Raw genomic sequence first — 66,836 nt, 5'->3', positions numbered from 1 at the left:
ACACATCAAGATTTGCATTTAGCTGTGAAACTTTCCCATGTTTAAAGATACATGGAAATCCCTGGGAAAGTAGGAAGTGTTTGGGGCCAATCGAAGTGAATTAAGTATCACTGATCAAACATTATCTGTGCTCAATGCCAATAGACTCATTTCAAAGTATGTACTGTGTGTTGCTATTGCTGACAAATTTGAAGTCTATTGGGCAGCAGCTTTCAGTGAACCTTCAGCAATGTCCTGATGTGACTCCAATCCCCTGACAAAAATGAGTCCCGACTAGTTTACCTGACCATTGATAGTGTGAAGGAATTTTTTAATGAACATTGCCCTCCTGTTTCCTCCAGTAATAGGATGTGTGTGTCATCTACCACACCTTTAAATGGAATCTCAAGGATTCCTTCTGTATAATAATTATTCATAATTGCTTGAATGATCAGATTCCATTTAAAGGTGTAGTACCAGACACACATCCGATCACTGGAGCCTCATGGGAAACATGTGGATGACTTCATAGAAAGTGTGTCGAGTCAATCAGTGTTCAACTAAGAGTCGGGACTCATTTTAGATTAATAATGACAAAGTTCAGATGATGACCAAAAAAAATTAACTGGCTGACAAAATGAAATATAACATTTTACCACCAAACTAAATGCAACGATTTCATTTATTTTGATTTGATAAATTTTCCATAATTTGTTAGTGGGGTTGATAAGTTGTTACACTGCAAAACAGACACATACACTGGCAAACATTCAAAACAAAGAAGAAGAAGAAGAAGAAGAAGAAGAAGAAGAAGAAGAAGAAGAAGGATGAAATAAATTAAATTAGATGTGATGTGAGATGAGATGAGGAACTTTTTTGAAAAGTGAGGACATGATGCACGGCCCTCACTACTTCAAAGGTGAATACTTGGCATTAAGGTTCAGGTGAGAATTAGGTTTAGATTGGGATTGGGTGAGACGACATTTAGTTGTGATGGTTACGGTTCAGGTAAGTAGCTTAGAAAATGCAATGTCAAGGAGGGTCCTCACAAAGATAGAAGTATAAGGATGTGTGTGTCTAGCTGTGTGTGTAAGACAATATGTGAGAGTTTGGTTGTATCTTATTGTGGCATGACTGGTAGGTGAGACTGTGTTACATAAAAACAAGTTATTTCAGAGGGTATGCCGGTCTTATAACAAAGGATGTATTACTGCACATCATATCAATTATCAAGTCCTTTCCCAGACGTCTGATTTTAAGAAAGAAATAAGTTTACGTCCACACCACTGGCTGTACCTTTCCAGTGAACTATTCTTTGCCATTGTAAATGGTTTGTGTTACAGTGGCCTAGATCCTTCAGCAGACAGATGTCCCAATTATGACTCAAACCTGACTGATCACCATTAGCTTTACAGACAATGACCTGCCCTGAAAACTGTTAGGCTATTTCTGATGGCATCAAGTGCATACAACAAAGATACTCATAAGTAGTGTAAGCAAACTATCAATTTGAATACATTTGGTTCATATTAAGGTCAAACTACCTGGTTGTCTTTGAGATATCGAGATAATTAACTTGTGGTTTCAAGATAACAGCATTTCAAATGAAAATGAATAGGAAACCAGATTTTGTCATGTTAAGAAAACCAAAAAGAAATGTTGGTTTTCTCATGATATAACATAGGTTATCAAAAGAACTGATGATAGCATGATGATAGCCTACAATATGCGTCAAGTGATAACACGTAGAACATTATGATGCACGACCAAACAGCTTTAGAGGATGAATGATCCGTGGAGACGTTTCAACCTGCTGACGAAACTAAAAGGCGTGACGCAGTCGGAACCATGGACGAATGGGAAACAGAAGCGCACGCGGCAGCCGGTCCACAGGCTTTATAAACGCCGCGCGCGCAGGGAGCAGTAGTAAACTGTCTGCCAGAGCAGCTGCTGCGTGTTATCACTCCTTCTCTCATCACTAGAGTCATAAAGCGCTACCGACATGAACGGCCACTGCAACGGAAATGTCAACGACACGGCGGAGGAGTTCCTCAACAAGGGCTTCAGCGACCTCATCATAGACGCCAAGAAGTCCGCCGCGCACGCGCACCGCAAGCACGAGACGTCCCGCAAAGAGGCTGAGGACCAGTCCCGCTTACCCGCCCTGGAGGCCGCCTACACCAGCATCCTGCGGGAGCTCGGGGAAGACACGGACCGACAGGGGCTGCTGCGCACGCCGCACCGCGCAGCCACGGCCATGCAGTTCCTCACCAAGGGCTACCACGAGACCATCGATGGTGAGTCAACAGGTTCCTGAAGATGCTCTGATTTCATTATGTGACGTGGTCATGGTCCCCCTGGCTGTCTCTCAGCTTATTGTCGATTTAATGAGGAAAAATTAAGAGGGTTGAGAGGACTTGATTCCAGTTGTGGTGGTGAAATTGGCATTGGATTTATATAGGCTAGCCAATGTTTCTTTCATATATTGTTGAACCTAATATAAAAGGTTATTATGAACTAATTGATATGATTTACATTTTTTTTCAACAACAATGCCAGGCCAGCTTCACAGATGCAACAATGTTGTAGTTTCCTATGATTGTACTGTATAATAGAGGTTGGCATTTGAATAGGCCTATGTCTTCCAATTTTAAGTAGTATGCGTTTGTTCCCCCAGATATCTTAAATGATGCCATATTTGATGAAGACCACGATGAGATGGTGATTGTGAAGGATATAGACATGTTTTCACTGTGTGAACATCACCTGGTGCCATTTTTTGGAAAGGTAGGTTCTGTTATTTTCCTATGTGTGTGTGTGTGTGTGTGTGTGTGTGTGTGTGTGTGTGTGTGTGTGTGTGTGTGTGTGTGTGTGTGTGTGTGTGTTTCCAAGCATTGTAAGAAAATAGTAGTATTAATTTGCTAATATTTACCATCCTTTGCTCTTATTGTGTGACCTCTGCTCTAACCAGCTTGTCATCTCTCTCTAGGTTCACATCGGGTATATTCCTAACAAAAAAGTGGTCGGACTGAGCAAGCTTGCAAGGTAACATACCACACCACACACACATTATTGTACCCTTGATGTGGAGAATGAGTTTCATTTTCTGTTTTATTGCCCTCTGTACCATGGGTTGCGTCAGAGATTGTTCGATCAGTGTGGTGATGTTGATTTCATGTGGATGAATGATGCAGACAGGCTGAAGTGGCTCTTTGACTTTAAGGTATTTGCCCTTGCTGGCTATCTGGAGAAGGCCTGGGCCAAGAGAACAAAACATACTTATCAATGAGATCTTTATGTTTGCTTTTCTTTTCTTTTGTTTCCGTCTGTTTCCTTGTTGTCCTACTGTGAAATGTGATCTCCATTTATTTACAGGAAGTGAATGTTATCATGTGAATTTGATACAGTTGTTGGTGTCTTATAATCCCGAAGGGGATGGGTCCTTGTTTGGACATGACACAAAAATAAAAATTCATTCATTCATTCATTCATTCATTCATTCATTCATTCATTCATTCATTCATTCATTCATTCATTCATTCACACACACACCACATTAGAGCCAGGGTGACTGCGTTCTTCTGTTATTTCAGCGCATTGACCTGGAGGCTTAAGCCTAAGCCCAGCGGCCATCATCCAGTCCCCTTTATGAAGCACACTCACAGACACAAATCTAAACTCTATCCGCTGCTCTCGCGCCATGAGAAAATCCCTTCGGAAGTGTGGGAATCAGCACTTATTATCACAGCCTCTCTGCCTTTCCTAAAATATCACGTCCATCTCTGAACATACAATCCCAAAAACAACAGAAACCGGTGGAGTCACTGGGTTTATTACTCAAACCGGTCGTTGTTGAATCTTCCGCGACAGATCAAGAGAATTCTGTATGCTGAATCATTCACAGATCAAGGGTCTGTAGGCCGGGGGACTGATGCCTGTTTCTCAAAAGACAAATCATTTCTATGTCTGATCTGTAATCAGTTCTCTCTGCTCTGTGCTCTGGTTTCTGCAGGATTGTGGAGATCTTCAGTCGGAGGCTTCAAGGTGATCATCAGAAATGATGCAAAATGATTCAGCTTTGCGTTTAGTCACACAGCACTTTTCATCTAGAATGTAAATGTAATGTAATCATTTCACATACTGTAGTCAAATAATGTTTTTGTTTATTTCAGTTCAAGAGCGTCTGACCAAGCAGATCGCTACGGGAATATCAGAGGCTCTTCAGCCCAAAGGTGTAGCTGTGATTATTGAAGCGTCGTAAGTACACACACACACACACACACACACACACACACACACACACACACACACACACAATCATCATTATGATGGAAAGCTGCCCTATTACCTCAAAGACAAAATGTTATTCACCTAATTGATCACCCTGTTGCCTGACTTATCTTTGTGATAATAATGTAATAAATGTTAGCAAACCATATTGTAAATGATTCTCTTCAAACATTGACATTTCTGATCCTTCCTTGACTTTATCACTCTCTTCTCCACTTTTGCTATGTTGTAATCTTTACCATGAGCCTGTATTTCCCACCTGTAGCCAAAGTCGCTGCTCAACTAAATATACGTAACAAGAGTACCGCACATATTTATCATTGGTGGACTGTTTAACAAAAAAAGTATATGGTCTTTTTAATTCCACGCATTGTTCTTCATCGTCCGAACCTGTCGAGTAAATTCCCCACGATGCAACTTGCCTGCTGACAGTTTGGTAATTGATTTTGGGTGGGCTATGCAACTGTAGTAGTGCCTAATATACAGTATAGCCTCAAGCAGAGATGAGGAGCGGGCTGCAGAGGTCTAGTAAGAGGCCATGTGTTTCCAGCTCCCCATGTCAAATCTGATCCGTGTGTGTATGTGTGTGTGTGTGTGTGTGTGTGTGTGTGTGTGTGTGTGTGTGTGTGTGTGTGTGTGTGTGTGTTTGCAGGCACATGTGTATGGTCATGCGTGGTGTCCAGAAGATGAACAGCCGCACTGTGACGAGCGCCATGTTGGGAGTTTTCCAGGAAGATCCCAAAACGCGAGAGGAATTCCTGATTCTCTCAAAGCACTCCTCCTAACAAAAGGTTACAAAGGGCACACCTCAACCCACTGAACGCCTGATAGATTGAAGTGCTGCTGGAGAAATTCCACCATTTGAAATCACTGTGAACATCATAGGGAAATATGAGACTCGCATTCCCGGTGCCTTTAGTAGATATTTTACAGTCTTTACATGGCAATATTGTTGATTTTAAAGTATGAAACCTGAGTGCAATGTTGTAACGTTTGATGAGAAATTCATTGTTTTTTTCCAAAGTGTACTACTTATTTGTCTACAGTATTTACACCTTTCCTTGCTTTATTTTTTAGTGTTTAAAAGTCAATCGTTTTAATATCTGGAACTATGTCATTTATATATGCATTAATAAAGTCTTTGTAATATATTAAATTTTTAAGATACAAGTCAAATGATTCTATCTGTAGTCTAAAGAGTAGAACAAATTAAGTCTTGAAAAGATATGTTTGTTTTATAAAAGAGCACTGTTAGCGTGTACTTTGAAGATTATTGGCTTGAATAAAATGATGAAAACATGAAATTTGTCAAGCTTCATTTGTGTATGTGTAGGCAAATGATTGGACGGATAAATAAATAAAAAATTACATTATTTGATGATAGAGCCAGGATATATCATGTGGTGTCTGTATAAATGTCCCTTAAAACTGTACAAATTGCAGAAATAGTATGCTTAGCGATAATTTTCCTATGCTATTTTCTGTGGGCATGTGAGAGCTGATATTGTAAACGACACATAATGATATAAAAAATGTAAAGAAACTCATGCAATAACTGGTCGATGATGCAACAAAAAGATGAGTGCTTTAAGTTAAAACTTTGCGCATAATATGACAACTTATTGTATTTTGCATCAGTTATTACATTCTACTTTCTCTTTACTCGGCATGATGTAGTCCAGCTTAACATTGGTCGTCTGATTTGAAGCACAAATCGTTTATGTATGAACAATTTGAGCCTTGAATTACAGTCAAAATTACTGAGTGCTTTTATTGCATTCTAAACTGTAATTTGACGCAATTACCCCTTTAATCCATAAATGATTGACTCACTCTGTATGTAAAAAAAATACCATGAGAAAAATATTTTGCAAGTAAGTTATTACATTATGCTCTCAGCATTTTGTTACATTATCGACCAGTTATAACCTTATGAGTTTTATTACATTTTATTGTTACATTATCAGCTGCTCCTACATGGCAATTACGCTTTTATAGAGAGAGAGAGAGAGAGAGAGAGAGAGAGAGAGAGAGAGAGAGAGAGAGACACTGGCTGGAATCGAACAGGCAATCCCACTAACCACTAGCCTACCAATGAGCTCCATATTCATTATGATTGGTACAATATGTTTTCATCATGTTAAGTGTGGACTTGGGAGAAACAGCTATTGAGTTGATCGTCAACATTATTTGTGCGTCAGCTTCGGTCAGCCACATGACGTTAGCATTGATGGCTCTCGGGCTGGCCGTGTAACAGGTTTAACTGGGATTTTATACTGAGTGTCCCTGAACGCACCACTACAGGAGTAAAAGGGCTGTGATCTTACAAACAAACTAGAGGAACCCCATAATTATATATAACCAGTTTTATACAGTCACTTAAAACCAAAGTATACACAAACCATCTGACTCATTTTCTACAATCTGAGTGTACAACCTCCTCTTTATGAACTGTATTAGCTGGAGACTGTTTTTTTGCGCTGTGGTACAACGGCATAAATCAATAATGAGAAGTGAGTGCACATTTGGTTGAAGGCCTGAGGGAGAGCAAGGCCTTTAAATATCAAAGGGAGGAGCCCGTTTGGCAGAAACCTGTGAACTATAACCTCCATCTCCGACAGCAAGGACCACGCAGTGCGCAGTTTCCAGATACGATTACATCAGAGTAAACCAATTACAACGGACATACGGGACACATATGGGCATTTTGTGCGTAAGAGGCCTCTAATTGTCCCTTTCCTGGCTTCAGGCAAAGATACAAAATAATCGTGCAAAATATCATCGTATCGAATGCTTTAATTTACTCAAAAAAGCAACACTTGATATATTACATACAGAAATTAAAATGTAAAAAAGCAAAAAAAATCCAAGACTAAAGTATTGAATTTAAAATATACAGAAAAATGAGATGCCTGGACTTGAGGGACAGGTGATTACTGGTGGTGTATTAGGAGAAAGCAGTGCTTCCCTGTGTAGGGCCACTTTAAAAGTCGCAGCGGCATAGTATGATATTTATAATACGAGGGCAAAGCCACCTCCATACCTCTCTCTTTCATGTAGGTGGGAACAACACTAAAGAGTCATATCTGTGGATAGTAGGACATGGTGGAAATATAATGAAAATGTCACAAGACGACAACAGTCTTATCCTCACATCTCATCTATTTCACTGGCAAAAGAACTGTTTCCTGATAATTGGCTGTCACACGGACGTCTGTTTGTAGTTCTTGGTGTCCATAACTTTCCTTCCACACATTGCACAGATTCCTGGAGAGATAAAAAGAAAAGAACAATGAAAAACATATCAGTAGAAAGAGAGAGGAGCCAGTGCTGCATGTCTTGTATTAAACAACAATACCAGTGAATCTTACTGTACATCTAAGCACAATACAGAAAGACCAAGAGAAACCAGAAAGTGGAATAAAACTATTCACGATTTTGGCTCAGTATGGAGTCCAGTGTGAGTGGCCTTTTTACCTTTCTTGTATGCGCAGCCCTGACAGTAGTGTGATCCAGACTGGTGCACTGAGCTCTTGCAGATCCTGCAAGTAGCAAAGCCTGTCTTGCTGTAAGGGTCAAACCTGAAAAGGGTGATAAGATCATGAGAGATCATTAACTAGTGATGCACTAATGTGTTTTTATGTAATGAGTTGCATCAAATGACAAACTTTAAAGTCTTGAGCTTTCTGCGAACTACTCACCTGGCTTTCTTTGAAGTAAGAATCTTGTTTTCATTTAGCTTGCGCCCACCACCCTCTGAGTGAGGAAGAAGCAGAGACAACTGCATTAAAAACCATCACACAAGTAGTACAACATCTCGTATAGGTGTGTCATGATTACTACAAAAGAAAGCCACACATAGTCTGAAAGATGTATGATTAAAAAAGTTTGGGAGAAGAAAATAAAAGTTTCTATCAGAATCAACCAAGCAGTATATTTGAAGAATTACTTTTTACTGATTGAACCTAGATACATGATCACATTGCAAGGCAAATTAAAAGAGGATTTCTCTATTGTCTGTGTTATATTATGAAGAGATTTGAATGTATAAAAATAAAAAACATTTAACATGACACATCATCTGTTTACCTGTCGTATTCCGCGCTCCGTCCTTCCATGTGTCAGGTGTGATGACTTTGCCGAGCTTCTTCTCGCCTGAAATATTAAGCAACAGAGGAAATAATCATGTTATTAAATCAATCAATCATTGAGACGACGAAGGGCAGAAATGAAAACAGTTAGCAGCCACACAACGTTAGCTTTCAAATACTCTCAAATTATTCGCCAACAACATAAACACAGGTGATATTTAAAGATAAGAAACATCGGAACAGTGTGACACGTACACTTATCACAAACCATAATTCTTCTGAATGTTAAATACGTCAAAATATAATACAGAATGTGAAGCTAATTCTTTAGCTGGCTCGGCTAATGTTTGTAAACCTTTGGCAATTTCTTCCGCTTTCCTGTATTTGCAACAGATTGATTGGTCAAAGCTGTGACAAATCTCAAATATAATTGGTTAAAACCACTGTCCATCACCAAAGGTCTCTGTTAAGTTCTCATGCCCTTCTACGATTGGTTAAAGGATTGGTGTGACGTGTGTAAAGATATCTACAAAGCTACTTCCTGTTTGTGGTAGACACATTATATTTCTTCAAAATAAAAGGCCGCCGAAGGCGACAATTACTACTGCACATGGCAAATCTTTGGTGTAAATGAAATGTGAATCTTTGAGGGCAAAATAGAAGTATATTTAAAATCAACATAGGTCGGACAACTGGAGTGGAGGCAATTTCAGAATAAGTCCCTCGTTCACCTGAAGACACACTTGACAATGCATGCAGTTATATTCTTGTCGGTATAATGTATGATTTCATGAAGAAAATATGCTCAAATAAATGTACCAGAAATATCATACAAGGTGATATGTTTCTTGGCATACACGGATCATTGAACTGGCAAAATATATGGTAAACTAATTAACTTATGGTGGTAAACCTAGGAATACCCACAGACTAAAATGTATGTGTGTGTATGTGTAAATACTATGGCAAAATACCTTATAATTTTAAATGCATATTATAATGTAAAAAAAAATGTTTTGATACAAGCCCTTTACTTACTTGTACAAGTATTTTTGTCTTTCTTCGAACCATGTTTAAATTTATTTTTAAATATATAATTATTTATTCATTTTAATTTAGATATTATTTTTGATGACATTTATGTATGTGTCCTACACCAGTCGCTGTAGGCTCCTTAATGTGTGTTAAATAAAATAATAAAACGAATACATTGGACCATTATTGTGAAGTCAAAGCGGAACTCACTGCTGCTCCATGTTTACGGAAGACAGGTGGAGTAACATCCATGGAGGATTTACCCTCGGCCGTCCATCCGATGCTAAAATAACATTATATAACCTTTTATTTGCATTTAGTGTTTTGTCTTTCGTCTCCTTGTCGTAGTAAGACACAGTCTTCGTCATGTGGGACCATGAGATCAGGGCTATGGCGTCCTCTCACGCCATTCTAGCCGCCTCTGTGTTCATGGCCACCGTGCTACCTGCGGTGCTCGTGCCGGGGTTCTCCGTGTACGGCTCTCACCTGCTGTGGATCTACGCCGTGTCCGGGGCGGTCACTGCGGTCAGTGTCGCCGTCTTCTGGCTGCTCGGCATCACACCGCCTACCAAGAAGCACACGCTGGGCTACAAGGTAAGGACTTCCATTGATTTGTATATAAAATGATCTGATTATTAACACTGCAGTATTTTAATTCTGCAGCTAAAGGTTTAGATTTGTTGGGAAGCCTCGCCCAGTTGTTCCCAACCGAGAGGTCACAGGACAAGGGCAATGTTTATTTACACATGGTTCCTTCAAGTCCTGAACAAGTCTAACTAAATAAGGCCTTAAATGTCATTGAAATGTCCAAAATCAATCTTTCTAAAGTCATAAAAATACTAAGACATGGGGATTAAGATTGTATCATTCATCTGTTCTTAAATTGACTTATTTTTCAATGCAGTGGAGTAGGAATATTAAGTTACTTACTACTAGGACCACTTAGTAAAGTTACTATTTAACTATTGTTGTGTTAACATTTGCCATACCTCAACTTTCTTCACGTGTCTCTTTCTGCAGCTTTCCAGGTTGTGTCGTTCCTGTCTGTACTTCTTCCTGTCCTGTCTGTTCTTCCACACCGTGGTGGTTCTCTACGGAGCTCCGCTGATTGAGTGAGTGAACCTTATTAAGTACTACAAAATAATTATGTAGCATCAAATAAACAAAATGTCATTATCATTACAACTATGTTATTGTAGATACAGCTGTGAGCCTCTAATTTCCTATGCATGTTCCAGATCCGCATTAGAGACGTTCTCCCTGGCCGTGCTGCTGACCTCTCTCACCACGCTGAGGTGTCTCTGTGTCCTCGGCCCCAACGTCCAGGCCTGGATACGAGTGTTCAGTCGGCATGGGTGAGCCTAAAATCTGTTTCTCCCAAATCCTTCTCCCATCTGGTTACATGTTCTTATAGTGTCTGTCTCTACGTTTTATATTCTCACTGTGCTTCCTTTGCTCTGTGTCCTTCTCCAGAGCCATGTCTGTGTGGGACACCTGTCTGCAGATCACAGTGGCCTGCACATTAGTAGGAGCCTGGGTGGGAGCCTTCCCTATACCTCTGGACTGGGACAGGCCTTGGCAGGTGAGAACACTTTGAAAATCACTCTCATAAACAAACGTTATACTGTGGGAAGAAGTAGGGATGCCATTGTGTGTAATTTTTGCTACTGGGTAATACATTCGTGACAACACCGCTTACACAGACAATAAAAAAGGAAAATGTATTGCTCTTCACGCCTCAAAATGTATTTTAATAAAATAATCTGACAAGGATGAAATAAGGCACCACCATCCTATTGAGTTTATGTTAACTGGTGCACAACTTTGAACAATAATAAGGAGTATTTTTCTGTAAATTTTTATCCGTCATCTCGTTCGCCCTCCGCTGGCATACAGCCCAGCTTCTCCACAGTTTCATAACAGTTTCAATTATTCATTGAACTGCATTACAGAAAAACAGTATAAAATTATAATTCACCACAGTAAACTCAAAATCTATCTCTTTATTAAAATGTTTCCTTTTAAAAAAAAGATTAACCTTATAATTGCAAAGGCCGGTCTCTGCAAAATGACTGGAGGTTAATGCAAATTAAAGATCAACATGAGTAATTGGAGCATAACTCTATGTGACACTGGTGCTGGGGTCTATTCCCTGTAGAAGTTCCTTTTTAAATTAACTGAAATCACAAGTGCAGACATGCTTGCAGGTTGTAAAAAAAGATGAACTTATCTAATATATCTAATACTTCTCTTAATGTATCGGCACAATGCTCACACTCTTTCGTCTTGCTTGTCGTAGGTTTGGCCGGTTTCTTGCAGTTTGGGAGCTACTATCGGCTTCCTCACCGGGCTTGTCGGCGCTCCCGCGTGGATCCACTATCACCGCAAACAGCTCACGTACAAGTGCAAGTGACGGACGGATGCAGCATTGCGTGAATGTGACCAGTATTCCTGCTGTATCCCTTTTAACTCTGTACTGATTATTTATTGGGGAAAGTTCACTCCGTTCGCCACCTTTTTTTTTTGTAACCTTACTTACTCTATGAGCAACTTTATTTTGTACGCATGGAGGCTGACTATGTTCCTGAAGACTTTTTGAAATTAATTGAATAAAAAAACTCTTTGATTAATAACTTAAATGTCCTCAACATCAGTGATTTTGTTTTTGAATGGGTGCATCTAAAAAAACTGCTTAAACCTGTAGGTGGTGCTGTTGAATCACCTGGCGTGTGTGTGTGTGTGTGTGTGTGTGTGTGTGTGTGTGTGTGTGTGTGTGTGTGTGTGTGTGTGTGTGTGTGTGTGTGTGTTTAAATTAAGCAAATATATCAAACCCTACTGTCATGTTTCAAGGTAATACAAACTATATTATGGTTGGTCATTCATACAGAGAATAATGTGAGGAAGTTAAAACTTAAAATATTTAGGTGAGAGCTTATTTCTAAGACTCCTTTTATTATGATTATTTATCATACTATCTATGATTATGACACACACATACACACACCCTTGAAGCTGATGAATACTGTTCCTTTTTAAACAACCATTAATCTCTCTCCAACTCTTTACCCCCTGCCCTCCTCCGTCTCCTACTCTCATTCTCATTCCACCTTTTTTTAAGTCCTCAGGCGTCCATATTGATTCCCTTTCATTTTGGGGACATTAATTTTCCTCCTTTCATGCCTGCCCACACCCCTCCTTTTCACCCCTCGCTGCCACCAGCTACAATGAATCGTACATTTTTCTCAAACTGCAATGCAAATGAGGGCTTGTTGTTTACAGAAAATTCTAGACACGTAACACAATACAATCTATTCAATACAACTTTAGTCGTTATGTGCACAAAGACAGAGAGAGAGAGAGAAACAAAGTCATTAGTCATCTTTGTGCTTTGAGTCAGATTAACTTTTTGGTTTGATTGGGATTGATTGACAGTCCATTCACCCTGTGTTTGAACTCTTTCGGTAATAAGGTTGTTGCCGTGGAGAGACGGCTGAGGAAAAATAGCCTCAAGGTAAAAGCGGTAACACAAAAAAAAAAAAAACATGAAGAGATATCATTTCCAATCCTGTTTGAGTTGCCTACATACCCTCTACAACACCAATCAGCACCTTTTGTATATGCCTCAATCTCTCCCACAAACTCGTATAAATCATATCAGAGAAGACCTCAGGGTGTTAACTCCATTAGCCTTTCTTATTCCATGCTTTTTTCATTTCCCTTACTTGGATCTGAAAAGGCACTTCGTTACCTAGCGGGTAGCGGAGAGAGTGTGAGAAAAACTCAATCTCACCCTGGTTTCACCTCCAACCTCCTCTGTGGTGTGAAGGTGTATTTCTTAAGGGAGTCTAAAGATGATTCATACATGTCACATGTACTGGTGGCTTCAGTCATCTCCTTTATGTCCCCCTGAGGTGTTCGCATATGTGTAATAAATCGATGTATAGTATACTTTGTGGATGGGAAATTGTGGATGAAGTTGCTGTGTTCATGTGCTCATGATCGTCGGCCAGTGGTTGTTTAATATGCCAGACAAGCTCGAGGCCATTTGCACACACACACACACACTACTGCCTCGCAAATTACTCTCCTCATTCCATCTCTGAGAACTTTATTTATTCATTATTTGTTCTGGGGCTGCGCTATTGTGGCAGGGAGTATTGTGTGGAGAGGTAATTTGTCACTCCCCCTCCTCTCCTCTCCTTTCAGCCCAGTCTTTTCCTGCAGGGCGCTTTGTATTGTATTGTTGTGTGTGCTGTTTGCATAGCTGTTGTGTTTCTGCACAAGGTGAGACAGAGACGTTTATTCCGAATGAAGTACATCTGTGGTCGATCAACCGAAATAAAATCGAATATTTTTTTAAGGGTTACATTGAATCAAATGTGAGAAAATTGCCCATGTTTCTGAGAACACAGTATTTTTCCAACCCAGCTCTGCAGCTCTATACAGCTTTGTATCGTCACCTTGGTTTCACATCCGGGGATCCGGCAAATTGAATGTAAAGGTTCAGTCTCACAGCCCTTCAACAAGCAGCTGATATTAGCAAGTTCTTATTAACGCCCACTACACTTCCGTTTCAGCACCAAACGGCAGAATGACGCTTGAAAAAGCCAACAAGCCAGATTTTCTTTTTCTCAGGGGTTCAAGAATACAAAAACCCCAGTGATAAGCAGTGAAACATGATATCAAATATATGCCAATGCTGCTTTGCGTGAGCCAGAACAACTATACAAAGCCATTTATGATGGTGGTTCTGTTTTTCTGGCACTTTGTTTTGATGTTTCACTGACCCTTAGATGCCACATATTTATTCATGCAGCTTTAAAACCAAGAAGGTACACTTATCTTAGTCACAACTGGGCACAGTGGTTGACCTCAAATACAAATGATTTCACCGATTTTCACCATAATTGTGGTTATATTCTCCAAAAAAAAAACAGACAGCTTTAATAATATTGGGGCAACCGTGGTTCAGGTGGTTAAGCGGGTTGGCCAATGATCCAAGGGTTGGCGGTTCGATCCCCGCTCTGCCACCTGTGTCATGGTTGTTGTGTCCTTGGGCAAGACACTTCACCCACCTTGCCTCGTGTGAATGTGTATGACTGCTGTATGTTTGAGGTGGTGGTCAGAGGGGCCGTAGGCGCTGAATGGCAGCCACGCTTCCGTCAGTCTGCCCCAGGGCAGCTGTGGCTACTATGGTAGTTTACCACCACCAGTATGACTGTGTGTGAATGAATGGAACCTGGAACCCTGTAAAGCGTCTTTGAGTGCCTTGAAAAGCGCTATATAAATCCAATCCATTCATTCATTATTATTAATAATTGGAAACCACAATAATTATCCCGTAAGAATTAAACGCATATTGGCTTTGCATTGATCTATTGCAAAGTGGGGGGATTAGAGTGGGAAGGGTAGTATGACAGGATATAGATGAGCGCCTCATAGTGCAGGACGTTAAAGGTACACTATGTAACTTTGGGTGTGTCAGGGAAGTAAACTTAATTTAGAAGATATATTCTTATAACTGAACAAACTTTCCTCACAGGTAAATTGGAACATTGTTTGAAGTTAAAAGGCTTCCTGAAAAGTTACTGTTTCACTGTTGTTGTTGTTGTTGTAGTGGTAGTTGTTGTTTGCAGCAGCAGGGCCCACAGTTTGGTTTACAAACATATTCCACTCTTACGTTTGGTTCAAGGTTCGTAAAAATAATTCTGGTACATGATGTTGAGAATCTCAGTAGCTAGAGAATCTCAGTAGCTAGGAAAGAGGGATTACATGTATTTTTAAACCTATCCTCCGACACAAGTCACACCAGTCCTCCATATATAACATCCTTTCTCCATCTTTCACACCCCACTCTCTTCCTGTGTTTTGTCTCCCTCGTTTTGCCCCAGTTTCCTATGCACATGCTCTCTCCCGGCGGTGCCAGCTTCATTAACAGCTGCAGTGCGGTGTCATTGAGTGGTAAACATGTTATTGCAGCAGAGCTCTTGTCATGTCTGAGAGCGACCACAAAAGGATCCATTGTTTTCGGAGAGACGCTCAAGAGGGTTGCCGTGACGTATTAGAGATGGGGCAGACTAGACAGTGGAGAGGGATTGGGGGGATGCTGAAGTCTGTCTCCATAAAAAAGCTCATTTGAGACGATCACTATCAAAACAAGATACAGTATTATAGGTGCAATTCATGGCAAGTGAATGGTGGAGGCAGGGATTCTGGAGAACGCTTGTTGTCAAAATCACTTTGTCAAAATCAGTGAATATCTCCACACGATCTGCTACTTGTCCGTGATATGTGCGCTGAAAGAAAATGCGTTGTTGATACACAGCCTAGGCTCTGTAAACTGGCATGCAAACAAAGATGGCCCACCATTGCTAGCAACAAGCCTGTTTCACTGGATTTTTCAGTGCACACTGGTAGAGGATACACATACAGGTAGAGGATCGCGAGGAGATATTCACTGATTTTGACAAAAATTGATTTTGACAACAAGCATTCTCCAGAATCGCTGACTGACTCCAACTTTAATGTGTGCACATGATTTTGCTTCAACTGAATATAAAAGGAAAGGAAAGTGATTGCAAAGGGAAAGACGGAACAGGGGATTCCTGGTTGAAACTAATGACATTTCGATTTCGCAACTTAAATTCAAGGATATGATTTTGACCACAGTTTCTCAGATATGGGACACCAGTGGTTCCCAATCTGGGGGTTGGCGATCCTCGAGGAGTCGCAAAATAATTTAAAAGGGGTCAAGGGAGCCGTAGGAGGGGAACACTGTGGAATAAGTATTAAATAGGTGAAAGTCCCACCACTTTGTAAATGTGCATGACTTATTCTTCTGCTGGTAATTCAGTCATTACTCAAATGGTTTTTCTTCAGCACGGCTTTTCTGTTTGGAGCTAATGGGGGCCTCGTAGTTTGAGGGTATTGCTTGATGGGTTTTTTTCCTTTTAATGAGTGTTCATTTGCCAATATTATATGGCAAATTAGTGCTATTCTAGAAACTCAGGTCTACAGCAACCCTGGAGCTTTTTTTTTTTTTTTTTTCAGCAGAAATGGTAATTACCGTGAATGTAATAACAGCCAAGAATAGCTCACAGCTTGAACACACCTTCATCTGAGCACTGAATCTGTACAATGTGCCGTTGCTTTAAAGGAAGGAATATTTTGAAGTAAGGCACTCTTCAAGCTATGCAACATAGCTTCATTGATTGACGGTACTTAATATTTTCCCTACAATGTCAAATGATTGTTTTTTTTTTATCCATCCGACGGTTTTTCCTCGGGGAGTGAAGTATTGATGCCGCTATAAATGGGGTTTTCAGAGATAAGTCATGTTGAGGATATTGGCATATGAATAAAATAAATTAATTTTAAAATCTTTGAGCTTTCTATTTGGATCTATGACGTTTCAAGGGGTTTATGAAGCACCTGGAAAAGCCCGTAGAGAGGATAAAACCTGATCACTTGGCTGATCCCCCAACCTTTAAATCAGCTCCAACCAGCAGTTAGTTGACATTTCGGTTTTGAGAAAAATATTTTTGACCACCGTCGGAATGGATTGCTCCAAAATTTGGGTTCAGAGACGTTCGTTGTCCCCACATGGATGAATTGCAATTACCATGGCGATCCACTCAATTTGACTCTAGTGCCATCATCAAGGCAGAAATTGATTTCATTTGCCTGACGCTTTTGGTTTGTGATGAAATATCTGCAAAACAAATTACATTACCATCAGGAAGCAATGCATCAAATTTGATGGGGGTCAGATCCACTGGCAACAATTTGTTGAAAAGTATTACAGTTTGTATTAATGTGCCACCTGTCAGATTGTGTACCCAAAAGTCTTAATTTTTTCTGTTACACTGCATTTTAGAGGCAAACATTGTACATTTGTTACACTATAACATGACATTCATTTGATAACTTTAGCTACTAGTGACTTTGCTCTTTCAAAATAATGATTCAATATAATGAACAGAGTGATCATGAAGTATTCTTGATTTCTTGTGATTCACAAGCTGCCTGCCTCTGCCTAGTGACAAACACACTAATGATGATAATACATTATACTTAAATGGCCCATTCTGCATAAATGAGTATATATATATATAGAGATTTTAGTGCTACTTTAACTGAATAGATTTGTTAAAACATGAATATTACTTGCAACTGCTTGAGTATTTAATTTTTCAGTGTGCTATGCTACTTTTTATATGAAAATGCTTAAAAAAAAAAAAAAAAAAAACTTTGCTTGAAAATATCAATAAAGCTAACATCGCAAACGGAAATAAAGCAACATAAAGCATGCAATCAAAGAGGGAGTTAATTTGCAGAGGGACAGATTATAATCAGTGTTTCAACAGCTTGATGTGGAACTGCCAACAAACCTTCTCTGAACTCAGCGTGAAGCAGAAGACTTCACACCGGGGCCCACACATATAAATACTGTATGAGACGGTACTTAAGCCAAGTGAGCAGCAGCTATGTTCCAGACGGGCTGTCTCCATCATCCTTTCTCTCTCTCTCTCTTTCTCGTGCACACAAACACACACTCTTATTGCTGCACTACCACAAGCCTATTGACAGCTAAGAAAATCTATTTTTTACATCACTGCTTTTATTTTGGGACTGGTAAGAGCTGATATAGCTGTACCCCTAGTCCACCCTTCCCCCCATGGAGAATTTCAATCAAGTCAATTGGCATCTGTCGGTTGATTGGCAATAAACATGTGCTGTACTGATTGCTGTTTCAGTGATAGATGGGAAAAGGAAAAAAAGACTTAAGACACAAAGAATATTTTACCTTTGATTCCCCATTTAAAATTTATTAACATAGATATATATTTTTTTTTACAAAGATAACTGACACTATTAATGGTATGAACGGTGTGTTGTTCTGACAATGCTAAATTCTCATCCAAGAGTCCCTAGAGGTGTCGCGTAGTGGCGAGGGTCAGGTGGAGACTGGGAATGATGATGTCGTTAAAGCAGCGACATGAAGGAGGTTTGTTACTGTAAAAGATTCGCAGGGTTTGTGTGGTTGTTGGTCACTCATTTCTTGGGATTTGCGGCGATGTAGAGAGCCACCAGACAGTAGAGAGCACCTCCTATAGTGAGAGCCATGGTGGTGCGGTACAGTAGCCTGTCGGGGACGCCGCGCTTCAGATGAATGGGGATACCGTCTGACGTCTGAGAGAGAGGGATGAAACAGGAAGAGGAGGGATGGGAGGGGTTGAAGCAAGGAAGAAAAGGGGGAACATTATGAAGAGAGGACAGAGTATTCTCGGCAATTTGCCATGTATGATAGACCTCTTCTTGTCTGGATTATTTGGGCCGGAACAAAATCTTCCTTCATCTTATTTTGACATAAAAATTTAAAGTTTGAAATGTGTTCTGCATGTTTACATGAATTCTTTCCCCCCGCGCCTGACCATTGTGACGAGAAATCTTTCTATCGTTAACTTTTCCAAATGAAATATTGTCAATTAAAAGTATGTAGTTATTGCGTGCACCGTTGTTTCGATTCCAGCCAGTGACATTTATTGCAAAAATGTTCCCCTTCTCTCTACACACATTTCCAGTACACTTCTCTAGGTTTACAACCATCAATAAAAAGACAAAAATACCCCCCCAAAAAAATCTTATTTTCTTTTCAAATAAAAGGTAGTTTGATAAGAAATAAAAAAAATAAATTCTGCCCAGATTTCTTGTCGATGTGTTTTTCTGGCTTAAACAGCTTTGCGTCAATAAAAACTAACAAAGTTCTTGTTATTAGCAAACTGCAGTCGTCAGTACATTGTTTTCCATTTGTTTGAGTGATTGCCCTTTTCAGCTTGAAGCTGCTTCAGACTTATTATATCCCTCACTGCCTCTTATGTGATGAATACTGAGGAGGAAAGCAAAGATCCAAAATATCATTTATCACCTAAAACTCGTACTTCTTCAGTGCTTTGACTCATTAAGTTAGGATCTTTATCAGGCAGACACATTAGCTGGTCATGAATCCTCTGAGGAGTTTTTTATTTTTTTATAAATCAACAAACACTGAATCGCTGTGAAAACAACAATGAAAAGTGTTGTGACAAGGGGCTGATTTTGTTCCCCTCCCCCATATCTAATGCTGAGGGCCATTTCATGTTTCCTCATTACCTGGAATAACCTCTGGAAGTCAGGGACCTTGTTTTTTCCCAGGTATTCCACCGTGGTCCTGGCGTCCGACACCACCTTGGTGGGTGTGGAAAACACCATGCTTGGGGTTTCTGCTGGAACACCCGGCCTCAGCCCCTGAACACAAAAACAACAAAAAACAGAATTAATACGCATGCAGAAACATTTATTTACATGTTTTCAGTACCAGAAAAACTCATTGGCTTTTTTTGTTTTGAAAAGATTTGATTAACAGTGAATGTAACTAGACATCCGTTATTTCTTACTCTTAACATTTAGAAAAATAAAGATAAATTGATCGATTTAATGTGTAAACACTAGGGTAGGAATGGGATGTGGGTGGATCAGCAAACATCAGTATCAGGCACCGGAGTCAAGAATTTCAAGTGATTCAGAAAGGGCTTTAAGATTGAGAAAAAAAAATATCTGTCTTTACAGAGACCTTTGTAGAGTTACAATTCTCAGACAGGCTCTTGAGTTATACAAAGCATCTATTTATCTTTGATTCCCTGAGCAAGGTTGACATTCATACTCAATAAATGTTGATGAATAAAACTATTTGTATCATGTGCGTGTGTCTGGTTCAGATATGACTGATACGTGATGCAGTATCTTGGCTTCACCTCCATCCCTCTTCCTCACAGTCTAACGTTTCTGCTCCAATGGAAAGAGAGGAGGTTTGTTCAGATCATTTTCTCTCTCACGAAACTGGGATTTCTTATTTCTTTTACAGTAATAATCAACAGTGAAGAATATAAGTCCACAGTGTACTTTCTGTGGACACTGTACTGAGCTCAGTGCTGCTGCATGAATGCAAGTGATTACACAAGTACTTAATTCACCATTTCCCTCCTCTCCTCTCGTGAGAACATTCAAGTGCCTCTCTATTGTAGAGCATCTCAAGTAGCAGTTGGACACGACAAACAGCAGTATATAAACCCAGGCTTATTTATGTTTGATATCTGTTCAATGGTTTTATCCGTGAGCGATAACCCAATATTTTGTTGAGCTCCTTGTCAAATGCAGCCGTAACTTTGGATTTTTTCAAGCTCAGTTTGCCCCCAGAAAAGAAGATAACCGAGACAGAATGGTCTTTCTCATAAGATTTATGCAGAAACATTTTCAAAAATTCTTCACCCGTGTGATTTTGGACGATAGATTTTTATCTGTAGGGAAATCATGCTATTATTTTATGCTATTTTGCTACATTTCAGACAGCTAGTTATATAATGATTCAAAACTGGGCCTCCTTAGTATCCCTCTCATTTGGAAGTAGCAAATCAATGCTCACACACCTTGGGTCTGAAAATGACAACAAGCGAAACCAATTACCACGGGGGAAATAAAATCTGACCTATTCATTGACAGCAAATTAATTTTATTAGCAATTATAGGCATGGCTTATCTTAAAACGTGTTTAAAGCAGTAACCCATCTTGGTCCATTTTTCCAGAAATACAGAGACATGTTACAGAGGAACGTGTGCAATAGGCTGAGAACTGATAAGCAAAATGCCAAGGAGAGAATAGAAAATGCTGCCTTCAGGTGCCCCTAAAACACACACAGACTAGGTAAGGTGGAAGCCCTACAGTGTGAAGGTCTTTGTCTGTCTGTATCTTGTAACCTTGTGACAGACCTTTCACAGCCTTTCTATCGACCTGCCTCCATCGATTTGCCAAGTGTGTGCAGGTAGAGGAGACACTGGTTGAACCGAAAGGGTTGATGAAATCATTACAACAATTACAGTAAAAAGAGGCTGAGGCCAAAGCAATTACTGTTTGAGGCGAGATTTCCACCATGTCAGGAATCAGCAATTAACTTCACTGCCACCACAGGCTTTGGTTTTGCAGCATTGTTCAGCAGACGGCAATATTTTATAGAAAATGTTGTGTTTGCTTGATTTTGTTCATTCACATAACGATATCAACAATACAATGTTGTTATGATTGTATTAAAGTGATGTGTCATTTTCCCCATTAGTAGGTAAGGGCTACCGTTTTAAGGATGGACTCCCAAGATGTATTAAGCTTGTCAGCAAACAAATTCACTACTACTGACTGAATCCAAAAGTGACCAAAAAGTCCCTCGCTTGCATATGTAACTAGCATCCATTTAACATATAATAAAACATATAACAAAAGGTAGCTCCATGCAAAAGGACAGAGAAACAATAAAAAAAGGTCACATCTGGCACATGCTCTGAGGGAACCCACTGTAATTCAAAATTGCCTGTAAAATCACTTGAAGGCCAGATCCACATGGGAAAAAAATCCTTTCAGAATAAAGGTTATATAAAAGTGCAGCGCATTAGCACATTTTCTCTCTGAAGGACAGGGAATAAGGCGACTGTGGCTCAGGTAGTTATGCGGGTTGGCCAACGATCCAAGGGTTGGCGGTTCGATCCCCGCCCGGCCACCTGTGTCATGGTTGTTGTGTCCCTGGGCAAGACACTTCATCCACCTTGCCTTTTGAGAATGTGTATGATTGCTGTATGTTTCAGGTGGTGGTCGGAGGGGCCGTTGGCGCTGAATGGCAGCCACGCTTCCGTCAGTCTGCCCCAGGGCAGCTGTGGCTATCGTAGTTTACCACCACCGGTATGACTGTGTGTGAACGAATGGAACCTGGAACCCTGTAAAGCGCTTTGAGTGCCTTGAAAAGCGCTATATAAATCCAATCCATTATTATTATTAAGGTTTCCTTCACAAGAAAATATCCTCCAACAAAGTCTCTCTGCTGCTTCCTGAATTATTTTTCCTCTCATTACTTATTATATTACGAGAGCTCTGCGTAATTATCTTGTCACATCGATAAAATGGCATTTGTTTTTACAAGCTTTGTTTTCTCTTGATATATATAAATATTTGCGAGCTTTGGTCATATTGTAGTATTAATGAACTCATCCTTCTTAAAATCACAATAACTCTAATATAAAGAGTGTCGTTATTTTTGTCACCCTTTTGTTAGGGTCCAAAGAGGGTGGAGCTACACATTGTAGTCCATTGATTGGATAACGGTTGAGTCATCATTTCCATGCAAGGGTTAAAACACTATAGCCTGGAAATCCAGACATTGGATTTAAATTTGCTCAGCCTGTTGGTCTGGACACGATCTATTGGAGCTCATTAACTGTGTCGGAAATGTACGACCTGCCAATCAAATCGTTCTATCCGATATGGGCGGGCCAGAGCCACATGTATCTGGAGCGGATGTAACCGGATGACGACAGAGCTGGGCATGCATGTAAGTTGTTTGAGTTTGAAACGGCTTTGGCCTCGACACTTAACGATTTGGAAGACTGCACTCAAATCTTTCATTAGCCAGAAAGAAGAATTTTCTATTTTACCAGTTAACCACGCTGTTCGCTAAATGAACGGGGCTGAATACGTCACCTTGTTCATTGCTCCGATTGGTCGTAGTGCTATCCAATTGCGAGCAGTGGTATTTGAAATGCACACGTTGGTGCTGCTCCTTGAGTTGGGAAAGTAAATGATCGTGGCCAGTACCAGACCCTATATCGTTCTAGATGTGGGTCTGGATTTCTCAGGCTAAAAACGCTATTTAATCACCTCGGAAATATTGTTTAGAGGAAAATGACAGCACTCAGATCTTTGTTCACTGTTATAAAAAAATACCGGTATTTCAGTTACACAAAAGTTCAGTAAATCCAAATAAAGAAAATTAACCCGTTATCTTGGCAAAACCACTGAAATTAACTCGTTATCACGGGAAAACACAGGAAATATAATGTATGATTCCATGTCCAACTGTTCATTCCAAGTTAAAAAGTAAAAATATTCAATTATATGGGTAACGTGAAGTCTATAGTCATAGAAATTACTACACGATACGTCAACCCTCCTTCCTTAACACATTGAGGCCTACAATTAACTTACGGTTAAATGAGGCTAAATAAATGTGTAACAAATGGGCCACATGTTTCATGATGTTGGGCTCTCTGAACAGTCATTTTCATATAATTAATAATAATAATAATGATGATAATAATAATGGATTGGATTTATATAGCGCTTTTCAAGGCACTCAAAGACGCTTTACAGGGTTCCAGGTTCCATTCATTCACACACAGTCATACCGGTGGTGGTAAACTACCATAGTAGCCACAGCTGCCCTGGGGCAGACTGACGGAAGCGTGGCTGCCATTCAGCGCCTACGGCCCCTCCGACCACCACCTCAAACATACAGCAGTCATACACATTCACACGAGGCAAGGTGGGTGAAGTGTCTTGCCCAAGGACACAACAACCATGACACAGGTGGCAGAGCGGGGATTGAACCGCCAACCCTTGGATCATTGGCCAACCCGCTTAACCACCTGAGCCACGGTGTCCATATGACATTGTACTTATGATCCTTTTTCAATTACAGAATAATTTAGGTACATTTTTTTTTTCATGTTCTACACATAGATAGTAAATAATATGGACGTAGCATCCGGGCTGACCTCAGTTATTCACACGGCATCCAATAATCCTGGTTTGTGCGCGTCGCCATTTTGTGAGATTTTTACTCCGCCTCACGTCGGGGGGAGGGAGATAGCTGACGTATACCTCCGAGGCAAAGTGAGGGACAACGGGCGGAGAGCTGTGCGCCAAGAGATTGCGCCAATACATTTTAACCTCCAAAAGAATAAAAACTAGCGTGGTCCAAAAAAATTCACCCCCCTCAGTGTTGTCATGGAGATATGACCTAAACATACAGACTAAAATGGTTTTGTGGACCAGGCTGTAAATAGTTTTAATAAGACTTTGAAAACGGCCTGTCTAACAAGTGAGTCAAAGAAAAATTGCTCAGTCTTGGTACCACCCTCAGTGGCCCTTCCGGTCTACTACAGTTTTGGTCACTTCCTTATTGGATGCTGGTAAAAATCGCTGAGGTTGGGGCTTGGTTCTACAACATATTTCTAGTTGACAACTTTGAATCCAAACAACAGCTACATTAGCTTTAAACCATTCTGAACTTATTTATTTGACATCATGATATACTAAGTTTAGTTGATTAAAGGGACTCACACCCATGCTGCAATTGAGAATTACAGCACTATCATACCATCCCGCCTCCCTCCAATGCCCCCACACCCTCGTTCCATGCTTGTATCACTGGTTTCACTTCAGAGGTGTCGGCCAGAATACCACTTATGGCCAAAGGCGTCAGACTATAAGCATGAGACTAGGAGAGGAGGGGTAGGGTTTTATCTTTATTTTCCTTCTTTCACAGGCACAGTCGCATATAGATCGCGGGAAAAGAACAAAGGTTTAAACTCCGCTCGTGAGGAGACGTTAACTTACAACAGCTGTTGCGACCCGCGAATCGCATGCAAACTATATTATAACAGCGATCGGGACTGCATGTACATACTCACACACGGGTGATTCACATTTAAACTCAGATAAACACGTTTCCATGTGGAATGATCGCTTACTGCGGCAACGCTCACACATCTGACCGAGGGAGAAGAGAACGGAAACTAAACAGGCTCTCTGTCCGACTGACGTCACGGCCCTATCTGACTGCTATCCACACTGAACAAAACACATTTTAACACACTGTAAGAACTAACAACACTGTAACTTATGAACGTTGGGGCCTTTTCTACAATGGTCGCTACTCGCTACTGTCTGCCATGGAATCAAAACAAACCCTCTAGTTGAGAATGCGCAATACAGAAGCAGACCGCAAACAGACAGGTCTGTCGGCCAATCAAATCGTTCGGTCCGAACGATTTGATTGGTTGAATTTTATATATATTTTTCATAATATTATGAGAATTAAATCATTGTTTGTTTTTACTCCTGGTGGGTCTGTCTTATATTTTAGAGTGTAATTACCTTATTAATACCATTTTAACCTAATCCAAAAAAAGTGTAAAAATGCACCAAAGGTAAGAGTCGCTTTAATGAATGATGGAGGACACTGGTGAAGTATGCCAATTTCTCTGATTTTGTTTAGAGCCTATAGAAAAACCCTAAACTTGTGTTGTTAAATGAATTAACATTTCATAGGCTGTTAGATCGTGATCTCAAAATAAGTATCCTGTTATCTAGGTTAAACAGAGGCGAACAATAACGAAGCAATTGAATTATCCTGTTATCTCGAAGAAACAACTCAAAGTAATCCATTATCACATAACTAACATGTAGTAAGCCTAGGCTATGAATCTGTGTCCGTTTAGTGTAGAGCTTCTTTAGGCTACTGGAGACCTTTAAATGTCCTCAAGTAAACATAAACCCTTTGCAGAAGACATTAAAGACTATAATAATGGTACCTACAACGTGACTTTACAAACATTGAGAAAATTAAATCGCCAATTTTAAAGATGAGTTGAGATGATAGATCGCTGCCTAAGGTGTGTGAGATAAGGTCGTTAATACTAATACATTGATATCTAAGACACATACTTGTACATTTAAACTACAGAGAAGACTATTAATCGTCTTGAAGTGAAAATAAAACCTTCGTAAGCTACAGGGAAGACTTTGAAATGGACATTATACACAGTGTTATGTGTCCGCTCTCCGATACAACAACATGAAGGTCATCCTCGGCTTATAGCGGCTCGGTGTCTCACCGACACCCCGCGTGTCAGGTCTCACCTGAGGGCTGTAGGCCGACGTAGGAGCAGACCCCGTCAGTTTCTGGGTAATTCCGCTGAACTTGTAGTACATTTTACTCCTGAAGGACGGGGACGGGGAAAAAAGTATCACCAACTCCAAAATATCGCCGGGTAAAGGGTCTACCTGCTGCGACCGTCGAGGGAAAGTGACGTAGCTGTCAGCTGGCTACGCTGCCTGTTTAAAATTCAAGGTTCAGCGAGCCGCTGGAGCTTTTATAATGGGTCCATGAGCTGAATTAGGCCCTTTTCTATACTATATATGATAAGGCCCTATCTATGGAAATATTTTATATAAAACTATATGCATCTCAGAGAATCCAAAAACTGCTCTGATAGTAACTGGACTTATACAATGATTATTTAGAAACGGTGATTTACTGACTTGTAGCATGTCTTGGCATAGTGGATCTTATTGCATGGGGGGAGGTCAGGTGAAGGAAAACAAGGTATCATATGGAAGGCAAAAGTGGCCGTATTTGCAACTTTTTTAAATATCTAGAAATATACAGAAGGTCTTCAATGACTTACTTGGGTGCCGCGAGGAGACTAATTCATCAATGGAAATGGACTATGCATGCTCATATTTATTTTTTAATAAACATTTGATTTTAGATTTTTTTTATTATTATTATTTTGCTACTGCACAACAATTTCCCTTTGTTGATTAATAAAGTTAATTATGTCGTGTTCTGGGGAAAACAGCCCTTTGATTTCTCAAGATAATAAATAATAACAATTGCAAGCACAGACGTTCTCTGCCAGTGCTTACATGTATCATGGTCATTTGTATTATTAATTAACTAATCCTATACTGAAAATCACACTAATACATGGAACAGATAATCATGGATATTGTTCTGTTCTTTTACAGCCTTATTGTTGTTTGATGTTCATCTGTAGCATCATTTAAGTAGAATATAATAATCACACATTTTAGGGGTTGATTAGACGATGATTAAATGATTTCCTTGAAAACAATACGAAGAAGTCGCAATCTTGGTTGTTTATATTAACCCTGAATAGTGTTTCCGCTTGTCTTGCACACAACCTTAGAAAGTTCAGCTAACACAATTTTCTAATGGGGAAGACAGAAAAAAAATGTAATGCTTTACAGCAAAAAAACAAATGTCAAATTGAACAAAAACCCACTGGAAAGAAAACCCTACAAAAGGCAGGGGCACAAAGGGTCACTGAATAGTGTGACCTTATGAATACCAATTAGAGCATTTTGAAAAGCGAGGTGTCACGCGATTCACGACACCACCTTTATGTGAGACATATCTTTCCAAAAAAGGATTCCTCTTGGAGAGTTTCAGAGACTGGAAAAGCAATAGAGCACTGGATATTGTCAGGCAGTCTTTGGTAAAAAAAAAATGAAAATATAAATAAACTTCACTAAGACTATAGGAATAGAAAATATAATATTGAATGAGCTGGAATTGTCTCATTGGAGACAATGGAAACTAGCCTTTAGAGTTCATTGAAAAAAAAGCATTTTTTTATACGATTTAGAGTTTTACCCCAGAGTCAATTTACCCCTTCAGTTGTATTTGTAAACTAGACTTTAACACAATTTTCAGCCCGGTGAGAATGCACTGGATGCACCTTCCAGTGGGTTGAGGTGTTCCTCCTACTGAATGTCAAGTTCCTCTGGGAGGCCATTAAGTGTTAAATAGTAAGTCAAGGCATCAAAACTTAATGAGCACCATCTGTTAAAATGCCTTATCTGTTTATCACTTGTCTAGTCCCTACATAAATTATTAAGGCTAATTAAGAAGATTATTTAGGTGTAAGCGATGTGAAAACCCCAAGAGCAATATTCCAACACCGTAGAAGCCGATGATGACATTACCTATATCTATTTCCATTCATACAGGCACAGCTTGTATTGGTTTAGCGACTCACACATTCAAAGACATTTTGCTCAGAGTAGATTTATTACAAAAAGCTCAAACACTGATCACATTAATTACAAGTCCATAGTCTACTGATGAAAAAAAGGTGTGGATCGAAAGACCATCAATCAGGCCTGGCCAGAATTCACTGGGCAATAAGCTACACCGCATGAGTAAAAAAAATTATTGTGAGGTAATATAATATTTATTATCTTTCATTTTTGGTGACTGTTCAACTACTTACAAAAAGCACATTGAAAACACAACAATAAGCATTATTGAGATGTGTGCCGTCCACAATACATAATGTAGCTCATACAAGGCTGCAAAGTGTATGGAGAAATTGGCCTAACAAATGTAGAATTTGAATTCAAGGACAAACATATAACAAACAAACAGACTGATATAATTGTTTGATTTCCATCGCAACAGAAGAGCAACAGCTTGATGTGTGTGTGTGTATGTGTGTGAGTATGTGTGCGTGTGTTCAAAAGGAGGATGGTTGATGGCAGCAGGAGGAAGAGGAGAGGAGATGCACAGAAAGACTGTTGTGTGGGAGAGGTGTTGACTTGTTTGTTTGGATCATGTGTCTCTTTAACAAATCATATCATCTTGGCAAAACCATGTACAGGGCAAACGTGTCTGGACCAAGAATGTCAGGAACATAATCATTGACATCCTCAGCTGATCTTTTTTTCCTCCCTGTTTTTCAAAATACATTTTTATTTTTAGTCATTTCAACTAAGAGATGCTATTTTTCCGCTGAAAAAATAAATAAAATAATGTTGCGTGCCAGGCCAGGAGACATGCATGGATGTGACCTACTTCTGTGTTCACATATCCACTGCCATCGTGATTGACATGCTGGAGGACGTTGTTGCCTTGGAGATGCGGGGAAACAAAATGCCTTGCATTCGCTCACAAATGGAGACCTCTGCACACTCCATCTATTCATATTCCGTGCTTGGGAGTCTGCTTCACATTCTGTCATTACTGTCATTTCTGTCTCATAATCTTTTATCCTCAATTTCACACTCCATCTGCCCTGCTATCTTGCGCTCCTCGCTGACCTGTCTCCATATTTCATTATCCTTGGCTTAGACCCCCTCATGTACACTCAAGCCCTCCGTGCACCTATTCTTCACACCCACTTTGCACTCACTTGTTCACTCTTTTTTATATATTTCACAGGTTGAACAGAATGCAACTAGGTCACACATCAATCTGGTGTAACTTCTACCATCTGGGTGCAAATCTTAGACAAAGTACAAGGCTGTTGGCCAGACAAAAAAACACAAACACACACACTCAGCTCTAGATAGAGCATACAAAGAAAAAAGGCAGCCGTCTCTGCTAATGGCGTAACCATGGGAATACAGTGTAAACAGCAGCGGCTGTCAAAACTGGATTGACTGAGCCTGTGTGTGTTTGATAAATAAGTATTTGTGCATTCATATTCTTTTGCACTGGTGGTGTTGATAAGGAAACAGGCGCAAAGCGTGCTGGTTGAAGACGATGACCGACCGAAGATTAAAATCCAGTGCATCTCTGGCAGGAAACAGGGCCGTGTTCAAAGTTGATCGTTGTTTCACAATGGGATCAGCAGGTCCACGGGTTTCTCGAATGTCATTCTGAAGTTGGTGTTCTGGTCCAAATGCCTGTTCACTTCAGCATCTCCACTGACAGGCTGCGTGCCGATCTGGCCGAGCGCAGTTTGAGTTCATGGTAGCACTGTACAAAACTGTGGTAGATGAATGTGATGGGCAGTGCCAAGAGAACAATGCCGCTCACCACGCACATTCCCCCCAGCACTCGCCCCCCGACCGTGATAGGGTACACGTCCCCGTACCCCACCGTCGTCATGGAGATGATGACCCACCAGGCGGCAGCCGGGATGCTGGCGTAATCCGGGTTCTGCGTTCCCAAGTCCAGACCGTACTCCAGCAGCTGGGCCAGGGCGCTGTATATCGCCATGGCAACAAAGACAAACACCATCAGCATCACCATCTCCCGGTAGCAGCGCGTCAGGGTCAGCCCCAGTGTCTGCAGACCCAGGAAGTGTCTGGCCAGCTTCATGAGCCAGAACACTCGCATCATCCGCAGCACACGCAGTATCACTCCAGCCACCCCGAGACCCGCACCGGGCATCCCCGCCTTGGCCAGCGCCAGGGTGACATAGTAGGGGGTGATGGCAATGATATCAATGATGTTCAGAGGCTTTCGGAGGAAGTCCCACTTGTTCCTAGCCACCAGAAAGCGCAACGTGTACTCCACCGTGAACCAGCCAATACACACGGCCTCCACGATCCTACAGAGAAGGGCAGAAGAGAGAAAATGAGCCAATCAGAATGTAAACAGGAAATGTTAGAGGAGCCACCAGAGAGATATGGATGAAATGAGATACTGTTTGACAATCACATACAAGAGGAAGAAGGAAGCAAGGCAGCAGGGGGTTATAAATTATCGGAAATAATAAAGCAGACAAATGACGCAATGCAGGCCTGACACGTGTAAACAAAGACAGAGGTAGAAAATGGCCAGGAAACTGCACCGAGGCAGCGATTATATATATATTTATTTTGTTTCAATTCAAAGAGAGAGTGTGACACAACAAACTCAAGGTTAGTCCTTTGTTCAGCACATCAAAAGGCAATCAAAGTGAGATGGTGCATGTGTTTGACATCCTGTAGAAGCAACCAGGTCCGGCAAATACCACAGAGCCAATGGATAACTGCATCAGCACAATAAGTCTAAACCAAAGTATATAGTTCAATAGAGCAACTCATATATATAATTCACTCAAAGTCTCCTGGCATTAGACTTCAAATGGAATCCTTTTGACTTCCCAATTATAAATGACACTTATAGTTGATTGCCTAACCCCTGCATCCGATCCAAAACTCCAAAACTATGTCCAGCCTGAGAGTACATAGCGTAGCCTTATATAGGCTTTTTGGAGAGGACAGGCTGTAGCAAAAAAAAAAAAAAAAGTGGAATGAAAGTTGAGAGGTCCACTTTTTCACCATGTGTCCAAAAACTGGAGCGAGAATAACTGCTGAAAATATGACCTAGATGGGAGGTGATTCCTGCAAGTAGTTCAATTAATTTTTGTTTGCTTACATTAATAGATAATCCCCAAGTACACCTTCCCCCTTTCAACCCATCACTCACTGGAATATTATGAATTATGAATTGTTCTGATATGTTTGTCCTTTCGTGTGTACTGTGAAATGTAAACTAACCAAGCAAATAAAGATATCCCAATTGATTGTGAAGGTGAGGGGGTGGGGGGGAGAGGGGTCACAGACAGGGGGGGAAGACAGAGCAAAGGCGGGCTTTCCGTGTAATAATCAACCCTGCACCTTTTTGTAGATAATATGGATTGGTTATTGATTGGCTTCCTTGGGAGCTAGCCTGACATGTGAGGATGTTGTGTTGTTGACGCCCCGTCAAAACACCAAACACAAGGACAAAGTGCATGTCAACACACCACCAGCCCGGAGCTGCCATCCATGGAGAACCTCTACACCCCCAGCGGTTCATGAAGAAAGCCAACCGGATTATTAAAGACCCCCAAATCACCCCAGCAACCAACTGTTCCAACTGCTGCCTGTCTGGTAGATGGTAGCATCCGTTTTCTCACCACAAGACTCAGGGGCAGTTTCATCGCACATGCCATACGACTGTTAAACTCCTAAGCTCGTCACTATGTTGTCACAGTTAACATTTGTTTAAGAATGTCCATTTGTTTATGTTTTACTTATGTTCATATCATGTATATTTTATTTCACATTATTCTATTGCATTAGAGTTACATGAATTCATTGTATTTAAATGTACAATATTCTATTCGTTTTCAATTTATTTTACTATGCATTCTACTTTATATTTATATGGTGCACGTTGTCTTCGCACTTCTTTTGTTTATTAAGGCCTCAGTTGCTCTCTTCCAATTGTGCTTCTCTATACATGCTCTTCTTATATATTGCATTGTGAAAGGTAGCCTGAGACTCAATAATTGAATTGCCAACAACTGCTGCATGTTATTGGTGTGCATATGACCAATAAACAATGTTGAATCTCTTGCATCTTGAATGTTTACATTGTGGGCTTTCTATCAACTATGATGCTATAGTAAAATATGTTTATTTTTTATCCTTTTTTGGTAAAAAAAAAATAGCATCATCAAAGCTGGGATAAGACAAAATCCTCCATGCATCCACCTTCTGGGTAATAAATGGACTGTGCGTAATCAGTTTGGCCGCTGCCCTGGACGCATGGAGGCGAGTATCTATCGAAAAAAATAACTTTTAAAGTGGATATAACATTGCGCCAAAACATTACGCATTACCTCCTGTGGTGGCCCCCTCTAAACTTAACAGACCCAGACTAGCGCCTACCTCTGCTCCTCCGCTGTAGTTTTCTTGGCTGTGTCCCAGTCCGGCAGGGTGCTCGCACACAGCATCACCATCGAGATCACCACAAAGATCACGGACACTGAAGCCAAAAGCTGCGCCAAAACCGAAGAGTTGGGCTCCTCGAAAGCTTTGCGCATCATCTCGAGACATTTTGCGCGCCTCGTGAGCGCAGTCCGTTGCACCTGTTCAACCGGGCACTGCACGGGCTCGTCCTCCGACACTCCGATGTCCAACTCGGACAGATCGTCAATTCCCAGATCGGACATCCGGTCGTCCAGGCGTTTCTGGCAGCAGGACTCCAGGTGCACGCTCTCCAGTCCCCAGTAGAGCATCTCCGTGTAGAAAGACAGCTCACACACACCGGGCACAAAGCGGAGTTTACCAGAGCGCACGTACAGCATGATGAACACGAAAGCCTGCGCGTGTCGGTCGAAGAAAAACTCATTTCGGTCCCGGTCGTAGTCGTCGCATAGTTCCAGAACCTCTTTCTCAGTTGCGCAAGCATGCAAGCGGCTGACGCGCCTCAGAGGGAAATCCCTGATCACTTCGCGGGTGAAGGCGTAGCGGGTTCCCCCTACGTTGAGCACGCAGATGCTCTTCCCGAACTTCATCTTCTTGCCAACCTGTAACCAAACCCCCCTAAAACTCCGCTTCACTGTCCATTCCCCCTTCCATAACAGGAGTTGGGAGACTTTCCAGGAGGCACAGTCTCCCCTGTCCCCCGGGGCGTGGTTGGCTCTGAGTGGAAGTGGACCTGCGCTGAGGTCCGAGGCTGATAGTTATTCCCTGTGTCCGTCACTCCTAGTCTGCTTCTCCCTCTGTAGCCCTGTGCGAGAGACTCTCCACCCCAGTCAGCGAGTCAACGGGAGCCGATCCCATCAATGATGTCACATTGGCGCGCGCACAGACCCACGCACGGAGAGAGAGAGAGAGAGAGAGAGAGAAACTACAGAGCGTAAATTTAGACAATTATTCATATGAAATAGTAGAAATATTTGTATATGGTGGATATAGACAACAGGTTGCACCCTCCCCCTATACACACGAACGCAAATTCAAACGCATGAACAAAATCATTATTTAGGCAAATGGTAATAACTGCTCAGGAACTTTTTCTGTTGCAGCCATAGATAGTATAATAAAGGTTGCAGCCTAATACCAACTGTCTGAGAAGTTTGTAAGTCCATAGGCTATCATATTATGATTTTCAATAACATATTCCTATTAATACCTGGTTACTTAAAAATTTATAGATTTTCTAAATATTGATCACAATTTGCTCTCCATCTATCTAGAATGTTACAAAGTTAATGATTTTTGTGGAGTGAAGGTGTTTGTGTATGTGCGCGCGCGTGTGTGTATGTGTGGTGTGCCTGTGTGTTTGCGCGTGCGCCCTACACAACGTCACCAGCCAGTGGTTTTTCGGGTTGATCCGACTTCTTTTGGCTGCCGTGAGTTCACTGTATTGTAAAGGGAACAGTGAATCCTAGGAGGAGGGGGGTTGATTTGCCAAAAAAAATATCTCCCGATTGGCCACACATCCGGAGCCTCGACGATCATTATTTAACGCACCTTTTTTTTACATTTTAAGAAACTAGAGAGTTTTATTGTTTTTATTAATTTATTCTATTCCTCTTAGTTTATGGTTTACGTTAACACTCCGGGAGGGCAGAAATGGCGGCCAACATGTACCGGGTCGGAGGTATGTATGTCAATGTGGATCTTTTTTATCAAGCACTTACCCCTTGCAGTTTTGCATCTCCTGGGGGATTACTTTGGGTTATTTCACTTGGTTTTTGCATCATATAGTGAGGCCCGGCTGTGCTACACTAACACAGATGTATTAAGTTGGAGCAGGAAGGTGAGAATTTCTAAATATTTGGGATTCAAAATGGGTCAGGCCTCGCGTCTATCGTGGCCACAGCAGTTAGCCGCCAGCTTGCTAAACAGCTAGCTTACAATGTAAACATTTTTCAATTGTCGTCACCTTTTGTTTCGCTTTGGTTTTCCGGATAATTTGAGCAGGGATTCAGTGAACTGACATACTGTGTGACTTCTGGACTAGACATGTGTTTAAAATGTTGTTAAAATGTTACCAAGGGCTGTCTGAGGCTGCCTTTGTATTTGCCTCTTCTGGCATGCAGCCATTAGTACGAGTCCTTATTTAGCTAACGTTAGCACCAGCAATGGCTACACTCATTAGCATTATTGCAGATGTGGCGCTCGTCTCACAGCGTTTTGAGCAAAGCGCCTAACACTGTGGGCAATATTAGACGCCGGGGAAGTCCATCTAACATCCACCACGAGCGCAATTAATGAGTAAATTGGCTTCACTGGCCAGCTAGCTCGTTAGCAGTCTACAGGAATTCAACATCAATTTATGGTCTTGCTTCATGGCGTCGATTCACGCTTTGGTTTAAAACCTCTGTATTCACTCGTCCTCGCTCCTCGAGCTTCAAATCTGCATTTATTCCGACTAATAAACTGAAATGAAATAGTCGCTTGTCGAGCCATGTAAACATTAGGTATTCATTGTGTTATCTGGTGTTATTGTTTTTATATGTACAGTGTATCACTTTAGTTTCAGTTTATGGCAGTTTGTTGTCCATATGGTCACCTCAACTGGCTCTCCTGCTGCCCTCAGGTGCTCTTTGTAAACTCCCAACTCCTATCGCTTTTATTGCAATAGCAAGTTGTTTTTATTCATGTTTATCATTTAAAAAAAGCTATAGTCATTTTTGCTGTAATGTTGCAAGTCCTACTTTGTGCAACTTAAATAGAAGAATATACAAGTTATGGCCATAGACTGTAGCCTATTTAAAAGCTGGCTTGTGTTTACTATTTGTCAGCATAGGCTTCAACAATGGATAGACATATTTTGAATTGGAAAAACGGACAGTAATATTCACATGTACTCACTCAACTCCCTGTCATAATTTGACAAATGTACCTCTGTGTGTCTGAAACATAGCAATTACAATATTTCAGACACCATATGAAGGCACTCAAAGCATTTGCCATGGCTGAGGTTTTCCCAAAGTTACTCTATATTATGCCCAGGCAGTGTCTCCTCAGGCCAGGTGAAATCATGTTTATGTTAATATCGTTATGTCTTAAAACACATTAAATTAATTAATTAAATTAAATCAATCTTTTAGGAGTTTTAAAATGTAATGCAATATGGAACAATTACTGATAGTCGTGGCTTTCCTCACCAATATATATGCTCTTAGTGTTGGCTCCACTGTAGCCTCAAACCATTAGTTGCTCAATGGTGTTTGTAACAAACAACTGACTCAGCCAGTTTTCTGTTTCTCAACTTCCTTTTTGGTGTGGTCAGTAATGGGACGATGGATGCAATTTACATGTGTTGTTGATATAAGTACACTACACTCTATGGCCATTTTATTAGATACATTCAATTAAATGCAACTCGGTACAACATATATGCCAAAAATGTAACATTTAGGAAGTTTATAAGTGTATAGTTTTTGTTGACAATGTCAAAGAAGGATTAACTCAACTATACTGTATTAATGGGACCATAGCTGGTGGTATCATTGAACTGGACTGAATTATATTGTATTCCGTGTCTCATTATTTTTCCCTTCTGTGTGTAAACGTACTGTGGAAAACATTAATAAAGCGCCTCTCAATATAATGCAATCCATTCAACACCATCACACATAGTTAAATGAATGCCTCCCACACCTTGTGACTGTGCCTTTTTGTATTGGACTACATTGGATTTTACAGGAGAACATAATAAAGTGACCACTGATTGTATTAATGTCACTTCGTCCCAATGACTAACGCAGCATTACAGTGATCAGTGTGTGTTTTTTTTTCACTTTCAGATTATGTATTTTTTGAGAACTCCTCCAGTAACCCTTACCTGATCCGCCGGATAGAAGAACTTAACAAGGTACCACTGCGTTGTTTGTGGCTTAGTGTGTGTGTGTGTGTGTGTGTGTGTGTGTGTGTGTGTTTGTTTGTTGTTCAGCCTTTTTATGCCTGAGGGGGAATAGCAAGGATTCCTCTCTTTGTTTGGAGTTTCAGGTATATTTAGACTAATCAATCCTGCTTCAAAAACATGGTCTGATGTTTGTTTTCTTGTTTTTCGGCCAATATTTGATTTATTATAAAGTTTCCTGTCTTAAACCTCCTACGAAGAACTTTTAAATGTTCATGAAACAGTCTCATTTTTCCTCTGATGAGCTGTAACAGCAAACGAGACCATTAGTGAAAAAGAAAGTTACTGTGGTTTTCACTGCTGCTTTTGACCAAAGTGACCGCTAGAATCAAACAAAAACTGAAAGTTCCTCGTAGCTACTTCAACACTTAGCATGTATGTAAGGAACAAAGCAAAACTCAATAACCATTTTGTTTAAATACTATGCATCTTCATAGGGCGTTTGAGAAAGTATTTTTCTGTGCTGTGTTTCCTCAGGAAAAACAGATGAATGCAAGTCATTATCAAATGGTGTGGGTGGTTAAAATGTCACATCAGGTCAAGGCCAGCCTGAAAAAAAAACATTCTGAGGCTTATACATTATACAATAAAGACATGAGACGTTGTAATTATAAGCGATTAAGAGGGTGGATAAAGATAACAGGAACTCCCTGCAGTATGATGCAATGTAAAACAGTCGTCCTGCAACAGATACTTGCCTGTATCTCCAAGCTGTGGGATAAGGGTTCATTCAGTTTGATGGAGATTTCTGTGGCTGTTTTCCGGTGAAGTTGCATTCTATTGCATTGCAATTTATTATGAGGTGTTCCTGTTATTTTGGTCATACCCTTCAGGTGAACACAGGCATTAAATACATCTGCTGTTACCACAAAACTCTTTACAAAAAGCAGCAGAAGTTAGAAAAAGTTTGTTCTCGAACCTGGAACTCTCATAGTCCACTCACTCTCCATCCGTCACAGCATTAAACACTAGCTCAGTCTTAAAGCCTCTCGGCCTAATTATTACACAGCGAGACAATCGACCAATCGATCATCAGATCTGAAGTGCTGCTGCCGCCATTGACAGGCTGTCATGGTAGCAAAAGAGCTTGACAATCCCACAAAGGAGCAAGGTCTCGTGGGAAATTATGGGTTTCATGCGTGGAGTTGTCACCATTTCTTTCACTCAACCTGTACCGCGCTCTCTCTCTCTCTGTGTTTCAGACGGCCAGCGGGAATGTGGAGGCCAAGGTGGTGTGTTTCTACAGAAGGAGAGACATCTCCCACAGCCTCATCCAGCTCGCAGACAAACATGCAAGTGAGTAGAGGAGAATTAGACCCCGTTTCCACTTGGCATTAACATCTGACTTTTGTAATCGGATCACATGAATAAAGCTTTAACTACAGGTGAAAACACTCTCAAGACGCATTGAGATCGGATCACAAAAACCACATTCGGAGGTGGTTTACGTCCGTTGTGACCGTTGTGTCCGCATTCATTTGGTAGTGGAAACACCAATGTGGTTTTTGTTCACATTAGGGACCTCCTACTCAACTGCTGCCCCCTGCCTGAGCAGAAATACGTTTATAGAAGCCTCATGAACGTTAGTTGCATCCGCCAGTATTGCAAATGACAAGCTTTCTGTCCTCTGTTTTCATTTCACTGCGTAAATCTGAAAACACGGAAATCGCTGCTATTGACTGGAGAGCTGCAAGGCAACGACTTCCTGTTCTTATCTGCTTAAGAATAAAAGTCAACTCGCATTTGGCTAGTAACAGGCTTTTAATGTGAAGGTTCACTGGAAATATTCTGTTCGCATATATGCAGTATCTTAACTGCATACAGAAAGCCGTGTAGGCTACTGGTGGTGGTGACAAGAGTGTAGCAGACGTTAGAAAAGCCGCCCGGCAAACACACATCTTTCACCAACCAAAGAGGCGTAATAACTTACTCGCCGAAGAGTTTTTACTTTTATATACTATCTATGATATTTCCTGCATTTGGTGAGTGTTAATGTAGAGCCCTCTAAGCAGTGTTGTGCATCGCTCCTCCTTGTCTAAATGAGACAGTAGCCTATCTCGTCAACCTAGACTGGTAATTATCTTCGCATGTAGGCCTAATGCATTTTAATAGCAAATGCGATTAAAACTGTGGCACTGTACAGCCCTGTATGTTTACTTGTTTGAACCCCACCGGTTAAAAACAGCAATGCAAACGGAAATTATGTACATGTTGATTTAAATACAGCGCGGGTAAATGGAATCGGATCACAAGTAGACAAAGAAGTCACATTTGAAAATACAAGTGGGAACACACGGACTGAGAGCTGGCCACTTGTAACCAGATTCAAAAAGTCAGATGTTAATCCCAGGTGGAAACAGGGTCTTAGTCACACATTCAGAATCACATGTTTCTGTATTGGTGTCATTGAAAGTTACAGTAACTCAAGCAGTTCAGTATCGCAAGAGACAATACAGTTGCTTTAGAGCTGGTAATTATTTGGCAAAATTTGGAAAATTTTTGTAATTAGAATATATTTGGATTTTTCGACTGACAAAACAAAAAATATTAAAAAATAAATTCAATCTAGGTGTCTTTCTTTTCTTTTTTCAAGATATTTTTTGGGCATTTTTTTAAGCTTTATTGATAGTGCAGAGAGACAGGTGAAATGGGGCAGAGAGGGAAGTGACATGCAGAGAACGACCGCGGGCGGGAATCGAACCCGGGTCTGCTGCTGGCCCGGCCCAGGGTGGGACGCCCTACCAACTGAGCTAAGGGCGCCCCGTTTTCTTTCTTTTTTTAAAATAATTTTACACAAACCTCCTTACAACAATATGAAAAAAATAAGCAAATCCCCATATTGGAGAAGTGTGCATCTCGGGTATTGGCATCTTCTCTTGATAAAAAACTAAAAGAGTTTGAGTATTAATGTAAAAATTTAGTAAAATTATTAAGTTATGGTCGTCGGTTTTGTTCGTATTGTTAGCTGAAGTGGAATAAGGTGGTGGCCGAGAGGGCCTTTCCCGATTCCATCAACATCTAAAACTAGAAGGGGACGTCATGCAAAGGGAGACGCGGAGAGGAATGGTAGTTCTGGTCTCAACCAGTTTACTTTATTTTTCAGTCACAAGTCACAAGTGAGGAGACACAGCTCCTAATACCAACACAGATGTTTAACCTACATCACAAGCATAAGCTCTTGTTCAGATCTTACTATACCTAACCTATTCTCAACTTGGGAAAAAGGGAAGCCGAAAGCCACAACCATGTTCATTTCCTCGGGCCTCCTCCGATGGTAGAGAGCAGTCAACCTGCCTCGGGAGCGCAACCTTAGTGGCAAAGCACTCTGCCTTATAACAGATCATCCTGTGTCTGTGTGTGTGTGGGTGCACGCCTGTGTGTGAGTGTGCATGTGAGTGCGTGTGTGTGTGTGTGTGTGTGCGTGTGCGTGTGTGTGTGTGTGTGTGTGTGTATGAGTCTCTCCATATCTGACCATATTAGCAACTGGCTGCTTCTAATAGATTTCTCAGTCATTAATACGTAACGTGTGTCTGCTTGCTGCTGTGTTTGCAACACCTGCTGTTGTTGCAACCTGTAAGGTCATTATGACCTGTGACTTTCTGCTTGACTCAAGACAAGATTTCTGTAACTCCTTTCAAATGTGGCATATTATGTTGAAATAATCCTACACAGCCCTCAGTGAGAAGAAATTGTCATTATTGGCTTTCTGCTGCACATCAGTTGGGCGGATATTTCCAGCTACGTTTCCACTTTGCACGCCTTTGCGCATTAGATCATTAACTGTTAATATGATGGATTTTTTTTTAGACCACATATCCAGAGTGCAACGCAGTTAGTTAGTCACATAATAGGAGCGCTATTGCAACGTGAAAATATGTAACTCTTTGAATTTATAAAACACATTTATTTCTCAATTACCTATAAATGGGAGCGAGATCATTGGAGTGAGAGGGAAATCACAACAACACCTGTTCTGTGTGGGAAGCCGTCTACCAGTGATGTTTCATTTGCTCCTTTCATCAGGAAAGAACAAAACAAATTAGTAATCGCTGTCTGAAAATTAACCTACCCCCCACCCCCCTTTCTATTCAATTCAATTCAATTCAATTCAAATCCCTTTATGTGTCTGCCAAAACAATGGACACGCTGTAATAAAGAAAATTATTCGTGAATCTTGATTTACAGAAATAAAGCAGAGGTTTGTGGGAGCCGAAACTGAAATGTCAGTACTTGTTACAAAAACTACTCATCTAAAAGTTGAGACGAAGTTATGTCAATGTGTTTCTCCAAATGTTTACTTCTAAATTAGGTTTAATTTCAGCTCTTTTATTGGAGTTATTCTGGAACCCGGTTTGCACATTTTTCAGTCCATTTTGTCTGTTGCGCTGATAAAACATTGAAGCCCAAGATCAAACACAAGCCGTGGGCTGAACCGTTTATCCAAATCTCAAAAATAGAAATGTTCCAACTGACCCTCCATAGCTATATCAAGCCGTGCAGTTTTCCTACAATAATCCAAGATATTAATGCATCTTCCACTGAGATTGCTGCTGCTTCTCCCAACACAACAGGCGGTATATAAATATAAATATAGATACGTTCGTGGCACTAAAAGCAATGAAAACGTAAGATTCAGAGAAGTAGTAACAAGAGTGTGTGTGTGATTCCTCTGTTACCATGCCTACCCCGGAAAATACTGACTACATATTGTACATTTACTCTTCCACTAACAAAAAATCCATATCGTGCTGTGAAGACTGACGGATAAGCAACCCGTTGCTTTCCTGGGTGGACTTCCTGTAGTTGCCTTTCAGTGGTTTTCCAGTGGAAAGCTTTTAGTGTTAAACATCAGCAGCCAAATACAACCCTTCAGATTCCATTAGCTGTGTCTCTTAACACGCAACAATCCAGTGTTAATAAAACACAGCCTAGGCTCTGTGAACTGGCAGAATGCTAGCTACAAAGGCCCCCTTTTGTTTACATACCCTTTTGTTTACATATCATTTTACAGAGCCTAGGCCAGGGCTATTCAATAAGCGAAGGAATATTTAAACGTGTATAAAAACGAATATAAAAGTTATTATTTTTTTTTTTTAGTGGTGCACAATTAATGTACTAACACGTGCGATGTGTACTTTTGCGTGGTCATAACTGCGCGAAAGGCCTCGATCTGCAGTAAATAAATGTGCACATGTGTCTCCAAGCGTTTCTCTATCAGCTTCCTCTGTGTATGCAGCTTTGCGGGCGCGATTGTACCGCAGTGTAAGTGTATGGTCCATTATTTGTATTTAGTGTGTCTGCATAATATTGCACCAGTAGAACTTTGCATGTTTGCACAAAATTTGTAAGGCAAGGCAAGGCAAGGCAAGGCAATTTTATTTATAGAGCACATTTCAGGCACAGGGCCACTCAAGGTGCTTCACAGGGTTAAAATCAAATAAAGAATACAAATACAAAAAAAAAAAAAATGAACAAATTTAAAACATGGATAAAAATACAACATTTAAATAAAAGAATTAAAACATTTTACCAAAAAAAAAAAAAAAAAAATACAGCCAAAATGTTCGCCGCGGCGCCTCCCATGGCCCTAGACAGTGACCCCTTGACAAACATATTTTGGGGGGGAACACTGTAAGGTGTTGCACTTAGAGTAGCCTACATTTATTTCTATGTTTTTTGATAAGCTGTTGCACTCTTAGTAAACCTAGGCCTACCTGTATTTTGATAAGCTGTTGCACTTAGAGTACATTTATTACTATGTATTTTGATAAGCTGTTGAAGAGTTAACCTATTGTGTTTTCCTGAACTGATAAGACTGTTAAACACTTAAACAACAGGCAGCCTATGTTAATCAAATAGGGATTTTTTTTTGATAAGCTGGTGAACTCTATTTTATAAAATAAAGACAATATATGCACTCTTATGTCGTTGTAATGTTTTACAGTATATGTAGCTATTAATGTGATGCTCATCAATTTTAGGCATTTTTTTCTGGCCCCTAATTTTGGGTCATTCCACCAACCGGCCCCCATTCAAAACTAATTGAATAGCCCTGGCCTAGGCTGTTTGTTAACACTGGATCTTTTTTCAGCAAACGCCCAGTGAGGCAGGTAGTGTGAATCCAGAGGGGAAAAAAAAGTATTTTGACAAGGTTTAGTGCAGTGGTTCTCAATTATTTTCTGTCATGCCCCCCCTAGGGGACAGACATTTTTTCGCGCCCCCCCCCCCCAAATTGAAATACTGTTAAGAACCTGCTAATATTTATTTATTTATCTTTACAAAACCACTGTATGAGTTTCTGGCACGAGCATTCTGCATTATGCATTCTACCTTATTATCAAATTAGATGTTAGATTATAAAATTAGCTGAGATAACTTCTGCAGCAACTTTAAAAAAAATTGAAGTTCAGTTTATTAGCTCAATTTGTAACATTTAAACAAGACTACTCAGTCTGTGTGAATCTCAGGACAGAGAAACAAGAGCAAATGATTAACTGAGGTTTGCATTTCATTCAAAACATTTTTAAACTGTAAACATAGTTAAGGTGGTGTTTTTTATTATTATAGGCCAATATGCCTTCTGTGATGCGATAACCTATAATTCATTAATGTTATTATTAGTCTACTTGCTTGATTTCTTTTTAAATAGCTTACAGAGACACTTGGAGACACGTGGACATTTATTTACTGCAAATCGCAGCCTTTCGCGCGGTTATGACCATACACAAGCACACATCGCGCTCGTCAGTTGGAAATCAAGGCCACCGGCGCCCCCCCCAGGCGCGCCCCACCATTTGAGAAGCACTGGTTTAGTGTTTTCCTGAATTGCTTACTCCACCTGGATGGACGGCCACATTGGAAAGTGAGGTGAAAATTGGGCTGTCAGAGAGAGACAGGGGGGTTGCTCACATGAAAAAGTGACGGAAATAGTTGTCAAGTACGGAATAATAGAGCTAAGGAGAGAAGTTGTTGTCCTCCTATCTCACCTCCGCACAGCTGGCCAATGACAGCGTGGAGTGGGTGTGAGTGTCAGACTGTCGGCTTTGGAAAGTTCCAGAAAAAGGTGTGGGGGTGGCTGTTTACGAGTGTATTCGACCAGATGATTAACGGTCACATACTGGCAGCTCAAAGTGTGATGTATACGGAGACATTGGAAATGGGCTCCTGTAGGATTGTTCTAATTTTAAAAGAACCAATACTAGCTAGTGAAAACAACTATAATAGGTGTGTCGGTTGCCAATAGCAATAGATGATTCATTTTTTTTATCAAAGCTTGTATCTGCTGCGTTTGTGGCATTATGTGCAGACTCAGCTGCAGCAAACCAGTTAATCCAATTATAGATGAACAACACTCTGTATTTAAAATTACTTTTAGTCTTGAGCATAATAGCTTGGTTTTCTTTAATGGATGGCAGCAATAGTGTGTGTGTTTGCAAAGCCCCCGAGAGCAATTTTACCAGCCAATCACATCTGTAGACAACACAGTTCTGAAAAATCATTAAGAGCAGTATGACATCTTATAATTTAAATTGATCAATTTGGCTTAAAAACCACTGTCACGTTTCATCTGTCATTTTTCTGCGACATGTTTTTCTAACCCTTGACACCATTGTCTATATTTTAATGTGTTTTCTGATGTAATTGCCTTCTGCAGAGGAGTTGGAAGAGGAGAAGGAGAGCCCGATAGAGACAGACATAAACGACAAACAGAAACACCAGCTTCGCCACAGAGAGCTCTTCCTCTCCCGACAGTATGAGAGTCTACCGGCAACACACATCAGGTACTGTACGAAAACACACACACAGAAGCACAAACTGACACACACACACACACACACACACACACACACTGGACGCAGCATCTCAATACAGCAGGCAGTGCCCATGGATAGTCGCTCACCCAGCCATGAAGCCGTGGATTAATTGAGCACTGCCCAATTCCTGTGTCTGTGTTTTTAACATGGTGTGTTTGTTTCCTCCCTCTCTGCCTCTTAGGGGGAAATGCAGTGTGGCGTTATTGAACGAGACCGAAGCGGTTCTTTCATACCTTGACAAAGAGGTGAGTCACAGAAACGTAATTTATTTTACCAGTTCTCGCTGGCTGCAGGTGAAGTCATTTATCAACCCTTTCTATTAAAGCTCCCATATTATACACTTTTCTGTTCTATTATACACCATATTATATGGTCTTAGTGGTCCCTAATACGTTTTTCTTTCATTGTTGGCTGAAAAAAACTTTCAGATCATTTATTGTAGTATGCCTCTATTCAGCTAATCTCACGATGGCCTATTTTTAAAACCGACCTGCAGCTCCCCTCGTAAATATACAATCTATGAGCTCCCCCCGCCCCTCGCCCTCTGTCAGTTTGTAAACAATGATGACGTCTTTGCCGTGCCTGTGGCTACTGCAAAGCTAGCTCGGGAGCTAGCTGCTAAAAATATCACTAAAATCAGTGAAAAAATGAATTTTTAAAGTTTGACGACTACACTACTACCTTCCAATGCTTTGTCTTGCTAAAAACGAGGCATTGTCAGACTGCTGTGGGGAATCTAAATGGGTTATAATGAGCAAACGATCGATGCTTGTCCCAAAGCTAATAGCTATACACCAGTCAGGCAAAAATGCCAATAAAAACATTTCTTTCAGTTTTACCGTTTGAAAAAAAGCACAAGTAGCTTCCTATCCGTTGTGTTATTAAAAACGAGGCTGCTGTGGTTAAGATAAATTATTGGATTATGCAACATTCATCATGCTTTGCCGTAGGCTACTACAGGCATCTTGTCGCTTAGCAACAAGCAAACAACAAGGGAGTGAAGGAATATTTTTCCAGAGGATCTCGGGGCCGTGGACCAATAAGAAATAGGGGGTTGGACTGCACAGTGGAAGCTTCTGGCTTTCCAGTTTTTGACGTCAGAAACGGGGAGAATTCTGACTGGAGTATATTGGGGGGGAGGGGTGGGGGTTTCAGAAAGGGGGAGAGTAAGAAAAGGAGAGATTGTTATTTTTTTTTATATTTTGGCAGTCTCTAGGCACACCGTGGACCCATGGATATGTTAGAACACATTTAAAAAGTGCATTTAGCATAATATGTGACCTTTAAAGTGTAGAAGAGTTAATTTGTTTCAGTTGCAGGTGTTATCTTCATTTTCTTCTTAAACTAAAACAAGTACAAAAGCCATGACTGCGAAACTCAAAGTATGCAGTGAAAGCATTTCTCCCTTTCTTTGTAGAAGAGAAACTGAAAACCTTGTCTTCACAAAAAAACTGTCAAATTGAATTTTATAACCCCAATCATTGAGTTTGACATAACAGTCAGTGTGATAACTTACCGGTGTGTGTGTATGTGTGGTATTTCTCCTCCAGGATACATTCTTCTACTCGCTGGTGTACGACCCCACACAGAAGACCCTTCTGGCCGACAAAGGGGAGATCAGAGTGGGGCCGCGCTTTCAGGCAGACGTACCTGAAATGCTACAAGAGGGTCAGTCAGAACTGTACATGGATTAACTCAACACATGAAGTATTTAACTACGCCTCAGTTTAGATTATATACAGCTGGGAAAGGTAGTTCTTTTAGATGAGGTTGAATATCCAGGATTTGTTCCAATATTGAAAATAATTGCAGCCTCTTTTTTTTTCATTGTTGACGAACAGTAATAATCACCCCCTAAAATCAAAAATTTCTGCATCCACTGTGCTCATTAGATTTGGGTAGTTTTGCAACTTGGAACACATCTCTTTGAAGCTGCAAAGCTGAAAGTCTATGAATAATTTACGTGTTGGGAATATTTAAAAGAATATTACCAAATAGGAAAAACATGAGGCTTCTACTGTACTTTGAAATCAATATTTGTGTGTGTGTGTGTGTGTGTGTGTGTGTGTGTGTGTGTGTGTGTGTGTGTGTGTGTGTGTGTGTGTGTGTGTGTGTGTGTGTGTGTGTGTGTGTGTGTGTGTGTGTGTGTGTGTGTGTGTGTGTGTGTGTGTGTGTGTGTGTGTGTGTGTGTGTGTGTGTGTGTGTGTGTGTGTGTGTGTGTGTGTGTGTGTGTGTGTGTGTGTGCGCGTTCGTTCGTTCAGCAGGTGAGGCAGACGACAGGGACCAGTCAAAGCTAGAAGAGAAGCTGTGGGATCCAGAGTGTCCACTCAGCAGCAAGCAGATAGACCAATTCCTAGTGGTGGCCCGGTAAGACCTCTACACTGACAAACCTCTTTGTGAAATTGATTACGTTATGAACTAAATTCCCTCAGTCTACAGCTGCAGCTACTTTATATCACTAACAGACAGATGGAACCATTCGTATTAACATAATGGAGCCGTCATTTTTGTCATTATATCTCTATGTAAAAGTAATGAATGCGCATTGTCATTAAATCTCCATGATATGGCTTCTGATTCTTTAAAGAATTATATGTTGATAAATTATGGTTTATTGTGGGTATAAAACATGTATGAAAATTGCATTAAAAATGTATTACACCATGAGTTGTGTATAATTCACGGCAAATACATTAGTTTAACCATTTAATAGGTTTGATTCATGGTCGGCCCATCTGTTTTTGCTCCCTATTAGTGGAAGCATATTCTCAGAGCAATGTGTCTGTCTGGTCATTGATTTCTGCAAATAAACAATTCTTGACAAAAAAATAAGCCCTTCTGACAAAGATGTATCATAATGAAGTGATGAAAACGTGTTTTTAACATATTCTGTGTTTGTTGTTTTGTTTGTTTTTTCAGGGCGGTCGGGACCTTTGCTCGCGCATTGGACTGCAGCAGTTCAGTTAGACAGCCGAGCTTACACATGAGTGCTGCTGCAGCCTCACGAGATATCACACTGGTGGGTTGGAGACACACACACACACACACACACACACACACACACACACACACACACACACAGGCACTTTCACCTTCCACTACTAACTGTAATGTGACTTCAGTGTTTTAACCCCCTTCCTGTGTGTCCATTTGGTTTCAGTTTCATGCGATGGACACATTGCATCGTCATAACTACGACCTGTCCAGTGCGCTGAGTATACTGGTGCCAGCGGGCGGCCCGGTGCTCTGCCGGGACGAGATGGAGGAGTGGAGCGCGTCGGAAGCCGCCATGTTTGAAGAGGCGCTAGAGAAATACGGAAAAGACTTCAATGACATCCGACAAGACTTTGTAAGTGTGTTAAAACACCCAAAAGGTGTTCATAATAAACCTTCTCAAACTACTCCTCCAGCTAAATTCAGTTCACCACTGTTTATATGCGCCTGTATGTCAGGTGAAAAACGGTTTATGTGGTATGATGATGATAATAATAATAATGATGTGGCTTTTCAAATACCATGTTAACATAACGATGGGTACTGGAAGATTGAATATGCTGGAGGAAGTGTCAATGGACCTGTCACAATGGGGAATCAGTAGTAATCTTAATAAATTGAAGCTGACCACGGACACCTTTACAGCCAGCAGGGAGTTTTTTAGATTCTATTGAACTTTCCATCATCCACCTTTATTGCACAATAAAAGGCAGGATATAAGTGTACTCAGTGGCACCAGGTGCTCATGAATACTTATTAAACGTGTGAATCACTCTGTGTGTCCTTGTGAGAATGTGTGTGTGCGTTTTTCTCTGTGGATTCAGATCCGAGCTAAAAACCAGTAGATTTCAGCTTCTTTTGGTCGTGATGCGTCTTGCTCATGAATATACATGAAGGCTTTCGCACCCAGATGGCAAGAACATGAGATATTAATATCCTTGATTTGCTCTATGTCCTTATCTCTCTCCACCTCCTCCTCCTTTCACATGTCTTCATTCTTTCCTCTTTGGGTAGCTGCCATGGAAGTCCCTGACTAGCATCATAGAGTACTACTACATGTGGAAGACAACAGACCGATATGTGCAACAGGTGAGACTAATTCAGTTTTTTCCAACCATACAATAAAGATCTAAAAAAAAAAAAAAAATGTTTTTAATTACTTTCTGCTGTGATGGGGCCTTGAGTTTGACACATGTGCCTTGGACGTTTTGATCTGGCCCGCGAATCAATTCGGCCGATTTGAATCAATTCAGAAAAATATATATATATATATTTTTTTTTTATTTATTTATTTTTTCACCATATTGCTTCCTGATTATTTGAATCTTGCACGCCTGCACGAGCTACAAAACAGCTTCACGACAGCTGGCGTCGTAATAATACTACCGCTTTTGTTCAAAGGTGTCGCCAACGTGCCGACTTACTCGTAGTAGCTTTAATGGGGAAAATCTAATTAATCTAAAGGGAAAGCAATTCTATGGGTCCTTGACATCCTTAAAAGTTTGCGAATATTAGAGATAGGAAAAATTAGGCCTTGACATCTTTTGAAAATTGATATAACTATATCACTAGAATTTATACATTTAGCGGTATAATGGCATTTGCAGTTATTACATTATATTATTAATGAATATCTGAATTATGTTTGTGAGCTTCCGTGTGCTGCTACTTCTCATCATAAAAGGTCTCCGTGTTGTAACAGTAAATAACCTTATGCTGTGTCAGATCCTTGAATCTGGGGGGAATTGGGAAACCTGGAAAGTCATTGAATTTGATGTTTAAGAAGGTGTTGGTAGAACCCTGGTGTAGGAAAGTCAGTAGCGATGGATGATATGTTAGTGGTGAAACCGGTCTCGGAGAAGAATGTCGACCTGTAAACTGGTCTGACAAAAAACGGGTTAATGTTCCATGTCATTTATTTTGTATAGATTGTCTTTGAAAGGAGGAGTGCAGACTGCAAAACACAGCCTTTGAAATATATAAACACAATTATTGATTAACGTTGAAATCCTGCAGCAGCCCCCCGTTTTGATGCTGCAGTCAGTTAATTGTGAACGATGTGACAGTGTCAAAGAGAATATTTTTCAGGGCGAGCGGTTTCTTTCTTGTGTTATTAAATAATGAATCAATCCACTGTGTTTCTCCCTCTGAGCAGAAAAGACTGAAGGCAGCTGAGGCGGAGAGCAAACTGAAGCAGGTTTATATCCCCACATAGTAAGTCACGTGTATATGTTTTATTCTTAATATCCCTTCAGCTGATCTATGTTGTATGCATAATTAATATCTTGTGAAGTTCTCCGGCGGTTAGTCTGCTTCTTAAATCTCTTTCTTTTCTTCTCTCTTTGACAGCAACAAGCCCAACCCAAACCAGATCTCAATGACCAACGGCAAGATGGCGACAGTGAATGGAGCGGGCCCCGGGGCCTTCCACGCAACAGGCGGGGGCAGAGCCTGCGAGAGCTGCTACAGTGAGTTCTGTTTGGTGTTTGTGTGAGAGTGTGAGTGAGTGACAGTGTGTTAGTGTGACACTGCAATAACAAGGGCAGTGAACGTGGGTCCGTTTTGAAATGAAAGGGGGAAAATGCAGTGTTAGGGCCAAAGGATTCTTCTTAACATTAACCATTAAAGTTTATTCCTCATTACAGCTGTTACTAATCCAGTGATAAATATCTCCCTTAGCTTTCAACTCTGCTTAAAAGTTCCTTAAAGCAAGGTTTGAGTCTGTGATGCTTTTATGGCGTAGATATATTGTCATACAATATTGAGAATGCCCATCACTATTTGACAAGGAGATGTCTTTCAATTTCTTGTTTTTTTCGACTTTAATCGCAAAAGCTTAAAATATTGAATTATATAATAACAATATAAAAGAAAAGATAAAACGGAAAATCTTCACATTTGAGAAACTGGAAACAAAAATATTGGTAGTTTTTGATGATAAATGACATAACTACTATATACTATAAATCCTTGCCTAAATGTTGTTTCTCCCGATGTTTAATTCACTAAAGGTGTGGCACATTGATGAAGCGATTTGATGTTTGACACATTGGAAGAGCGATCGAAATGCCTTGAAGTGTCCTTGAACCGGTTTTCTAACCTTCATTCATGCGTTTGGTCCACTCACAGCCATGCAGTCGGCCCAGTGGTACTCGTGGGGTCCTCCCAACATGCAGTGCCGCCTGTGCGTCTCCTGCTGGATGTACTGGAAGAAGTACGGAGGCCTGAAGATGCCCAGCAGAGCAGAGGTCCCGGAGGAAAGGACGTCCCCCATTCCACCAACCAATGTAAGCACCGGCAACAAGGTACAGACGCTGAACACTTGGCATGTAGTAATGGCTTGACATTAGACAGTAACATTTGCTTTATCACAAAATATTGTATGAGAGATGCTATCAGTGCGTCACAACTGCAGCTCTGTAAACAGTATACGGACAATTTGAGGGATGTTTGGAGCTGTCATTTTCGAATATTAAAGGCCTACTTCACCGGTTTGAATATGAAGGTGTATTGAATTCTGAGATCCTATGTAGTATAAATGTGCAAAAAAAAATTAAATTGGTTCATCCTAGCCTGAGAAAAGGCAGAAAGAGTGTTTTTTTAACCCTATATTAATCTTACTGTGACATCACAGTAAGATAAATATAGGGTTAAAAAAAAAAACCTTACTTTGTAAATATTACTGTGATTTCTCCTACTGTGACATCACAGTAATATTTACAAAGTAATTTGTTTTTAACCCTATATTTATCTTACTGTGATGTCACAGTAAGATTAATATAGGGTTAAAAAAAACACTCTTTCTGCCTTTTCTCAGGCTAGGATGAACTGATTTTTTTTTTTTTTGCACATTTATACTACATAGGATCTCAGAATTCAATACACCTTCATATTCCCACCGGTGAAGTAGGCCTTTAAGGGAGCTCGAAACTTTAAAGACTGTATCTCACATATGAGCGGTAAATTAATTCAAATGCCTTCCACTTATACGTTATCCTTTTCTCAAAGGAGAAATCTGCATGTAGCTTGCAGTAAAATTCCAACTTTGTTCTGTGTTTTATTGTGACTGGGATTAAAAGACCTCACAGCTTTTTTAATGTGGATGTAAATAATATTTATAGGAATGTATACAGATAGTTGTTGTATATACTGTATTTGTTTCCCATTACAGGTCCCAGTTTAGTGAACATGTTCTCTTAGTTAGCGATTGATTTCCACAGGACCCAAACTCCTTTCACATGACAAGCTTTTGAATTAATAATGTACACGATGGCTATGTTTATTTTCAGTGCCCCGGGAAAACATTAGTGAGCCTGCATGCATAACACAGGAACCCTGGAACTGGCTGACATAAATTATTAAAGTTATTAATTACACATTTGCTTTTCCTTCCATAAAAAAGGTTTGTTGTAGCCAACATCTGTTCCTCCTTTCCACACAGTGTGCACTCGACTGCCAGTAATTCCATGGAGGTTACTTTTTATTAGTTTCTTTTAGAAGTGTAAATAAAATAAAAATAAGGTGCTGATTCAACGCATGGTCGTTTTGGAGACTGTAGTTACCCTCATTGATTCAAACTTGGTGGACAAAACATAGATAGTAAAATTTAAACTCCTTGTTATTTTGCATAGCAACGTGACATTTTTTTTAACATTTAAGAACTATAGCTCAAAACTAGTCTCCAATATTGGAGAACTTTCGAAATAAAATACATCCTAAGTGGAGTCCAATGGAATAGAACATTGCTTGGAAGTGGATTGGGACATCGGGCAGATATGTTTTATTTTTGACAACTTGGTTCCAAATCTTAAGTATTTATAACAGTGAATACTGAATATGCATGATAAGTATTATTTATTGAGAGTTCAAACTTCAAAAACTTAGGGAGTATGTGGTTGTGGTTTGTTGCTTTAGCCTGATTGGTCCATTGAAGTATGTGACCTCATGACGGCCTTTTTTAAAAGCAGTTGTCTTAAATGTCGATTCAGTAGAACTGTCTTCAGTGGTCTTTTCTCTGTCCCTCTTTCCCCCACAGGAGCCTCGCTCACGGAGTCACGGCCCTCGTCAATCCAATCACATGGTGCCGATGCGAAACAGCGGCAGCCCCAAGTCCAACATGAAGACCAAGCAGGCCTTCCTGCTGCAGGCCACCCGCCTCACCAAGCTGGCCCGGCACATGTGCCGTGACATCATCAGGCTGCGCCGTGCCGCGCGCCGGCCCTTTATCCCCATTAACTGCGGGGCCATAAAGGCAGAGTGTAAGAGCTCTTTAAATTCCTCCTAACTTCTGCCACACACACACACACACACACACTGACACACCTGCAGACAAAACACACACTCGCACACACACTCGCTACCCTTCCTCACCCTGACCGCCCCACCATCAACCCCCATCTCTGCCCCTTTCTGCCCCCTCCCTTCCTTCCCGTCTGTCTCTCTTTCTGTTTTTATTATTATTGTTATTATTATTATTTTGTTTTTTTTGTATTCTCCCACCCCCTGTTTCCAATAAAGACTGCCTGTCCTCATAACTATGAGTTTTGATCATCTTTTCATTCGTGATTTTACTTCTTTTTTTTTTGTCTCATATCTGTTTTGTTTTTTTAGTCACTGGGAACTGGAAGCCATTGAGAATTACACACACAATTTCATTTGATAAACAGAGCTTTACAACATGAGCATGCCTGCACACACTTTGTTAAACACACACATCATTACTGATTTTGCTCCCGTCATTAGTAGACTGTAAAAAGATCAAATAGGTCAGAATATTCTAGTGTGAGCCACATATTTGCTGAAGCTTGCTGTAGAGAAAATGTATTTTACTAAGAGAAGCTATATTTTGCACAGCGCCCCTGGCACAGGCGTGCCAACTCTGCTGTCATGGCTGAACGAGTTGTTTCAGTCACAAATGTTTTACTGTAATTGCTGACGCTCAGTTTCAATGTCTTTGCCATCACCATTTTATTTTATTTTTTAACTTTTTTTCCCCTTTGTTTGCGCACAGTATTTGTCCTCCTCGTTGTTAATTATGTGTGTTTTTGTGAGTTTCTAAGACAAAATTAATTGTATTGAATTTCAGTTGATAATGAGCTTTAGACGGATTTGTACCGAGGAAACTTTAGATAAGGGAGTTTAAAGCTGAAGTAAGGACGTATGTGTCTGGCACAAAGAATAACTAGCTGCTTTGACTTTCTTGCTGCTGGCTCTGGCTGCATCACCCATTGTAGATCAGGCTCACCCATAAGGCGTCATCAACTGGACCATGTCCTCTTGGATGGTCCCTCACCATGCCCTCCACTCAGCTGTCCTCCTGTTTAAACCATGCAATATTCATACAAATCCATCATGTCGCCTTCTTTGCTCTTGAAAATCCTGCGGACAGGGGATTTGCCATTCAGCGTCATTTCTCACCTCCACTTTTCCCCCTCGTCTTTCATTTTCTAACAACTGTTGCAATATTCTCCTCTCATCTTCTACCTCTGTCTCTTTTTTTTTGCTCTTTTCCTTTCATCACTGTGTGAATGTGAGAGTAGACCTCCAATAAAGTCACACCTGAAAGCATCTCTTCCGAGTCCTTGTGCTTCATGTGTCCCGTGTTATCTGTCCATCAACTCCACCACACTCAGAGGAAAGCCTTCCATTCTCCAAGCATGGATTCCACCTTCAATGCCTGCTGTCATACAACCTTCATATTGTAATGTGTGTGTTTATGATATTTCTCCTTTTTGTTGTTGTTGCTGTTTGCACCAGCATGTGAGCATGTCCTTGCATCTCTGTATGTGCATGTGGGAAGAGACTGTGGACATGCCATCCCTCAGAGTAAGTCACCACATTAACACCTCCCAGTGATTCTCTCACTTGCATTAAATTGTACGGAGGCTCCAAACGAAAATGGAATCATATTTAATTTCCTCTGTTTTCCTGTGATAATGAGATAATTAACTAGAGATAACAAAGCTGGTTGACACTCATTAAAGCATTAGGTGCGGTTAGTTCGAGATCATGAGTTTATGAACATAAGAAGAAACAAGCTCTTGTTGTGATTGGGTGATTAACTTGTGAGCTTGAAATAACTGTATAATATAATGAGATGAAATGAGCTTTATTTAGCTTGTGTCACCTATTTAATTATCTCTTACTCAGTAGATAACCTAATTAACTCGTTGACACGGAAAAACACATAATAAAATGTATTATTTCATGTCCGTTTAGGGCTTCCGTAGTCTTTAATTTTCAACATGAAGAGGTCATTTTCATTTACATAAATACATCCAACAGTTAGGGATGGTTTCATAACTATTTCTACCAACCTACAGATCTTGTTTTTAGTTGCATGATTCTGCAGAAATGTTAAGCAGCATTAAGTATTTTCAGACAGTATCTCTGTAGATGCAGGGCCGTCTGACTGAGTGACACAGTACTGGTTTGTAAAATGTGTGTGTGTGTGTGTTTGGTTTAGACATGTTAAGGGTGTCGGAGGGGCAGGGGACCCGCCTACCCAAAACCAGAGCCGCCCAAAGGAGCACTCTGACCAGTGTGGTGCAGTTTCTAGGTAAAATCGACACACAAAAACAATCAGTGTTTCAATATTAAACTTTGAAATCGACCAGACTCGAGCTGGTCTGTAGAGGCCAGTGTGATGCAGCTCCAGTGTGGTGTCTCTTCCAGAGTCCCGTCCGGCCACCCAAGCCCCTCGCTCCCACCGCACCCAGGGCCTGCAGACGCCTCCCCCTCGACGCCTCCTCTCCTCTCTCCCGCACGGGCCCCACGGCATGCTGGGAAAACGCAGCTACCATCACCACAGCAGGGCTGAGTCGGACAGGCGCTCAGGTACACCCACAGAAACATATTTCTTTACAATAAAACGGAGCGGAACTTATTACACAAAGTTATTGTGACTTGACTTACCCATACGACTGTTATAGCTTAAAGCTATAGTGCGTAACTTTTCCATATAAATGAATGTCGGTTACATTCAAGCCATCGGTAAAGGAGTTGACACAAAGTTGATTAAGCCTATCAGCTCCACAAAAATCTGTATTTCTCAGTATGGCAGCTTTACAAATTGGTTGACACTGAAATGTTTCAGTTGTTGATTCTACTGCTAAGAAAAAACCTGGACATACAGCAAAAAGAATAAAATCCATGCGCGAACACTTACGGCTTACCTTATGTAGATGCACCGACAGTGTTGTTGCAATTACTCAGAATTCCTCATGGGGCGACAGACGTTACACTCTATAGCTTTAACCTAATCCTGCCTAAGAGCAGAAAAGCATTACCTGTATCACATCTGTTGAACCCCTCAACTCTCCCCAAATAGATTGGAAAATGCATCCCATCTTGCTTCTGATGTGAATAAACCATGGAGTCCAAACAGTGTTTATAACAAATTATCTTGTGGCGCTTTTGCTTGAAAAAATCAAATTGGGGAAATAACACCCAGAGTTGTTAACCTTTTCTGCCATCTCTTATCTAAACTAGCTCCTTGGAGAGAATGACAACTAAATCTATTGAAAACGAATCAGCAGATGGGGGTCATTTGGATAATTTGGATGATTCAACTTCAGTCTGACACTTTGTTTTTTATTGGTAACTTAACACTATTCCTACTGAAATTGAAACACAGTCATTTCTTGCACACCACCACAAACTAGGAAAAACTAGTCAATACAACTCACAGATTCTCTTATGCATACTTTGCACCGTTCCTATGTTTTTTTTTTTTTTTTGCAGAGAACCCAGGCACAACAGGTGGCCCCCTCCTGGTAGGCGTCTTATACTCTTTCATAAGGTCTCCTCTACAGCTCACGCCAATGTTTTTTTTGTTGTAATAAAATTATATTTAATGATCATTCTGCAGCACAACGGCCGCAGCAGCAGCAGCGGAAACACCAGAGGCGGAGTGATGATTCGCAAGAGACGCCCCAACTGGATCGATGCCCCGGATGACAGCTTCTTCCTCGTCACCCGGGAGACCAGGTAAGCAAAGGTGACCCTTTTATGAACTCTGATTGGATGACTGTGTGTGTGTGTGTGTGTGTGTGTGTGTGTGTGTGCGTGTGCGTGTGCGTGTGCGTGTGTGTGTGTGTGTGTGTGCGTGTGCGTGTGTGTGTGCGAGAGAGAGGGGAAAGCCAAGGCTGAGAACCGAGCAACAGCAGATAAGATAAAACAGCTATGACAGAAGATATTTTTGTCCTGTGGTGACCTCAGACAGCTGTGTGGTGCAGAAAACACACAGAGATACGACAATACATAATGTACCTTTGTTGTTAATTCATTTAAATCTGTTGACTTTTGATGTGCATTTGATATCGTTATCAAAACGCTAAAACTGCCAATGGGCCTTAGACTTGTTTAATGCTGCATTTTATGGGGAGAGATTCGATGTATTCAAAACTTAAATTGAATAGAATGGAATTGTGGGCAGAAATGTAAGATCTGATGGTTAACCAAAGGAAATGAAACAGAGTGGATGAGCTCTTTACAAAATGTGATACTTCTGCATCTGCATCTTTATGTATTCCGCTTCTCTCTGTCTTATTAAGGCTGGTATTGATTAGTATATAAATATATGTAGATATTTTGTGCCTTGTTAATATATAACTTATAACGACAACGACTTCAAAGAGAAAACAATGCCATTTAAAAAACGATTGATCTTAATGTCTCAAGAACCCTAAACACTTGATCTGTTTCTCCCCAACGACATCAGTAGACATTTGGTTAAATACACCATTAAATATGCGGTTGAATAAATATGCATTCATCTTTTTCACAAATAAAATCTGTCACACATACACACACACACACACACACACACACACACACACACACACACACACACACACACACACACACACACACACACACGCACACACACACACACACACGCGCACACACACACACACTCACTCATGTGCACATAATGAGCTAATGTTTGCATGTCCGTATGTGAGAGAGAAAGATGTTCTTCCATTAAGCCCTGTGTCTAAATTAACCATGGCACCCGGCCCTCACAGCCACCCTCTCCGACCGTCGGGGCTAAAATTAGAGCAGCTAACTGGTGCAGATGGGCCAGCGAGGAGCCAGGCACCTCTGGGTCTCCAGTGGCAATATCATTACCACATTAACTATCGCTGCACCCGTATGGATCACTCATTTACCAAGATCAACATGGCTGTGTGTTCTGAATGCTGGTGCCTACCTTTGTTTTATTATACTGTCATTAGCTTTCTTTGTAGAGCAAACTAATGGTCTTCTGAACATGGGACATTAAGAGATCTGCTATGGAATGCTCCTGCTAATGAGAAATGATGACAAGTTTTATTTTTTACCGTTCCCTCGTTTTTCAAATTTACACTTATCTCCACATAGCTTTCAAAGGGTGTTATAGAGTGTAATTAAACCTCTTCAGAAGTAAAAAAATATACAGTATACCAACAACACGGACATACTCTTGTAGGGGGAAATTAATTAATGTACCAAATTTCATGGCAATCCATCCAATGGTTACATTGTAGTATTGGCAAATGAACCAATGTAGAACTTTTATATTGAATTTGCCCTACATTACCTTTAACTGTTTTGGTTAGGCTATGTTCTGCTTCACCCATTTTGATCCCAATGTTTCAATTGTTTATGTCTCTTTGTCAGCTTGTTGCGTATATTGCATATTGTGTATGTATTGTAATTTTTTTAACTCAACGTCATTGCAAATGAGGGTTGCCCTTCAATGGATCTTTCGAGGATAAATAAACGAAAAATGAAAATTAAATTGTACTTTTACTTAAAAGTGCTCTGAGGAACTTTCAGTTTGTGTACATTTTTGCAACCCCTTTGGACAAAATCGGTAGTGGATCAGAGGAAAAATTAGACTGTTTCAGAAGTATTTAAATTGTTCCTTGTAGTAGCACCTTTAAGTGAAATATCTGAATATAATTCTTCCGTCACTGCCCCCTTTATACAATACAGAGAAGTCCAACTTACAACAGCAATATAACAGGACAAAGCATCAGAAACATTAGGTGACAGAATGGGAGGCAGCAAAACTGAAATGTAACGGAGACAGCTTGATATGTTTCAGAGTGGATTTACATGTTGTTTGCTCTCCTCCTCGCCCCCGCCAGCTGAACAGATAAAAGGCAGGGCTTTGGATAACGTTCCATCAGAACTAAATCAGTTCCGTTTGCCTAGTGATTTCTGCCAGTTATATTCTGATCTACCTCTCTGAGTGACAATACGTACTCTCCTGCTGTGCAATAATCGTTCTCGGTAGTTCATAACTGTTCCGGAAAGTGTGTGTGTTTGTGTACTGTATGTGTGTGGATCACGACGGTTGCATGCAATTTCAGAGACATTTACTGTTCCTGGATTGCGGAGAGTGCTCTGGTGCTTATTTTATCAGCAGCAGGGATCTGAATGGGTTTTTTTCCTTTTCACAAAAGAAGAATAACAACCTGCATGGAGAGATCAGTGAAAGAGGGAAGAACCAGAGAGAGCATGTCATACAGGGGCGTCGGTATTTTGCATTCAATCTCAGAGCGTTTTTCTTGAGCGCCTAAAGGAAAACCTCACATTCAAATGAATGCCATTAGTGCTTTGTCCGCTGACTACGAGTGTCTCCTATGGTTTAGTGCAGTTGGTCGCTGTGGGGCTGTAAAGAGAGAGACTTCCTGTCATAATACAAAGGCCCCACTGCCGTCTGCAAACCACTACTGGTGTCTTCTCTGATCCTGAAAGTCCTGCCGAGCTGTACCTTAATAATAATAAAATAATAATTGATAGGTTTTATATAGCGCTTTATTGCCTAGGCACTCAAAGACGCTTTACATTTCCTGGTTCAATTCGTTCACACTCAGTCATACCGGTGGTGGTAAACTACGAGAGTAGCCACAGCTGCCCTGGGGCAGACCTTCCTCCTACCTCGTAATAGAGATGTGTATTAGTAATTCTGGCCCTCTATAAATGTTGCACAGTGCTTTAGTGAATCCTCCTGAAATAATAAGAAAAATGGTTTGTTCCTAATTCTTTTTAGGGGTTTGGCAACCCGGATCCCCTGACACTTACTGTAACTTTCCTTCTCGCATTAGATGTTGCTATTTTATTTATATAGATATATTTGATTTTGATTTTATACTGTACATTGCTGTGTGTAGGACACATTGCTGAAAACAAAGCCAAAGGTCGAGTAATGACAAAAAAAATTCAATCAAGTTACTGATCACCTAAGTCCAGACCGAGGCACGTTTTGTTGTCAAACTGCTGGTAAAGCAATAAGCAGTTTGATGAAATCCCACTGCCCAAAGCCATTTTCATCATTGTTTCTAAGTGTTGAACCCTTTTTATTTTACCGTCGGCTGTTGCTGACACATTGCAGTGTGTGTGCAGAAAGTGAGGAGCCCAAAGGTGGCTACAGTTACGAGGAGTAGCTGGAAGAACTTCAAGCACCAATCCTGTGTTCAGCTACATATAAATATTGTATTCAAACAAGTATTATCCGCGAGCTTAGCTGCTGTAACTTTGGGGAAACATAAAGATGATGAAGTTAAATCAGGTGGTGGCCGAGAGGGCCTTTTCTATTCCACCATCATCTAAAACTAGAAGGAGACGTCATGCAAAGGGAGACGCGGAGAGGATGGAGTTCTGGTCTCAACAGGTTTACTTTATTCTTAGTCACAAGTGAGGAGACACAGCTCCTAATACCAAACAGATGTTTAACCTGTACATTACAAAAGATAGGCCACCTCTCAGATCTTTAACCATAAGTCTAGCCTAACCGAACTTGGAAAAGGGAAGCCGGGCCACAACCATGTCCATTTTCACCTCGGGCCTCCTGATGGTAGAGAGCAGTCAACCTGCCTCGGGAACGCAACCTTAGTGGCAAGGCACTCTGCCTTATAACAGCCAGTTGTGTGTGTGTGTGTGTCTGTTTGCGTGTGTGAGTGTGCATGTGTGTGTGAGAGTGTGCATGTGAGTGCATGTGTGTGTATGCGTGTATGAGTCTCTCCAAAAGCCTATCTGACCATATTAGCAACTTGCTGCTTCTAATAGATTATAGTCTGTTAATGCGTAACTCATGTCTGCTTGCTGCTGTGTTTGCAACACCTGCTGTTGCTGCAACCTGTAAGGTCATTATGACCTGTGACTTTCTGCTTGACTCAAGAGTTCTGTAACTCCTTTCAAATGTGGCATATTATGTTGAAATAATCCTACAATGAAATCATGAATTTCAGGCTACTGTGGGATTTCAGAGCTGAACTGTTGAAATATAGGCACTCTAGTCTAAAGTGCCCAAGAAAAAGCATAATTTTACTGTATAATTCAATTCTGTCTACAGAGGGAGATTGTGTGAAATTAACTCCACAGATAATAGTGCATAGCCTGCAAGAGTTGATTTGTAATTAAAGGTTTTTGACATACTTCTAGAATTAATTTCATACATTTACCAGATTGCTTTGCTACCTTGGAAACAACAGTGAAAATTAGTAATGGTCAAGTAGTAGACAAAATAAGCTCTCTACTAGGCCCAATATTATGTTTGCAAGGTCAGAAATGAACTATATATTTCATTTGTTTATGTGTATTCTTTAACCTTTACTTTAACCAGAAAGTCTCCAGAGACAAGCGATCTGTATATCTGACTAATGAAAATGTTTAAAGACTCTTTGTCCATGTTGTTCCGAAAAAATATATATATTAAAAGTTCATTTTTTACATTCAAAACATTAAATTGGGCAAGAAACTGGTGGGCGCATTTTTTTTACTTGAGAGTTACTACTTTTGACCACTTTTTCTAAGGTCATGATGAACTCTCAATCGAGTTTTCTTTTTCACACAGATATTAGCTCTGCAGCTGTGTATTTTTCTCCTGCACTTATGTCCCCTCTCTGTCTCCACCGCTGCAGGAGGGCTAGGCGGATGCTGTCCCGCTCCCAGCTGAGACACGCATGTCGGCAGCCGTGCGAGCAGATCACCCTGCGCAGGGTCACCCAGGCCCCACCGCAGGGGCTGGTCCTCGCCCCTCCACACCCTCACCCCAGCCTGAGGATGCGGGGCCCCATCGTCATCCATGACTGATCGGACACGGAACCCCTCTGCAACTCCCCCCACAACCCCTGCTGCAAATACACTAACAAATCCCCCCCCCCCTTTTTCTCTCATTAAAACCGCTCCCTTTGCTTTCAGCCCTTGCAAATACCCTTATAATCCTTGACAACACTTAAACAAGCTATCTAACTGTTTGGCAAACAGTCAAGAGGGATGTGGTGAGCTGCAATAGAAAACATACACCTGACCCCTGACCTGATCGCAAGTGTTGCCTGTCTGTAAGCCCTCTGGGAATGTGTCCGTTTGTGTACATACTGCGTTTGGATGAATGTGGGTGTGTGTTAGAGAGAGAGTGTGTGTGTGTGAGTGTGTGTGTGTGATCATGCCAACAAGACATTGAAAGATTGAGGGGAAAGCGTAAACCTGTGCCGCCGTTGTTTTTTTTTTGTTGTTTTTTATGGATGGGACGTAACAACGGGACTTTGTGTGACCTTTGTGTTGATGGTGAATTGTTGTGTGAAGTTTTATCATTTTGTATTAAGTTATTTTGGGGAGTGGGTGGGGCATGGGGAAGGGAGGGTGCGGGTGGGGGTGGGATTGCATTTGTGTGGGGGACTGTGAGGTTCTTTTTAACATTGGAGAAGAGGCAATGAATTGTCCAACGAAGACGGTAAACAATTGAAAATGCACTAAACGAGGACTGAACCTGCAGCCTTTTCAAAGAAACAGCTGCTTTTAAAACATTTTGCATTAGCTGCAGTTCTTCACGCTCTGCTTCAAGTTTAAATCAGTGAGCTGGAGCGATGACTCTTGAGACATTATTTTATAAAACCTTACTCTCCAAAATAAAAGCTGTGAGCTATTTGTGACAAATCTGCAGTAGGAAATAAAACAAGGCAAAGAAAACAGAAATCCAGCTATCATCGAACAGCCTCCCCCATGAACCAGTGTATAATATATTGTATATGTCATTACAGCACTGTAAATCTACTCATCCTATTTCTATGGCCGACGGTACCTACCTAGCCCTGACATGGGTACTTAAAGCACTTCCTTTGCAGCAGATAAAGGGGCATGAATTTGTCATATTGCTACGGAAGCCAAGAGTGGCCATGCATGTATTTTATTTCTTGATTCCATTATTGTTGTGATGGGGTGATAAACTTGCGATATCGAGATTACCGCCTTTAACATTATAAATTAAGTCTGGAATAAAAAAACGTTGTCAACTCATGATCGCGATAAAACGGAAATTAAAAAACATATACGCGCATGGCCGCTCTCGGCTTCCGTTTTTTTTCCTCCAGGCTGTGATGTACCGGTAACCTTTTGAGGCAAAAAATAATATATACATTTATAGATAAAGATGTGCAACTTTGCCAGCAGCTATTTGCTAACATGCATTTTCTTCATTGCATTTTGATCTCTGATAGCCTTTAAAGTCAAGTTTAAGTCAAGTTTCTCTCTCTCTCTGTCTCTCTGTCTCTCTCTCTCTTTCTTTCTCTCTCTCTTTCTTCCCCTCTTCCTGTTGCATGACAACATTGCCTTAGAGGGCATTAAATTGCCTGAAAATGTTACCGGTCCACACATCCAGCCTTCGGGTCTATGTATTTGATTATGAGTTTTTTAAAACTGGCATCGCCGCCGCATGTCTTTTTTCGAGGTGAGAGCCTTCGAGCTGACCGATTGGGTCACATGATTTCTTCTCTTTGATTCAGAATGTTTATGTTAGTGTTTCCTGTATGTCATGTGTTGAATTATGAATATGCTGAGAATAATAAAAGACAACTACCACAAAACAACAGCAACAACAACAAAACAATGGCGGATTATGGTGTCCAGTCCCAGTCTCAGTGAATCATTTCAGGGTGTCATATCCTTATGGCTTTCTAGCTATACCTACTCTGTCTCTCTTTCTTTGGCACTTGAGGGGTGAGTGTGATAAATGGGCCCATATTCACACTGTGGCGCTGTATGAGCATCTAGTAAAATACTGTGTCAAAATATGACACATTGATGAGGGATGAGGAGTGCTCTCAGAACATAAATCATGTTTTTGACAGATTGCAGGCTGCCTTAAAGGTGCTTCACTAAGTGTGTGATTATTTGCGGGCTGTTGCTAATGTAGAACTATAGGCGTTTACCTTTCCTCCTATTACCCTCTCGTTAAAGTATGAATGCTTTACAGTCAAGTGCTGGGTGCTTTTGTTTACAACCCATTTTCTACACAGTCAGTGTCTTTCCACTGAAGGGGACAGAGTCAGAAACACAGGATGGAGTGATTATGACAATATCGAAACTGACTTGTTGTAATTGGATATGTCTTTCAGCTGTCAACATGTGTGACTGCAGGGGATGACAGTTTGTGCATACACTGGCTGCTGAGAGTAGGCCTATAGGTTGACACTCATATGTGATAGGCGGCGGCCTATATGAAGACCTTATTCCAAAACCATATAGCTACATTAATATGCTCTGATAGAGATTTTCCCATCCAGCCACAACAGAAGATGGGGTTGAGTTCAGGGTTCATATACTCAGAAAACCATTTTCTCTATGGACCTAGCTGGCTTTGTTGTCATATTGAAATAGTAGCCTAAAGGAATTTCAAAAAGATTATTATATGATATATATATGATCAAATACTCTTTACAGCACACTCACTTGTTTGCCTGGAACTAAAATAAGTCACCTTAACCAATCACAGAGCTGTCCATATACGTTTGGCCAATAGTGCATGTAGGCCTACAGATGCAGTCAGAGCACAGCAGCACCTGTAGGAATCTGCTACCTTCAGGTGCTGTTAGAAAAATTAAAACTATGACAAGTTGGCAACAATATGAAGAACTAAGTAACCTGCGTTTTTCCGTTTTGGCTAGGGATTTATAAGATCTCACCAACACATTAATTTAAAATATCAAGCTGAGGTTTCAGGTAGCCTCGGGCATTAGGCTGCGTTTCATTATTAGGCTATTTTAACCTATTTTGTCAGTCAACACGGTCAACAGAGAGTCCTTTATATAATCGCTTTTATTGTTAAAACGTTAAAAAACTGGTCAGAATTACTCCTGTCGGCTGCTTTGGAATGTGAAAGTCGGAGCTTTTTGAGAGGTACCTGAACGCAGCACGTCAGTCGTGCTCAGTGTAAGCTACTTGACTCCTTGACCACCGGTCTTCCGTGAAATTCTCATCAGGTCTTCATTATTTCCGACGCTGCATCGACTGAAAACTGAAATCAATCAAAGAAATGTTAAAAAACGTCACGTGATTTTCGTGTCGGTTTTAAAGCCATTTGCTGTCCTTTAAACGCCGGAGCTCCAGTGGCGCAATCGGTTAGCGCGCGGTACTTATAAGACAGTATACAGCAGAGCAATGCCGAGGTTGTGAGTTCGAGCCTCACCTGGAGCACAGTTTTTCACTTGGTTACGCCAGGTGAACCCCCAGAGCCTGGATTAGGGGGATTTCCCTTGCTGCAAATTAATGACGTCACACACTAATCCCCCTCCATAAAAGGTAAATTCACGTACAACTATATAGGGAACACAGAGACCTCTTGCATCCCGAAAATAGACGTCTTTAGAACAGTAATGCCTTGTGAACTTGAACAGTCTTAACTCAATATTGGTAGGACTAACACATCAAATATATATCCCTATATCCTGATATTAGCTGGAACATTTTATGTTTTTATGACGTTATAATATTGTAGCCTATATGTAGGCTAGATGTTGGGCTATGGCATTCCAATAACGCATAGGTTCAGTTGTACAGTATATCACCAATATATATTTATTTTTTAATCACATTGCATTCATTTAGCTGATGCCTTTATCCAAAGCTACTTACAATACGTGCATTCAACCTAGAGCCTTTCAACAATAGCTTACGGACCATACAAACACATAAAAAGGAATTGTAATAAATAAAATAGAATACAAAATAAAGGAGAACTTGCTTACTTCAAATGTGACTTTGACACCTAACGAAAAACGTTTCCTATTTTTAATTAAAAAAATATATATTTTCCTTTATAGTTTATGTTTACAGCAATGTGTTACAGTTACTGTCAAGCTAAGAACTATTGTAACTTGTAGCCTATAGTCAAAGTATGATGATTTTTCCCCTCCATATTTTATTATTAAAAGGACAGTTCAGCAGCACCTCCTGTCGGCTCAGAGTTGCAACTGCGACTCTATTGTGATACCGGCTTTTTGCCACTAGAGGGCAATGCAACTGCACCAAACAGCAGCTCTTGGCTTCAGTAGCTCTGAACATGTTTCATCTGAGCATACAGGTGCGTTTATCCTCCTCAAATAAGAGTTTGACAGATGAGTCCTTTCGCCAGTCCGCAATTTATATCCACAAGTGTGTTCAGTGACATTAAAACACACACACACACACACACACACACACACACACACACACACACACACACACACACACACACACACACACACACACACACACACACACACACACAGCCTTTAAACAGCATTTGCATACTACTCATCTTATTTTCTCAATGTATCTTAACATCTGTGTCACTGAAGACCCTAACCTTCAATCTTTTCTAGACATGATTATTTTCACTATTATTACATTTTCTGAATGTATCTTTGTGTGTGTGTGTGTGTGTGTGTGTGTGTGTGTGTGTGTGTGTGTTTGTGGTTGTGTGTGCTTTGTGTGAACGGCCTGTCACTTTAAGCCCTCTAAAGCTGGGAATGAACAAGTGAAAGATTGCTGTAATGATGTGACCCAGATGTCCCGGGCGCAGATCCTCCAGGCTGAAAATGAGAGTGCAGATCAGGGGCCTTGTACCTCCCGTCGTCAACCCCCCCCCACCGACCTCCCTCCATCCAGTCCTGGGACACAATCACAGAGTATTAAGCAGCGGGGGAATATGTGTGTATACATGCAAGTGAATGTGTGCATATCATTTGAGGGAATGTTGCAGTGTGTGTATGTGCTGTCTGCGTTTGTGCATGTGCGTGTAGTTGTGTGTATGTGTGTGTGTGTGTGTGTGTGTGTGTGTGTGTGTGTGTGTGTGTTTGTGTGTGTGTGTGTGTGTGTGTGTTTGTTTGTGTGTGTGTATGTTTGTTTTTGTGTGTGTGTGTGAGGGCGCGTGCGCTTTTAAGCTCATCCAAAATCCATGTAAACACGAGGGATCAGATTTTCGGGAGCGTGTGCCACTTGTTCTTGGAGCTCCGGATTAGACGTTACAGTTTTTTAATTTACTCTACTCAGCTGCCTCCATAAGACGCTAAACGCCCAGCACAGCACCCCCTTGGCCCCCACCCAACCCTCCCCACCACCACCACCACCCGTCCCGTCCTCACCCATCCCCATGAGGTGACCATGTGGCAAAACAATCACACTCCACGCTAACAGTAGGCTCAGCGGGCCACTTTACTCAATGAGAAAGCTTGGCAGTTGGGGTGGCGCAAGCGTCTGTATGTGTGGAAATGTGTGGGTGCGTGTGTGTGTGTGTGAGG

General features: G+C 40.8%; 6 protein-coding genes across 8 annotated transcripts; 3 read left to right on the top strand and 3 right to left on the bottom strand.

The window, feature by feature from the left end:
* The first annotated feature begins 1,927 nt into the window (after positions 1 to 1,927).
* On the top strand, positions 1,928 to 5,541 carry gch2 (GTP cyclohydrolase 2). The gene is made up of 6 exons (XM_080049269.1): positions 1,928 to 2,276; positions 2,657 to 2,766; positions 2,969 to 3,024; positions 3,992 to 4,023; positions 4,152 to 4,236; positions 4,922 to 5,541. Exons 1-6 carry the CDS (start codon positions 1,982 to 1,984, stop codon positions 5,052 to 5,054), a joined length of 711 nt encoding a protein of 236 aa, XP_079905395.1. The 5' UTR covers positions 1,928 to 1,981; the 3' UTR covers positions 5,055 to 5,541.
* A 1,509-nt stretch (positions 5,542 to 7,050) lies between these two features.
* cript (cysteine-rich PDZ-binding protein) lies at positions 7,051 to 8,728 on the bottom strand. Its single transcript, XM_080048529.1, has 5 exons — positions 8,616 to 8,728; positions 8,359 to 8,424; positions 7,971 to 8,025; positions 7,747 to 7,850; positions 7,051 to 7,536 (listed from the first exon to the last, which is right to left on the bottom strand). Exons 1-5 carry the CDS (start codon positions 8,629 to 8,631, stop codon positions 7,472 to 7,474), a joined length of 306 nt encoding a protein of 101 aa, XP_079904655.1. The 5' UTR covers positions 8,632 to 8,728; the 3' UTR covers positions 7,051 to 7,471.
* Positions 8,729 to 9,635: 907 nt separating this feature from the next.
* On the top strand, positions 9,636 to 12,019 carry pigf (phosphatidylinositol glycan anchor biosynthesis, class F). The gene is made up of 5 exons (XM_080049112.1): positions 9,636 to 9,989; positions 10,416 to 10,507; positions 10,634 to 10,750; positions 10,869 to 10,977; positions 11,695 to 12,019. The coding sequence occupies exons 1-5, from the start codon at positions 9,762 to 9,764 to the stop codon at positions 11,806 to 11,808; spliced, it is 660 nt and encodes a 219-aa protein (XP_079905238.1). The 5' UTR covers positions 9,636 to 9,761; the 3' UTR covers positions 11,809 to 12,019.
* A 6,176-nt stretch (positions 12,020 to 18,195) lies between these two features.
* Positions 18,196 to 26,320, bottom strand: cox7a2l (cytochrome c oxidase subunit 7A2 like). Its single transcript, XM_080049503.1, has 3 exons — positions 26,176 to 26,320; positions 19,548 to 19,682; positions 18,196 to 18,587 (listed from the first exon to the last, which is right to left on the bottom strand). The coding sequence occupies exons 1-3, from the start codon at positions 26,245 to 26,247 to the stop codon at positions 18,450 to 18,452; spliced, it is 345 nt and encodes a 114-aa protein (XP_079905629.1). The 5' UTR covers positions 26,248 to 26,320; the 3' UTR covers positions 18,196 to 18,449.
* Positions 26,321 to 29,486: 3,166 nt separating this feature from the next.
* On the bottom strand, positions 29,487 to 33,270 carry kcng3 (potassium voltage-gated channel, subfamily G, member 3). Its single transcript, XM_080049564.1, has 2 exons — positions 32,491 to 33,270; positions 29,487 to 30,398 (listed from the first exon to the last, which is right to left on the bottom strand). The coding sequence occupies exons 1-2, from the start codon at positions 33,117 to 33,119 to the stop codon at positions 29,753 to 29,755; spliced, it is 1,275 nt and encodes a 424-aa protein (XP_079905690.1). The 5' UTR covers positions 33,120 to 33,270; the 3' UTR covers positions 29,487 to 29,752.
* Positions 33,271 to 33,983: 713 nt separating this feature from the next.
* On the top strand, positions 33,984 to 61,374 carry mta3 (metastasis associated 1 family, member 3; the record flags this gene model as incomplete). Of its 3 annotated transcripts, XM_080049511.1 has the most annotated exons (19): positions 33,984 to 34,210; positions 36,366 to 36,433; positions 37,684 to 37,777; positions 44,136 to 44,262; positions 44,477 to 44,540; positions 45,846 to 45,963; positions 46,560 to 46,662; positions 47,215 to 47,314; positions 47,456 to 47,644; positions 48,304 to 48,378; positions 49,445 to 49,503; positions 49,639 to 49,757; positions 50,419 to 50,576; positions 52,325 to 52,547; positions 54,755 to 54,847; positions 54,964 to 55,125; positions 56,032 to 56,063; positions 56,159 to 56,277; positions 61,203 to 61,374. In XM_080049511.1, exons 1-19 carry the CDS (start codon positions 34,183 to 34,185, stop codon positions 61,372 to 61,374), a joined length of 2,103 nt encoding a protein of 700 aa, XP_079905637.1. In that variant the 5' UTR covers positions 33,984 to 34,182. The 3 variants fall into 3 exon arrangements, with proteins under 3 accessions (XP_079905637.1, XP_079905636.1, XP_079905638.1); XM_080049510.1 differs by lacking the exon at positions 56,032 to 56,063 and having other exon boundaries at positions 56,103 to 56,277; XM_080049512.1 differs by lacking the exons at positions 54,755 to 54,847; positions 54,964 to 55,125; positions 56,032 to 56,063; positions 56,159 to 56,277; positions 61,203 to 61,374 and having other exon boundaries at positions 50,419 to 50,594; positions 52,325 to 53,723.
* Between the last annotated feature and the right edge of the window lie 5,462 nt (positions 61,375 to 66,836).

The sequence above is a fragment of the Ammodytes marinus genome (genome assembly GCF_949987685.1).
Source record: "Ammodytes marinus genome assembly, chromosome: 20".
In the NCBI taxonomy this organism is placed as follows: domain Eukaryota; kingdom Metazoa; phylum Chordata; class Actinopteri; order Uranoscopiformes; family Ammodytidae; genus Ammodytes; species Ammodytes marinus.
This window is presented reverse-complemented; position numbering and strand designations above follow the sequence as displayed.

Bases quoted from the DNA above. Each gene is read 5' to 3' on its own strand.
- gch2 (XM_080049269.1), top strand. From the start codon at position 1,982: ATGAACGGCCACTGCAACGGAAATGTCAACGACACGGCGGAGGAGTTC. The intron at 2,767-2,968 runs GTAGGTTCTGTT...ATCTCTCTCTAG, and splicing joins TGGTGCCATTTTTTGGAAAG to GTTCACATCGGGTATATTCC. The intron at 3,025-3,991 runs GTAACATACCAC...TGGTTTCTGCAG, and splicing joins GGACTGAGCAAGCTTGCAAG to GATTGTGGAGATCTTCAGTC.
- cript (XM_080048529.1), bottom strand. The intron at 8,026-8,358 runs GTAAACAGATGA...TTCCTCACTCAG, and splicing joins CGGAGCGCGGAATACGACAG to AGGGTGGTGGGCGCAAGCTA. The intron at 7,851-7,970 runs GTGAGTAGTTCG...CACCCTTTTCAG, and splicing joins CTTACTTCAAAGAAAGCCAG to GTTTGACCCTTACAGCAAGA.
- pigf (XM_080049112.1), top strand. From the start codon at position 9,762: ATGTGGGACCATGAGATCAGGGCTATGGCGTCCTCTCACGCCATTCTA. The intron at 9,990-10,415 runs GTAAGGACTTCC...CTCTTTCTGCAG, and splicing joins AGCACACGCTGGGCTACAAG to CTTTCCAGGTTGTGTCGTTC. The intron at 10,508-10,633 runs GTGAGTGAACCT...TGCATGTTCCAG, and splicing joins TACGGAGCTCCGCTGATTGA to ATCCGCATTAGAGACGTTCT.
- cox7a2l (XM_080049503.1), bottom strand. From the start codon at position 26,247: ATGTACTACAAGTTCAGCGGAATTACCCAGAAACTGACGGGGTCTGCT. The intron at 19,683-26,175 runs GTGAGACCTGAC...TTTTGTGTTCAG, and splicing joins CGTCGGCCTACAGCCCTCAG to GGGCTGAGGCCGGGTGTTCC. The intron at 18,588-19,547 runs GTAATGAGGAAA...CCTCTCTCTCAG, and splicing joins ACTTCCAGAGGTTATTCCAG to ACGTCAGACGGTATCCCCAT.
- kcng3 (XM_080049564.1), bottom strand. From the start codon at position 33,119: ATGAAGTTCGGGAAGAGCATCTGCGTGCTCAACGTAGGGGGAACCCGC. The intron at 30,399-32,490 runs GTAGGCGCTAGT...CCTTCTCTGTAG, and splicing joins ACTACAGCGGAGGAGCAGAG to GATCGTGGAGGCCGTGTGTA.